The sequence below is a fragment of the Erinaceus europaeus genome, chromosome 8 (genome assembly GCF_950295315.1).
Source record: "Erinaceus europaeus chromosome 8, mEriEur2.1, whole genome shotgun sequence".
NCBI lineage: Eukaryota > Metazoa > Chordata > Mammalia > Eulipotyphla > Erinaceidae > Erinaceus > Erinaceus europaeus.
Window position 1 is genome coordinate 95,018,593 of NC_080169.1, and position 72,089 is coordinate 95,090,681.

Genomic DNA, 72,089 nt, shown 5'->3' on the forward strand with positions numbered 1-72,089 from the left:
TCACCAAACAGCAATGTTGTTACAAAAACAAATAGTCAATAGTACTATGAATAGAGAATAAGAACATATGAATGTGTTCCCCACAAAACACTTTTTAATTTATAATACCGACATGTTTCCATCAATGACTTTGACACTTCGATTCACATGTTCCCTATATTATACTGAGTGATTCCAAGATCACAAAGTAGGTTTTGGACTTTGACAAATTCATATCTGTTTTTTCTTTTTTCAAAGTATTCAGAACTGAAAATTTCTTACTAGGCTCTGTATATGCTTATTATAGCACTACTACATGGCTTCCCTGGGATATTTGGAAATATGGGGAGTCAGAAGAAATGACTTTCATCCTATCATAGCCATTAGAAAAGGTATCTAGGTTGTAAGGAGTCAGGTATATCAAACATGATACACACTGGGAAAATCACACAAAACAAAGAGTAACAAAGGATTCTTGTTCAGAATGCTGTTATATACAAGAAAGATACAGATGAGTATGGGATGATCCCACTCCTAAACAGAAGTTGAGGAAGAAGAGCAGAAAAGGAAACACAAAGCAGAACTTGGACTGGCTTTGAAGTATTGCATGAAAGTAAAAGACTTGGGGCTGGAGGAGGGTAGATTTTAAGCTCATTTGAGGGGGGGTGGACACAGAGACATAGATCTATGGCTGTGGGGATGATATTAATCTATATTCCTACTAACTTATTAAAATAAATAAATAAATGAAAATGAAGAATCATACTGGCATCTTAAAGTCACTTATTTGCATCATTCTAATAAATTTTAACAGTGCTAGTGAGAAATAACATATGTTCTCATTGAAATTTTACCCAAGAAGATTGAATGAGGAAAAAAAATGATTAAATGAGGAAAAAATGCCAATTATATTTCCACTGAGAAACATTGCTCAGAATCTTTTATAACCTGAGGATTTATTGTAACTTTCTGAAAGTGTAGTTAAGACAAAAAGGTATCACATATCAGCATTCTGAATTTAGTTTGTCATTCTTATCAGGGTCTGAATCATGATGGCATAGACCTTGAGTCTAAAGGAAATAAACAGTTTTCAAGTTTTCTATTTAATTTTTTTTTTATTAAAGAAAGGATTAATTAACAAAACCATAGGGTAGGAGGGGTAAACTCCACACAATTCCCGCCACCCAATCTCCATAACCCACCCCCTCCCCTGATAGCTTTCCCATTCTCTATCTCTCTGGGAGCATGGACCCAGGGTCATTGAGGGTTGCAGAAGGTAGAAGGTCTGGCTTCTGTAATTGCTTCCTCGCTGAACATGGGCGTTGACTGGTCGGTCCATACTCCCAGTCTGCCTCTCTCTTTCCCTAGTAGGATGGGTCTCTGGGGAAGCTGAGCTCCAGGACACATTGGTGGTGTCTTCAATCCAGGGAAGTCTGGCCGGCATCCTGATGACACCTGGAACCTGGTGACTGAAAAGAGAGTTAACATACAAAGCCAAACAAATTGTTGAGCAATCATGGACCCAAAGCTTGGAAAAGTGGAGAGGAAGTATTAGGGATGTACTCACTGCAAACTCTAGTATACTTCTGCTTTCTTACTTTGGTGCCATACTCCAAACTCAGTCAATTTCTGCTTTGCGTTTCTACTTCTTTTTTTTTTTTTTTTACATGCATAACATTCCCCAGATTCCCATTTAGCAATACAACCCCCACTATTTCATTCATCATTTCATTCATCATCAGAAACTGTCCTAAGGTTGGTATGGATTAGTTATTCAATGTTTTTAATTATTTACATAATGCTTCTTTCCCCTAAACTTAATTGTCCAAAGGTGACAGCCTCAGAGAGTCTCTGAACACCCAGACATTTTTTTTCAACTATATTACAAAGCCCAACATTATATGCAGACTTTGCTGATGCAGAAACAGGTTGTGATTCAAATAGGGACTGATCAAATATCAGAGCCGAGATGACACAATGGCATTCATTCTAAGGACCAATGCAGCTGGGTCTCACAGGCTTGCTCTACACAAAGACTCTTCAGCTAAAATCCTTTATGAGTGAGGTGTAAACAATTATACAATCAACTGGCATTACAGCATCCAACCTTATTAAATACGATGACCAAAAGTCAGTCTCAACCAGTGAGCTTTGAAATTGTTGCAAATGCCATGTCAATGCCTGGTCTATCTTGACAAAGGCTTTCAAGACATAAAAGTTAATTCAAAAGCAAAGTTCTGTGGAAGTCAGTGAAGCCTTTTCAAGAAACATTGTTGAGAATTTTTAATCTCTTGCCAAAGTGAAAAAAGACAAATTTAAATTTTTGTTCAACAATCTCAAAATCAGCAAGACAAAGAAAAATAACCCAACCCCCAAAAGCAACAAAAGGCTCATTTACAATCTGACACCCTGGGTGGACTTTGAAGCCACACTTCTCCACAATCACTGCATTATGCCCATAGAATAATGCCAACCTGTTGCTTAATGTGGGGTTTGTTCAATCAATTTGGAATTCAAATCAGAGCAAATCAGGAGAGAAGGCTGACTCAGTACCAAGTCACTAAGAGTAAACCAAACAGAGAAACAAACAAAATGCTTTCTTTACAAGAGTAGAGAAAGCATGATTAAAACTTAGTAGAACTAAACTTTTTGTCAGTAGTCTATGATACAAGAGTGTATTTTTTGAAATGAAGGAAAACATAACATGAATGACCTCTAGGAGTTTAAATGTGATTCGTGATGTCCATCCTACTCAAACACCAATTATTCATGAAGGTAAATGTTCATCTTTACAAAGTGCTCTTAAAAATTAAATATGCTCACCCTGAAATGGTAGTGTGATAAAAATTTATTGTGAAAGAAACAAGTTATAGAGTGTGTCTTAAACACTCTTTTAAACAGAAACATGCATGTTTTTAGAGAAAATAAAATACATACATTTATATTTGAACATAAAAGTTCCTATTGCCAAAATATTCTAGAATTTGTTATTATTCCATTGTCTTGAAAGCACAAGTGATCAGAGCCCACATTTTTCTAGAAACAAAATATTCAAGAACAAAATTCACTCCTGGCAAAAGAAGATGTAAGAAAAATGTGGTTATTAACATCTTTGAAAGCTTCATTCACAATGATGGTAATCTTTTTATGTACTCCAAGCTTCTATTTTTGTGTACATCTACTTGTCCGCCTACCATCTAACTAGCTAGCTACTTACTCAGAGACACTGGACCCTTAACCTTCTAAGTTCTATCTAATGTACTTTCAAAATTCATCAGTATTTGTGGGGAGTGGGGGGAGGCAGTGATGACTTACCCAACTGAGAGCCTAAGTTACCATGCACAAGGATCTGTGGTCAAGCCCTGCAAGGGGGTGAGGGGAAGATTCGCTAGCAGAGAAGCAGTGCTGCAGATGTCTCTATGCCTATTTCCCTCTCTACCTCATCCTTCCCTCTCAACATAAATTGTCTTTGTCTAATAAATAAAATATAAAAATAGACTACTTGAGGAGAGAAAAATAAATCCTATTAGATTCTAAATTTGTAAAAACATTATCAAATAAAATAATGGAAATAAATTATACAAAACCTTTGCCCTTGAAATTTAGTAAAATCAATTATAATTGAGTAGTAAATTCTTAAATGTTAATTTTTATTTTATTTTATTTTTTTTTCCTCCAGGCTTATCACTGGGGCTCGGTGCCTGCGCTATGAATCCACTGCTCCTGGAAGCCATTTTTTCCCCTTTTGTTGCCCTTATTGTGCCCTTGTTGTTGTTATTGTTATTGTTGTTGTTGTTAGGACAGAGAAATCCAGAGATGGGGGAAGACAGAGAACGGGAGAGAAAGATATACACCTGCAGACCTGCTTCACCACTTGTGAAGCGACCCTCCCCTACTGGTGGGGAGCCTGGGGACTTGAACCAGGATCCTTACGCTAGTCCTTGTGCTTTGTGTCATATGCAATTACCCTGCTTTGCTATGCTTGGTCCCTAAATGTTAATTACCATAGTTCAATTTGGTGTATATAAAAATAAAAAGGAATCAGTTACATGTCTATCTGTTTAGCAGTGCATTCAACCCAGAAGGTTTCTATGGATTTCACATAATACATTGCATATGAATCACATATGGCTCTTAAAAATTCAAGAAAATATACTGAATCCAGGGTCGGGCGGTAGCGCAGTGGGTTAAGCACAGGTGGAGCAAAGCGCAAGGACAGGCGTAAGAATCCCGGTTCGAGCCCCCGGCTCCCCACCTGCAGGGGAGTCGCTTCACAGGCGGTGAAGCAGGTCTGCAGGTGTGTCTATCTTTCTCTCCCCCTCTCTGTCTTCCCCTCCTCTCTCCATTTCTCTCTGTCCTATCCAACAACGAACAACATCAATAATGGTAATAATAGTAACCACAACAAGCCTACAATAACAAGGGCAACAAAAGGGGGAAAAGATGGCCTTCAGGAGCCGTGGATTCATGGTGCAGCCACCGAGCCCAGCAATAACTATGGAGGAAAAAATATATATATATTGAATTCAGTTTATATCATTGACAGCAACTGGACTAACAGGAAATGAAAGTGTCACTTAACAGTTACCTGACTGACTAAAATATTCCTGGTTCAAGGGAATGATCATTTGATATTGATTAACATATACTTAAATCACCAGGGCTTCACCACTCCAGGATTACTTTTTTTTTTCTCTCTCAGATATAGAAAAAGACAAAGAGGCAGAGAAAGCAAGTTGAAAAGACCACAGCACTAAAGCATCCTAAACCATCCTTCAGTACTGTACAAGCATGCTCAACTGTTGATCACACATGTAGTAAATCAACACTACTACTGAAGATAAGAGGTAACACTCACAAAGATATTCTCTGCTCACATTTTGCCCTCCCCCTCTGCCAACTGAGCTATTTTGCCAGCGCTATCTGAAATCATATAAAATGAATGAAAAATCAACTCAGGCTTTGTGAAATCACCAATGTGCTAACCCACAGTATTGCAAAATAAATAATAATAATAATGCATACAGATATCTCACCATAATCCCTTCCCCATTACCTCTCCATCAGCTTTGCACAACACTCGCTATCAAGAGGGAACATAAAATCCAGATATAAAATCTCTGAGAAATGAAAAGGTAGTATCCCCACATTAAAGACCCTCAGTTTTCTAACACTTGTACCTGAAGAGACATGCCCACAAAATAGTTACTTTTAAGAACTTATGGGGAGACCAGGTGGTGGTGCACCTGGTTAAGCGCACACATTACAGTGCACAAGGACCCAGGTTCAAGCCCTTGGTCCCCACCTGCAGTGGGGAAAGCTTCAAAGCAGTGAAGCAGAGCTGCAGGTGTCTCTCTGTCTCCTTTCCTCTCTATCTCCCCCTCTCAATTTCTTTTTTTTAATATTTTATTTCTGAGAGAGATGTAGAGAGAGACACGCAGAGAGAAACACCAGCGCACTGCACAGCTCTGACTTATAGTGGTGCGGGGGATTGAACCTGCAACTTAGGAGCCTCAGGAATGAGTCTGTTTGCACAACCATTATACTATCTCCCCCCTCTCATTTTCTCTGTCTCTATTAATAATAAATAAAAAATAAAAATATTTAATAAAAAAGAACTAATGGGGCCCACATGCATGATACTCACAAGGAAGGTTGTGGGAAACTGAGGAGAATATTTAAAAAAAACTTATGGGCAGAGGCCAGCTGGCAGCACACACAGAACTAAACATAAGGACCAGATCATGGATCTGGGTTCGAGCACCTGAATACCCACCTGCAGCAGGGAAGCTTCACAGTGGTTATGCAGGTCTGTAGGTGTCTATTTTTCTGTCTCCCTCTAACCTCCTCCCCTCATTTCAATTTCTTTGTATCCAATTCAATAAAATGCAAAAAAATGGCTACTGGGAGCAGTAGATTCATAGTGTAGGTACCAAACCCAAGCAATAACCCTGGGTGAAAAAAAAAAAAAGCTTATGGGCCAGGCACAGCCAAAGAAATTGAAACAGTTATCAAAAACCTTCCAAACAGTAAATTCCATATTTTTTCTGTTATTTATTTTAAGATTGGATAGAGACAGAGAAATTGAGAGGGGTAGAGGAAAGGAGAGAGACAGACACCTGCAGCACAGCTTCATCACTTGTGAAGCTTTCTTCATGCAGTGGGGACCAGGGGTTTTAACATGGGTCCTTGTGCACTGTGATATGTGCATTTAAACAGGTTCACCAAGGCATGGACACTCAGGACCAGATTTTATAAAGTAATTCTATATAACCTTTAGGGAAAAGTTAATGCCTATATTTTTTAAGTTCTTCTAAAATACTGAAGACACAGGAAACCTCCCTCCCACCTTCTATAAAGATAACATCACCCTTTACCAAAGCAGACATAGAAACAACAACAAAAAAAGAAAACTACAGACAAGTATCTGCGCTGAACATAGATGCTAAGATACCGAACAAAATTCTAACCAGCCAGACATAGTAGTATATTAAGATGATTGTACATCACGACCAAGTGGGATATGTCCCAGAGATGCGAGGCTGACTTAAAAATACATAAATCAGTGATTTATGTATTTATTTAATCAAATTAATAAAAGGAAAACAAAAAAAGAGACATGATTATTTCAATACATGCAGAAAAGGCCTTTGACAAAATCCAACATCCCTTGATGATCAAAACACTACAAAAAAATGGGAAAGATGAAAAATTCCTTAACCTCATGGAATCCATATACAGCAAACCTACAGCCAACATCATACTCAGTGGTGAAAAACTGAAGGCATTCCCACTCAGACTAAGTACTATACAGGGCTGCTCACTTTCTTTGTTACAATTCAGCATAGTGTTAGAAGTTCTTGCCATAGCAATCATGCAGGTGCAAGGAATTAAAGGGATACATACATTAAAGGGTACATTAAAGGGATAGGAAGAGAAAAAGTCTAACTCTTACTATTTGCAGGTGATATGATAGTATACAAATAAAAACCTAAGTAATCCAACACAAAGCTCCTAGAAATTCTCAAGCAACACAGTAAGGTGTCAGAGTACAAAATGACAAGTGAGTAGCATTCCTCTATGCAAAGTCAGAAGAAATCCAGAAATCAGTCCTATTCACTATAGCAGCAAAACAATTTTTAAAAAACCAAAAATAAACCTAACAAAAGAAGTGGAAGGCTCTTAGATTGAAAACTATTAGTCACTATTCAAGGCAATAGAAAAAGACACAGAGGGGAGTCGGGCTGTAGCACAGCGGGTTAAGCGCAGGTGGCGCAAAGCACAAGGACCGCATAAGGATCCCAGTTCAAGCCCCGGCTCCCCACCTGCAGGGGAGTCGCTTCACAGGCGGTGAAGCAGGTCTGCAGGTGTCTATCTTTCTCTCCCCCTCTCTGTCTTCCCCTCCTCTCTCCATTTCTCTCTGTCCTATCCAACAATGACAACAACAATAATAACTACAACAATAAAACAACAAGGGCAACAAAGGGAATAAATAAATAAAATAAATAAAAAAAAATTTAAAAAAAAAAAAAAAGAAAAAGACACAGAGAAGTGGAAAGATATCCCATGTTCATGGGTTGGGAAAAATTAACATCATCAAAATGAATATACTACGCAGAACTGTATCCAAATTTAATGCAATCCTCCTCAAGTTTCCACCAATTTTTTAAGAGAATAGAACAAAAGCTACAGATGTTTATCTGGAACTAGAAACTATCTAGAATTGCCAAAACAATCTTAAGAAAAAAAGAACAGAACTGGAGACATCACAATCCCAGATCTCAAACTATAATATAAGGTCATTGTAAATCAAAACTGCCTGGTACTGGAACAAAGTAGACACACTGATAATTGGAATAAAATTGAGAGCTCAGAAATAAGCTCTGATCACTTAATATTTGACAAGGTGGCCCAAACTATTAAATGGAGAAAAAAGAGTATTTTCAACGAATGGTGTTGGGAAGTTGGATTGAAAGGTGCAAAAGAATGAAATGAAAACCATTACATTTCACCAGACACAAAAGTAAATTCCAAATGGATCAAAGACTTGGCTGTTATACCAGAAACTATCAAATGCTTAAAAGAATATTGACAGAACTTTTTTCCATCTATGTTCTATTGCATCTTCAATGATATGAATCCAATTGCAAGAAAGATTAAGACAAAAATAAACCAATGAGACTACATCAACTTGAAAGCTTCTGCATATCAAAAGAAACCACCACCCAAAGAGATTATTTACAGAATGGGAGATCTTTAGATGCCATACATCAGACAAAAGTCTAACAACCAAATTATATAAAGAAGTCATCAAACTCAACCAAAAATAATCCAAAAATGAGGAGAGTATATGAACAGAATATTCACCAAAGAAGAGATCCAAAAGGCCAACAAGCATATGGGAAAAAATGTTCTAAGTCAGTAATTATCTGAGAAATGCAAATAAAGACAACGAGATGCTGTTTTACCCCCTGTGAAAATGTCATATGTGAGAAACAACAGCAACAACAATGTTGAAGAGGTTGGGGAGAGGTGACAAAGGAACCCTACTGCACAACTAGTGGATGGAAATATAAATTATTCCAACATCTATGGAGAGCATTCTGGAAAACTGAAAAGACTAGAAAATGGACCCAACTAACATGGGAATTCCTCTTCTGGGGATATATCCTAAGGAGCCAAACACATCCATCCCAAAAGATTTGCCTATTCTTATATTCATAGCACCACAACTTGTAATAATAGCCTCTTCACCTGATTTTCAATGGTGCTTGAAGGACTCATGTTAACTGAGAAAAGTTGGAAAGAGAAGGATGACTAGTAAACTATCTCACTCACAGAGAAATAATAACAGAAGGGGAAACAGAAATCAGATCTTGAACTGGGTTTTGGAATATTGCACCAAACTAGAAGACTGAGGCGAGGGGCGAGGGGAGAGGGAGCAAGTCCTGGTGCATGATGGTGGAAGATGACCTAGGCTGGGGGTGAGGTTTTGCAGAAAAATTGAAAAACTTTACACATGTACCAACAACTGTAACTACTGTAGAACTTTGGTTCCCCCAATTAAGAAAAAAAAAAAGAAAAGAAAAAAAGGCTTATGGACAGATTCACTCACATCAGGCACAAAAGCAATGTTTGAAAAGTGACCCGAGTTTATATGAAAGAAGTTCATGTATTAATTTTTTAAGCCTCAGACTGAAAGGCAGGAATCTACATAGATAAACTTTGCTCACATTTTGCCCTCTCCTTCTGCCTTCTAAAGCCATCTGGCACTATCAGGGAATGTCATGAACAACTTTATCCCAGCAAATTAATTTACAGGAAATGGACAAATGCCTACAGAGACACAAACTTAAACACAAATATGTTCTTGTCTCTGATCTTCCACTAGATAGCTATCAAATGTGAAATTATTTTTTATTCTTTTATTTCCAGCATTACCTTTGTTTTCTTTATAACTCCATCTCACATGGGCACTACTTTTACGCAGACACACTGTGCACTCTACCATGATAGTCATTTTGTAGTTTCTGTTTCTATAAACATTAGAAAAGGGTTTTGTTATCACTTTCTTCAGGAACTACAACAGAACGTAAGTAGTAACCACTCAGTAAATGCAGCAATATAATAAAAAAGAGTAATAGTTAATGCTTTGTGTTCATCACTTAAACATGATTTATTGCATACTAAAATGGATATCATCACAATTATTGAAGTGGACCTTTATTCTAATCTCACATTGACAAGACATAAATGATGAGGGGAAAAATAATTAGAAATATATTTTAAGTAACTATCAGCTCTTCCTTACAATAAATACAAATTTAGCTGAATTTGCTAAATCAAACTACATATTATAAAAAGGGGACAGCAGTTTGGGAGATGGCAGAGGATAAATGTTGCACTTTGAAGAGTGATTTTCTGATTTTCTCCTTAATTCATTCTGTTCCTCCTCCTCCTCCTCCTCCTCCTCCTCCTCCTCCTTTTTCTTCTACTTCTCTCCCTCTCTCTCCCTCCCTCTCTCTCTCATAATAAACAAATACCTAAATATTAAAAGATACAAAGAACATTCAATTTGCCTCCTCTGTGCAGTCTTTATTCTGATTTGCTCACTCCCAACTAGAGTCCTCACAGGAAATTGGTTCACTTTCAGTTTCCTATCACCCCCCCCCATCTTTTTTCAATCCTATGCTTCATTCTCAGTGCACTTAATCACACTGAACAGTCTTATTTTAAGAAATGTTTCATTTTTAGAAACAAGTTACATAATAGAGTAAATATCATTGTTAAGAGAAGTTAAACTTCAAACCAGCTAACATGATTCTATTAAGATGTACCCAAATGAGGTGAATTCATCATTCTTAATTGCTGAGTAGTATTTCATTGTGTTATATACCACTGGTTTGAAGTATTACACCAGAGTAAAAGGTTCTGGGGATGCCTTTCATAAAGAAACTCATGCTAACAGGCAATCCACTGTTAATTAATTAAACAATATTAATTACATATTAATTAATTAAACAATACTAATTAAATAATTAATATTTTGTCATGATATCCTCAAATCTAGCGGGTTCTCTTTTCTCTGAATTACCATGGAACTTCACACTTTCTCAGTAGGTCTCAGCTTACATCATAAATGTTTATGTGTTTCTTTTAATCTCTACTTAGCTTGTTTTCATAAAAACATAATTCTCAAATCTTGTTTTTTATTTACTGCAAGTAATAGTAAAGAATTTTTCTGTATACTTCATATTTAATCAGTGTTTCTTAATTTGCAAAGTTGACCAAAAATTATGATACAGGGGAATTGATACAGTGGAATCACAGTTGTTCATTTACTCAGTGAAAAGCTAGTCCTCAAACAATCTTCCAATGATCTACTACAAGAAACTACTATAAAAATGACAATGGGGGTAGTCAAGAAGTGGCACATCTAGTTAGGTGTTCATGTCACAAGGACCGAGGTTCAAGCTCCTGCTCCCCACCTACATGAGTGGTGAAGCAGGGCTGCAAGTGTGTCTGTTTCCTTCCCACTCTATATCCCCTCCCCTCTCAATTTCTCTCTGTCTCTATCCAATAATAAATAAATATATTTTTAAAATCTATATAAAAAAGACAATGGTGCCCTGTGTTTACCACAAATTATTTACAATACAGACAATATGGAAAAAGAATCTTTGGAAGATAACTGGACTGAGAACAAAATAGATAATCAGGACACTGTAGATTAGTTATTCTGTGTATCATCAAAGATGAAAGGTCTAGACTGGATATTTTTAATTTTTCCAGAACTATAGGTGAATGGTTTACTTAATCAGTATAATTTAAAATGTATGTGACACTATTCAGTGTTAAGTACTATAGAACTTGACAAGCAACATAAAACAACTTTCATCTAAAAAACTGATTTCCCCATATTATTTCATGAATACTGAGGTACTACAACCACGTTCTGTCACCTAGTTACTGTCTCTGCCATCTGATTTAGATATATCTAAATTCAAAGTACTTCGCATTAGAGTCACAGTGTTTGAAAAACCAGTGTTCAGTAGCAACAAGATGACAGGGGTATTGTTTTTAAGTCCTTGGTTTTGCTCATAATTCTTCATGGAAAAATGTATGCTCTATATTATAGTTGAGAGTGAGTGAGTTTTTAAAAATGATACTTTGTTTTTATTCTGCTTCCTATTCATTTGTATTTTATAAGCATTTGAAAGTGATTTACATCTATATCTGAATATTAAAAATACAGCTTTGTTATAGATACATTATAGTTGCTATGAGTCATGCATACATCATAGTACTATCAGAGAAACTGCTTTAAAACAGCCTTTACTTTCCTTAAAGGAAAATAGAGTTATAAACAATAAGGCCAATTTTAAATTGTGCATAGAACCAGTAACTGTTTACGTAAGGCAATTAAAAGATTTATTGAATCATGGTTAAAAGTAGATTGACAATATCATTAAAGAAAAAAGTGTAATTTATTTGGTGCTATTTTGTAAATGCTTCTTAACTATAAATCAATCACAATACCAAATACAATATACTTTCAATCACAACTCAAACATAAAATAAGCTACAAAATCACATGTCTATATTCAGTATACAATGGTTATATTTGAAAAAAAAAGATTAAACTTAGCAATTAAGTTAAGGTGCAATAACTTTTCTCCAATAAAATATTAGCACCATACCAGGTAAGATGATCTAAAACTATTGGCCTCTTCATACTTCTTCAATAACTAAATATAAACATTTTCCAAAGCACAAATATTAATTTGCAAAATCAGTTCTAAAGTAATTAATATATTTTTCCTCTCTCTCTTTTTTTTGCAGTTTCCCCTAATAAGGAGAAATATGAAGTATAAACTTTCACAGGATATGAAAATCAAAAAACAAATAAACGAAACCTAAGCAAAGCAAAAACTGTCTCTCAGCAATGAGTTCCAACAGAAGCAAAAGTGGACATTTCCCTTCGAATAGTACTAAAAGGTGAGAGTTCCAGTTCTGTCGTGTACTCGTTGTCATTGTCATCACTGGTCACTGTTGAAGATTTCTGAATGCACTCTTCACAGCAACAGCAGCAGCACTCCATAAAAGCCCGGCTAAAAGGTTTGCAAAGACAGAACAGGAGGACAGGGGTCACACAGGACTTAAAGAACAGCAGGAATTGACTGATGATATTAAGAAGGTCCATTGTCTGCTGGGAAACCCCTGTTGCCATGTAGGCAGTAACAATGTTGCAGATGTTTTCAGGAATAATGCAAAATCCGTATAAAATGGTCAAAGCCACCACTGTACAGTTCATCTGGCTTTCTAGCTGTATCTGTCGCTTATTGCCTCGGGTGCAGGCTTTCTCTGCTTTCCGGATTTTCCTTGCTGTCACTAAAGAACAAGTGATGGTGAAAAGTGTTGGCAAACAGAAATAACAGCCAAAATACCACCAGAGCCTTGCGCTGTCATAGGTAAGTGCTAGCACATAGATGGTGTCCGGTAAGTCTGGAGAGATCTTTATGACACAGCGTTCTGCAGGAGCACGGCCATTAAACCCCACCTCCTCCTTGCTCAACTGGCGGAGAACAACTTCTGGAAGAGCTAATAGAAGAGCACCAACCCAGATAACAGCAAGTTTGGCAGTTGTTGAAGAACAGTTTTCAATCATTTCATAGTACATCTGAACGTTAGTGGCAGCCCGAAAGCGGTCAATACACAGAGCGCATAAAGTGAAGGTGGTGACTCCCAGAGAAGCGACCTGCGGAAGGGACACAGAATGCATTTATTTACGATGCTTTCTAAAAGATCAAAACAGATAGAGAATACAGATTTACAGAACAGTACATAAAAGGAGACAATAGTTTTCCACAAGGAGACATGAATGAGTGGCAATTGGTAACTTCTATGAAGCACTTTAAAAAATGCAGGGGTAGGTGTGGTGGGTGGCATATAAAGTCAAAATATTTTAGAACCAAAAGAATCCCTAATGATCTTCTAGTTCAATACTATTTTCTTGGGAGTCCGGCGATAGTGCAGCGGGTTAAGCACAGGTGGCGCCACAAGTAAGGATCCCGGTTCGAGCCCCAGGCTCCTCACTTGCAGGGGAGTCGCTTCACAAGTGGTGAAGCAGGTCTGCAGGTGTCTTTCTCTTCCCCTCCTCTCTCCATTTCTCTCTGTCCTATCTAACAACAACGACATCAATAACAACAACAGTAATAACTACAACAATAAAAAACAAGGGCAACAAAAGGGAATAAATAAATTAAAAATTTTTAAATACTATTTTCTTTTATGTAAGAACAGAGATATAGAAATTTGAAGTTACTATGAAAATGACTGCTGCTGGGAGAATAAAATAAGATGTAATAAAGTGGAATGTATCCCATTTTCACTATGGAAAGGGATTTTTTTTCAATATGGGGGTCAGTACGCATTATAGTCATGAGCTTATTGTTTCCAATAAACCAGAACAGAGATCTCCAGATTCTCCTGCATGTAAAACAATGTATTTTAATACATTTTCAAATGTACACACTTAAGGAATATAAGAATGAGAATTTTTCCAAAGGTCGAAATCAGTAAGCTTCCCAAACATGTCAGTGACGCCTCCATTTTCTTCAGCACCTTTATGCTAGTTTCACCAGCTAACCCCAATGAATAATTCCTTTATATTTAACTAAAAGCATGGAGCCAGCTCTACTCCAGGTACATAGAAACAAGAAACAATTTTGGAGTCAATAGCATGCTTTGAGCCTGAATCAAAAACTAGTTTAAAACTTGGGACTCCTCAGTGATATATATATATCAGGAAGTTAGTAAAGACTCTTCTCTGCATCAAAGGATTTAAATATGGGTGAATAATGGGTAAAAAAATAAATAAAATGCTAGCCAGGAACCTATTATTATTTCCTACCATTATGGGTGGGGGGAGACAATTGTGCTAGGGAGACTACATAGGACTATTTAAAAAAAAAAAAAAATCATGACAGGCTCCAAAGTCCTAGGTTCCTGAGCACCACCATAAGCTAGAACTGGAAAGTGTTCTGGTTGAGAAAATAATAATGAATAAATAAATAATTCAAAATCATCCAAATTAGAAGTCAACATAACCTCTCTAGAAGAATGCAGTTGGTCTCAGAGAAATTCTACAAATAAAATTCTAGGGAATATGCACTCAATTAAACACCGTAAGTTGCAAGAGACAACTTGCTATGACCTGCTTATATGTGAAAGAAAACAAGTCACAAAACCAGACATAAAATAAGCACACTTCTCATGAAATAAATCTCATCAGCCTTAAAGAAGTATGAGATACGGAAGATATAAAAATTATCTATAAAAATGTGCAAAAGATTTTCTATAATGTCTTAATATTCTAGCTAATTTTCTAATTAAATTTCAGATACAATTTTTTTTTACGCTGAGCACTATATTCTTACATATCTTTGGCTAGTCATCCAAGTAAATGAACAATCAAAGGTTAAGAATGAAAAAAATATTATGGTTACATTATATTTTTGCACAAAGGATTATGAATGTGTGCTTCTGATGTAAACATACTATCATTCAATAACCTATACAATATTTCAGGAACATCATGCGTGCACAAATACACATACACAAATATACATCTGTTGAGATAAACTCTGTGCCAATACTCTGCTAGACAGTGGATATCTAGAAAGAAACAAAAAGCAGTTCTTTCCCTCAGTGAGGTCATAGTCAACAAAGAGGAGGTGGGATTGACTCTCACAATCACAAGATAAACATAGCAACAATCTGACAGCATTACATACACTCAGCTACTGGGATGAGCGGAATGTACACAATTTAATGTTTAATAAATGTAGTCATATTTCCTAGACTTAAATAAATATAATGAATACCAAGGGATTTGATTCTTTGAGCACAGATAGGACAGAAAGGTTAAAAGAAAACTCCCTGGGTGTGTGGGGTTCATTGTACTTTATCCCAGGCATTCTCTCTGCCCTACTAGAAGAATGTTTAAGAGAATCTCAGGTGTATAGAGTCAGGGTCTTATTATATAGTGTGTATATAATAAGACTTTTCATGCCTGAGGCACTAAAGGTCTCAAGTTCAATCCCTCAGAACCACCATAAACCAGAATTGAAATATATATTATGGTGAGAGAGAGAGAGAAAGAGAAAGAGAGAGAGAGAAGAGAGAGAAGAGAGAGAAGGAAGGGAAGGGAAGGGAAGGGAAGGGAAGGGAAGGGAAGGGAAGGGAAGGGAAGGGAAGGGAAGGGAAGGGAAGGGAAGGGAAGGGAAGGGAAGGGAAGGGAAGGGAAGGGAAGGGAAGGGAAGGGAAGGGAAGGGAAGGGAAGGGAAGGGAAAAGAAAGGAAGGGAAGGGAAGGGAAGGGAAGGGAAGGGAAGGGAAGGGAAGGGAAGGGAAAAGAAAGGAAGGGAAGGGAAGGGAAGGGAAGGGAAGGGAAGGGAAGGGAAGGGAAGGGAAGGGAAGGGAAGGGAAGGGAAGGGAAGGGAAGGGAAGGGAAGGGAAGGGAAGGGAAGGGAAGGGAAGGGAAAAGAAAGGAAGGGAAGGGAAGGGAAAAGAAAGGAAGGGAAGGGAAGGGAAAAGAAAGGAAGGGAAGGGAAGGGAAGGGAAGGGAAGGGAAGGGAAGGGAAGGGAAGGGAAGGGAAGGGAAGGGAAAGGAAAAGAAAGGAAAGGAAGGGAGGAGAAGAGAGGAAAAGAGTAAACAGCAGGGGACCGGTGGTAGTGCACTTGATAGAGCACATGAGTTACTACATGCAGGGACCTGGGTTCAAACCCCCCACCCGACCTGCAGAGGGGAAGCAGTAAAGCAGTGCTGGCGGTGTCTCGTTTTCTTTCTCCCTCTCTACCACCCACCCCCAACTTCTCTGTCTCTATCAAAAAATGGAAAAGGAGAAGAAAAAAAAAGGTCAATGGAAGCAGTGGATTTGTGAGCACCACCAAGCCCCAATAATAACCCTGGTGACAAAAAATAAAGTAAAATAAATAACAGCTACAATAAGCAAAGGGGCACAAAAATATTCATACATTTGTATCTGATATTTTTCACTTGAAGAGACCATTTTGATGAAAGGAAAACCATTTGTCAAAAAAAAAATTTAGCACTCATATTAGTTGTTTATCTTCTACATTCAAGCTGTCAGCATGTCCAGAACTATGGCAACTTGCCTTGCAAATTCAAATAAGAGTTCCACCACCAAATATTCTCTCCTCTGCTGATTCACTACACATGAGTCAGTGTTTATTAGTTGCAATTTAGAAAAGAAAGATATTACATTCACGCCTTGACTAACGTAATTATGATTTCGATAATGCGGTGTAATTAAGCATTAACTGTATGAAAAACAGAAATGAAGGGAACTCATGCAAAACAAAGGTCTAGATGAATGCAACTCATGAGATCATAGTTGATCTTATGACCACAACTCTGCTTTTACAAAGTCTTCAAGGTTTCTCATAAACAACAATATAAACAATATCCATCCAGTGGCCTGGGAGGTGGCACAAGAGAAAGTATGAGACTGGGGGGGCTGGATGGTAGCACAGCGCCTTAAGTGCACATGGTGCGAATCACAAGGACCGGCTTAAGGATCCTGGTTTGAGCCCCTGGCTCCCTACCTGCAGAGGAGTCACTTCACAAGCAGTGAAGCAAGTCTGCAGGTGTTTATCATTCTCTCCTCCTCTCTGTTTTCCCCTCCTCTCTTAATTTGTTTGTCCTAGCCAACAACGATGACATCAGTAACAATAACAATAATAACTACAACAATAAAAACAAGGGCAACAAAAGGACATAAATAAATTTATTTATTATTGTTTTAAAAAAAAGCAAAAGACTTTCATGTCTGAGCCTCCAAGGTCCCAGGTTCAATTCCTGGCACCACCACTGTTAAGCCAGAGCTGAGCAGCGTTCTGTATCTCCATATCTCTCTCTTTCTCATTAAAATAAAATATATAAAAAATTATCTTAGGACAGTTTCACAGTGTTGTGTTTAATTTTGGAATTACCCAGGTAAGATTCAGAACACAATTCTATTTATATTCATTAATCTAAAAATTAATTTTAAATAGGTAAATGTAATGTGATATCCCTCTCTCTCTCTGTATATCTATCCAGAGTTCTGCTCATCTATATCTTGTGTTACACAAAGGACCCTGGTGCCTGAGCCATTAAATTTTGTTGGGCTAGTTATGGTATTATGTTCCTGGAGCTACATAGTCTTCTTTAGTCTCCTTCCTTCCTCCCTTGCTTCCTTTCTTTCAAATATTCATTTGTTTATGAGAGAGAGAATGGACCACATCATTCTATGCAATACTGGGGATAGAACCTGGGACCTCATTTTTGAAAGTCTGATACTTTTTTAAAATGTTTTTCCTCCAGGCTTATTGCTGGGGCTTAGTGCCTGCACTTAGAATCCACTGTTCCTGGAGGCCATTTTTTTTCCCCATTTTGTTACCCTTGATGTTATTGTTGCCATTGCTGTTATTATTGTTGTTACTGATGTCATCATTGTTGGATAGGACAGAGAGAAATGCAGAGAGGAGGGAAAGACAGAGAGGGGGAGAGAAAGACACCAGCAGACCTGCTTCACCGCCTGTGAAGCTACTCCCCTGCGGGTGGGGAGCCAGGGGCTTGAACTGGGATCCTTATGCCAGTCCTTTCACCTCGTGCCACGTGCGCTTAACCCACTGCGCTACCTCCGGACTCCTGAAAGTCTTTTGCATAACCACTATGCTCTCTCCCTGCCCAAGATTACTGATTATTAATCTTTATAATCTGTAATTTCCATACATTGGATAGAAATCTATGGAGAATTTTCTGTTTTCTAAAGGTTATATAAAAATTGTAGTATTTTATTTTACAGATTTTTGAAACTTTACAATTATGTATTAGTTTTTCAAATGCTGTGATTCATTGCTTTATAAGAATATAACACAAAAATTAGGGGCCAGGTGGTGGCGCACCTGGTTGAGTACATATGTTACAATGCACAAGGACCCAGGTTCGAGCCCCTGGTCCCCACCTGCAGGCGGAAAGCTTCACGAGTGGTGAAGCAGTCCAGGATTTGTGATAAGGTAAAAAAAAAAAAAAGAATATAACACAAAAATAAGTTTTTAAATTATCAAATATGCACAAGTCTTCAGCAAGCCTTTCTGTTCAGGCTTCACTGAGGCATATCTTTATGCATGTTTCTCCCTCACTATGGATTCTGAGTCAGGCCAGAAATACAAGCTATAAAAGTGTATGCTGTGTATTCTTTCTAAATTATGAATACCATTTCTATTAAAAGAAAAGCTTGGTAATATAAAAACACTAACAACTGAGGAGAGGCAACCTCTCAGAGACTCAGAGCATCTACTTGCTTGGTAGTTTTCCATCATTACTGAAAATGCACCCAACACAAGACAGAACAGCTTTAATTCTATTCATCTACTTAATTTTCAATCTAGAGATTTAGATTCTGGACCAATTATCGCAAAAGCTAGTATTTACACTCCATTTCATGAGAGATAAGAGCCAATGAGTGTGGGTGGACATGTATTAAGACAGGTGTGCTAGATTGCTACCCCTTGGATATTATAAACTGTGCTGTACATCAACTTTGATTAGAAGATCTCCACTGCTTTGCAAAACAAAAGCAAAAAAGAAGTGCTTTCTAGATTTTGTATATTTTATCATACAAAACAGCAAATGTCAAGGCCAATTTGAAACAGGGTGTATCTCAACGTTTCAAATGCTCACTGACTCATTTGTATTGTTCTGTTATTGTAGTTAAGGTAGAGACAAGCAGAAAGCCAGAGATAGTGAAAGAGACTTTAGCACTGAAACTTCTTTCCACATGGTGGGAGCCAGGCTCAAACCCGGGCGACGCACAAAGTTAAGCAACACACTAAGCAAATAAGCTAACTCACTGGCTCTTCTAGACTCTATTTTATTTGAAGATGTTGAGTTCTCACACTGAGGGATACACTGCAGTTTTCATGCACACATTTCAAGAAGGGACTTCATTCAGTTTCTTATTTTCACCTTGTGATTCTCTCTGATGATAGTCTAAGACAGGTTGAGCTGTCCAGGAAGGTCAGAAGAAAGAGTTGCTAAAAGTTGTCTCTGCCAAAAATGTTTCCCCAAATGCCACTAGCACATATATCTCAGTTGCCAGCAGCAATCTAGCTCAAATTCTAGTCCTTGATATCTACTATCTACTCTCTCCTGCTGCAACTGACTATAGGCTTATCACTTCGGATAGTTTTCTGTAAGTTTACTTATTTGCTACATTTTATGGTGTGGAAAAAAAAAGAACAAAGACTTTTTCCAAATTATGTACAACTGTAGAATTAGCTGCACACCTCCCAAAAATGAATTGATAAAAATCACCTGGTTAATGAGAGGTGGGTTAATTTTTACACACAGAGATATGAAATCTACCTGTGTAATTAAATTGAATAAATGTTGGGGTAACATGAAAGGTTTCTATGAGAATTTTTAGACATAGTTGTTTATACACAGCTCATTAGAAATTCTACCAAGATGAATAGTGAATTACATGCAATTATACAACTGTATCGTTAATGCTGGATTTTCTGCATTTAATGGCCATATCTGATTGCTAGAATTCAGTATCTCTGGGGAGGAAAGCTGTTAAACAGGCTTAGATGGGTAGTTCTTTGAAGCAACATCCTTGAGAGATGGAATGAATAAGATGCAATCTCTTATTAATTAAACTGCAATGTGAGGAATAATTAGCATCAACTAAAGCAGAACTGTAAATACTTTTAATAGACAAGACTATTAATTCTGAGAGTCAAGATCAGAAGAAAGCTGACAGCAGAAATGTTAGACAATTTGCAAAATTAAGATACTGAACATTTTGAGAAGAAAGGCAATATAGTATAAATGCAAGAACATCAAAATAAACAAACTCTAAAACCCTTTCTTTCTAATGACAGTGTTCTGCTTTTCTTCCTATCCCAGAGTAAGAACAATAAAGTCCATTTAGTCCCTGACCAGCCACCATCTAGAGTGGCAAAGTTTGGGGCACTTTAAGACATAGGAAAAGTTGAGACCTGAGAATTCATATGGCAGACTGTTAGTTCCAGTGCCAAAATGCTCCCCCAACACACACACACACACACACACACACACACACACACACACACAAGTTCCTAATTCAATACAAGGTTCAACCATGAGGAACCCTGAATAACCGTATTCACTTTGTACTATATAAAATCCCTAGCCATTGAAAATGATACGAAGAAAGAAGACTTTATGAAAAATAACTGGTGGAAAACCTATCTTAACTATTTCTCAGAAGCTTACTGTAGACAGACAGAAAAGAAAAAGAAAAACAAACATGAATTAAAGTAGGCCATGTAAGTAACTCTTATCAAATCTTAGGATCATCAGACATAAATCAAAAACACCAGTAAGGGCTGGGAGGAGGAAATGGGGAATCTCAATAAATTACCTTCACGTGAAATTGAATTTACATGCTTAAATACAGTGAAGTGACTGGAACATATAAATTTTTTTTATAAAATAGAGAAATCTCTAGTGAAGACATGACAATTGTACTGTAGACTAACTTATATTCTACCTCAAAAAAAAAAGGTACTTATGTGCAGTTCTTTGTGTACAAGCAATCCCTGAAACAAAGGTATTATTGTTAAGAAAACCCATTCATTTGGACCATGAATGATAATCTATTATAAGTCTGTGGTTACAGACCTAACAATCAGTCAGGGAAGAAAAAAAGCAGGAGGAGCAAGGGTAGAGTTTCCTTTGAAACTCTAAATGGCTTGAGCTTGTATGCCTTTGACTTCCTCTTGCATTTTCCATAACCCTTATCCCTGCAGCAACATCCCCTTGAAAGAGACATTTCTTTGAGCACGAAGTGGAGAGAACATGTTTATAAAAGACAGTGTTTTTCAGGCTGCTATGAATAAAATGACCTTTATCAAAGGTCTTTACATCCTAGTGCATGTGAATCATGACACTGTAACAATGATATATGTCCACTAAAGATTCCAACCTCCCAAAAAAGTGAGTAGGGGAGATCTGTCTTACCCTTTACAAACGCATCTGTGAAATAAGATAGAGCTTTCATGGGCGCACAACCACAAAGTCTCACCTTTGCAATTTTCACTGAGATTTAAACTTCAGTCTAATGCTCTCCCAATTGAGCTATTTTGAAGAGCATTGAGATTTAATCTTATATAGCTACATACATTAAATAACTTTCATTATAGTCAGTCTGTTTCATCTATATTGAGTCCCAATGTCACAATAAAAATATTTTGAAGTTTATCAGCTGTCATTACTGCTTCATTCTTCTACCTTCACTCTCTCCAGCTTCAGTTTGATCATATGAATGTGTGTTAAAAACTATCTGCTTTTATTTCCTATTGCCATGAGGGTTATCACTGGGGCTCCATGCCTATGTGACTTTCTTATTCATGATGGACTTTTTTTTTTCTTTTAGATAGATAATGCAAGACAATGAGAGGAAGGGAGGAGAAGGAAGAGAGAAGGACAAGGGAGCGGAAGAAGAGAAGGGTGAGAAGGTGCAACACCATAGCACCACTCCACAACCCGTGATGCTTCTTCCCTGCAAGTGCTCCCATATGGACCCTAGGGGCTCAAACCCAGGTCCTCCACACAGTAATATATGCACTCTACTGGGTAAACCACCTCTTAGTATATTGGACTGACAAAATAGCTCACTTGGATTGTGCACCTACTTTGGCAAGTGTGCAGCTCAGCTTCAACCCCTACTCCTGCTACACTAGAGGAAGTTTTGGAGTTATGCTGTCTTTGCCTCTCTCTGTCACTATCTTTATCTGAGAATATCAGCCTGGAACAGTGAAGACCCAGTTACAGCAACAAAACATCCACCACATCATCTCAAAACTTGTCCTGATCCTACACATCTTTCTTTTTTTCCTCTTTTTTTTAATTCTTTTTTAAAATTTTTTTATTATCTTTATTTATTGGATAGAGACAGCCAGAAGTCAAGAGGAGGGAGGAGACAGAAATCAAAAGAGACAGAGAGAAAAAATGTTTATAGAAAAGGGCAAGAAGTTCTCTGAGCTGATGATGACTTCACCAATGCATCTTGAAACTTCACCTCTCCAGAGACCTACCCAACTAAAAAGAGAAAGAAACAGACTGGGGGCAGGGGCTAAATAGCATAATAGTTATGCAAACAAACACTCATGCCTGAGGCTCAAAGGTCCCAGGTTCAACCCCCTACACCACCGTAAACCAGAGCTGAGTTAAAAAAAAAAAAGTCGGGCTGGGTGGTAGCACCTGGTTGAGCGCATGTATTACAATGTGGAAGGACGCAGGTTCGAGCCTGCGGCCCCCACCTGCAGAAAGAAAGCTTTGCTAGTGGTGAAGCAGTGTTGCAGGTGTCTATCTGTCTCTCTGTCTCTCTGTCTCTCTCCCTATCACCCCCTTCCCTCTTGATTTCTGGCTGTCCTTATCCAATAAATAAAGACTTTAAAAAAATAAATTAAAAAAAGTGAGAGAAAAAGAGAGAGAAAATTACTGGGTGAAAACATTCGGGCTTGGGCAGTGGCACACTAACTTAAGCACACAGAGCACTATGTGCTAAGACCCACTCAAAGATCCAGGTTCAAGCACCTGCTCCCCACATGCAGCAGTGATGTTTCACAAGCAGATCTGTAGGAGTCTAACTTTCTCTCTCCCTCTCTAACTTCTCCTCTCTTCTCAATTTCTCTCTGTCCTATCGATAAAAATAAAAGAAAAAGAAAACAAAATGGCTTCCAGAAGCAGTGTATTCATAGTGCTGGCACTGATCACCAGCAATAAACATGGAGGGGAAAAAAAGAAAAGAGGAGAAGGGAAGAAGGGAAGGGAAGGGGAAGGGAAGGGAAGGGGAAGGGGAAGGGGAAGGGGAAGGGGAAGGGGAAGGGGAAGGGGAAGGGGAAAGAAAAACATATTGGAGGTATGTATGGATCAGTCTACCAGTGATCATATCCAGCAGAGAAGCAGTTACTAAAGTCACAACTCCCACCTTCTTCACCCCAAAAAGAACTTTGGTCCATGTTCCCAGAGGGGTAAACAATAGAAAAGTTTCCAATAGAGGGGATGGAACACAGAACTCTTAGATGAAAGTACATGGAATTATGCCCCTATTATCTTACAATCTTATAAATCAATATTAAGCCACTAATATAAAATTTAAAAAGAAATAAAGAAAGAAAAGGCCAAGAAGGAGTCATGAGAAAGAAATAAAAAATGGCACTCTTGAGTACAAAGACTTAATGAATATGACTCATTCCAACCATGAATAAAATCAGTGATCATGGCCTCATTTATACTATAAACCATTCAAGAGCATTGACAGATACCACTGAAAGGTACCATAAATTTGCAAAGTGAAAAAATTCCATTCCAGAATTCGTTATGTTTCATTATGTCCCAAATGTTTGTATGCTTTGCTTTATGAAAGTTTTATGGGAATACCTATGACTATGTTGCAAATAGAAAAATCCCATAGTTGAGGCTGCAACAACTGAATTCTCTGCTCCACCTTTAATATTTTTATGAGATTATCTTTTCTGCTATAAGGAATTACATTTAAATGTGAATATCTAAGTGTTACTTTTACCCTACCAAATGGGAAACAATCTTTACAAACTATATACTCTGAACAAAGGTCTAATAATCAAAATAAATAAAGAGCTCACAAAACTCAGTAACAACATACCAAACAACGCCATACAAGTATTGAGAGTTGGGGTTGGGAAGTGGTGCATTTGTTTGAGCACACACATTACAGTGTGCAAGGACCCCAGGTTCAAGCCTCTGCTCACCACCTATGAAGTGGGCAGGGTGCTTCACAAGCAGTGAAATGATGCTGTAGCTGTATCTCTTTCTCCCTCTTTATCTCCTATTTACATTTCTCCCTGTCTCTATCCAATAAATAATTAAAAATAAAAATTATAGAGAGGATATAAATAGAATTTTTAATAAAAACTGTATCTAGATGGCCAATGGGCATTTGAAAAATAGCTCAAAACCACTGATAATCAGAGAAATGCAAACAAAGTTAATAGTACGATGCCACTTCAGACCTGTGAGAATGCCACACATTAGATTAGAAACCATCAATGGCTAGGATGTAGAGGGAAAGAAACCCTTCTACACTACTGGTGTAAAGCCAGGTTGATCCAAATCCTTCTGGAAAACAGTCTGGAGATTCCTCAGAACACTAGAAGTGGACCTACCGTATGATCCAATAACCCCTCTCCTGAGGGCCTATCCAAAGACACAAAAAGACCTACTCAACAAGATCTATATAGAACTATAGATCTATATAGAACTATATGTTCATGTCAGTGCAACTTGTAATCTCTCAAACTTGGAAACAAAACATATGCCTAACAACAGAAATGAGTGGTTAAGAAAGTTGTGGTACTGTAGCCCTCTTATCCTATGGTCTTGTCAATATTTTCAATTTATAAATAAATTAAAAAAGTAAAATTAAAAAGTTGTGGTATGTATGTTCAGTGGAATATTAATCAGAAGCATAAAATTATGAAGTCATGCCCTTTGCCTCATTCTGTCTGGAAGTGAAAGGAATTAAGTTAGGTAAGCCCAAAGGAGAAGAACAAATACAGATGGTTTCACTCACAGGTGGAAACAAAGAAATAAGAAAAAGAGGGAGTCAGACTACCATAGTGCAGCAAGTTAAGCACACTTGGCGCAAAGCTCAAGGACCAGCGTGAGGATCCTGATTTGAGACCCTGGCTCCCCACCTACAGGGGAGTCGCTTCACAGGCGGTGAAGCAGGTCTGCAGGTGTCTGTCTTTCTCTCCCCCTCCCTGTCTTCCTTTCCTCCATTTCTCTCTGTCTGATCCAACAATGACTACATCAATAACTACAACAACAATAAAAATAAGGGCAACAAAAAGGAAATAAATAAATATTAGTACAAAAAAAAGAAAAAGAAAGGAAAAACACGAGGTAAAACTAGACTTGGAACAGTTTATTGTAGAAAAATAAAGGATTCCAATTCCTCGTGCCACCATAAGCCAGAGCTGACCAGTACTCTGGTTAAACAAATAAATAAATATATGAAAAATAAAGGATTCTGCAAGAGGAAAGATGGGAGGAGTGGATGAGAGTGTTAGGTACCCAGTGCATGCTGGGAGAGAAAGACTAAAGTGGGTGGTGAGAGTGATGGCAAAGACACCCATCATGGGAAGATGAGAAATTGTACCTTTGTATCAACAACTATCCTGAGTCCAAATAAATTATTATTTCTCCTAATAAATTGTTAGAAAAAACAGAGCTAGCCAAGGCAAAAAGGTTGAACTAACTAGGGGATATGAGCAGGTCAATTCTTGAAAAGTAAGATATTCCTAGAGGATGGGAGCAGAAGAGCAGTACCAAAAATCACTGCATAGCAATCTGCTCACCTTCTTCTTGTCACAGTTCCTGTCCCAGACACAGAGCCATACGTTGCCAATATAACACTGAAATCCAGACACCACCTAGTCTAAAAGCTCTGGGAAAATTCTAGCATAGTCTGTACAGTACAGTAATGAAGAACAAGGCAAAACCTACATACTCAATCTTGAGTAAATTTATAAACCCAAATCTATTTTACTTCTTTCTGTTGAAGGATGTTTTGTTGACATAACTAGATACTTTTATAGTCTCCAAGAATTAAAGATACGTTCTCATTCTGATAATGTGTGTAAGAGACTAATCCAATTCTTCGGAAAAGGCATTCCGTATGCTTCCTCTACTCCACAATCAGGTCTACAGTGTCTCCCTTCAATCTTTTCTTCCCAGGTTTTCTAAGGCCAAATTGAAAAATAATGTTTCCTATTTTTTTAGAAGAACTCAATTTAGTGTAATGTTATTACAATGCTAAATGAAACATTCAGTTAAGTTACAATTCTAAATTTGATTTACTCAATGTCTTCATGGCTAGTAAAGTTTAATGATTCCAAAATACGTGTACTTATCTTAGACAGTGACGAAAACTCTATTCTAAAGTAAATTTCTAGTATTTCCCTACAGATAAAACTATATTGACAATGATTCATTTCTTAATTTTATTTACTTTATTTTAAACATTTTTATTATCTTTATTTATTTATTGGGTAAAGACAGCAAGAAATAGAAAGGGAAGGAGGTGAGAGAGAGGGAGAAAGACACCTGCAACACTGCTTCACCACTTATAAATAAAGCTTTCCCCCTGCAGGTGGGGATCAGGGCCACAAACCCCGGTCCTTGCACATTGTAATATGTGAGCCCATCCAGGGGTGGCACCACCCAGTCCTGACAATTATTCTTATGAGGCCTCTATTCCAGGAAAGAGGGAGAAAACAAAATTAAAAACAAAGAGAAAAAAATTAAAGAATTCATAGTTGTGACTTTTTGCCAAGTATAAGCTGGACTGAATTTGTGAAGACTAATAGAAAGAATATGATTAGGGAGCTGGGTGGTTTGAGTCCTGTATCCATTCACAGGTGAGTAGATTCACTAATGGTGCAGCAGTGCTACAGGTGTCTCACCACTTTCCCCCCTCTGTCTCTATCTTTTACACTTTATCAGAAAGAAAGAAAGAAAGAAAGAAAGAAAGAAAGAAAGAAAGAAAGAAAGAGAGAGAGAGAGAGAGAGAGAGAGAGAGAGAGAGAGAAGGGCCAGGGGGTGGCTAACCTGGTTAAATGCACACATTACAGTGTGCAAGGACACGGGTTCAAACCCCTGGTCCCCACCTGCAGGGGGAAATTTTCATGACTGGTGAAGCAGGGCTGCAGGTGTCTCTCTGTTTCTCCCTCTCTATCTCCCCCCCAATTCCTCTCTGTCTCTATCTAATAAATAAAAATTAAAAAAAAAAGAAGAGAGAAAGAGAGAGCGAGAGAGAGGGAAGGAGGGAGGGAGGGAGGGAGGGAGGAAGGAAGGAAGGAAGGAAGGAAGGAAGGAAGGAAGGAAAGAAAGAAGGAAGGAAGGAAGGGAAGGAGGGAGGGAGGAAGGGGAAAAGTAATCACTAGAAACAATGGAATAGTTTAGGCATCTAGGCCCAGTGAGTGATAACATACAGGTGGAATAATGATGATGATGATGACAATGATGATTATAATAATAATAATAATAATACACACATATGGTTGAAAAGAAATTTGAGGGAGCAGAGTTCTCCATCTGTTTTCATAACCAAGTACAACTGTAAACTGATATATTTTGGGACCACTATACAACTTTCAAAATCGCTTTCTTACACTTCTATATAGTTTTCTTCACACTGTAAAATTTTAGCTTACTTTTCTATAACTGTGACAACAACTCATCTATACTATTGATTTCTTGAAAACTCTTCCCTTCCTATACTATTATAACATATTGGGTTGTCAGGAAGGGTGTGATGCATTTTTCCATAGAAAAATAAGTTATGAATTTTCCAATACCCCAACAGTATACAGCAAAGACAAAAAAAAAACCTGGTAAATTAATGGATAGTAAAAATATAAATGAACAATAGCATATATGGAAAAAATTACAAGAAATAATAGTTTGAACTGCCCTCTAATCTGTTACTTGATGCTGGTAGTTATATATAAAACTTAAAAGCTGAATGTCAATTGTCTTTATAAGAGAGTGAATAAAATGTTCAGATTTATGCTCCATTGAGAAGCTTCTAAAAGGTAAAAATCATATCACCAATGGCTAAGTTATTTGAATTTCTCAGTAAAATATTATAAAGTGGGAGCCAGGCAGTGGTGCAGCAGGTTAAGCGCACATGGCGTGAAGCACAAGGGCAGGTGTAAAGATCCCAGTTGGAGCCCCCGGCTCCCCACCTGCAGGGGGTTTGCTTCACAGGCAGTGAAGCAGGTCTACAGGTGTCTAACTTTCTCTCCCCCTGTTTTCCCCTTCTCTTTCCATTTCTCTCTGTCCTATCCAACAACAATGACAGCAATAACAATAATAACTACAACAACGACAATAAACAACAAGGGCAACAAAAGGGGAAAATAAATAAATAAATAAATATTACAAAGTATCTACTTCTTGTGTGGAGACCAAATTCAATAAATGCCACCATGTATTGTTCATAAACAAAGTTATAAATAAAAAATGCTTTTCACCTATATGGGAATGCAAAAAGAAAATAAAGATTATGATATGATTAATTAAAAGTCATAATATAATTGTTAAGCACTATTCATACACTGAGTCGATTTTCTCTAAAACTGTTACTAGTAGATTTCAAATCACTCATAAAACTGCATGTTTTTCAAACTGAATCTTTTTAATATATAGGCTGTATAATTGATATGCAGACTCTCTCAAAAGCCTAGACCAAGTAGATCAGAAGCATCCAATAGTACAGCTATATACAAGATACTGGGTACTGTACAGCAAACCCTAACAAAAGGACTTTTCAAAGTTAACCCAATTACCAAATAATGTGATGATACCATTAACTATCGATTGTCTTTTTGAACCCTAAGACAGCAGGACCCTCACATCTCCACTATAGAGCCTCTACTTCCCCCAGTCCTGGAACCCTTGGATAGAGCCCACTTTCCCGTATGCCTCTCCCAATCCATATCAAATAATATTGCATCTGCTGATCACAACCTAACCAACGCAACAATTGCCACCTCAACATGCTTCACTTCAAACTGTGTCCAGAGACTTCACCTGTGGAATGACAACCCTTCAGCTTCATTACTCGTGTGAGACCTTTCCTTTCATAGTATACTCTAATTCCATCTCAGGTGGTTCACTTTCTAACAAAGTCCCAAAACCTAGATATACACCAGTTTCTGTGAGAGAGAACATATGTTCACACGTATCCGTAAACTACTGCAACATACATACCTGAAAGCAGAAGTACACTAGAGTTTGCAGTGAGTATTCCCCTAACACTTCCTCTCCACTATTACAAGCTTTGGGTCCATGATTGCTCAACAATTTGTTTGGCTTTGTATGTTAACTCTCTTTTCAGTCACCAGGTTCCAGATGTCATCAGGATGCCGGCCAGGCTTCCCTGGATTGAAGACCCCACCAATGTGTCCTGGAGCTCTGCTTCCCCAGAGACCCACCCTACTAGGGAAAGAGAGAGGCAGACTGGGAGTATGGATCGACCAGTCAACGCCCATGTTCAGCGGGGAAGCAATTACAGAAGCCAGACCTTCCACCTTCTACAACCCACAATGACCCTGGGTCCATGCTCCCAGAGGGATAGAGAATGGGAAAGCTATCAGGGGAGGCGGTGGGATATGGAGATTGGGTGGTGGAAATTGTGTGGAGTTGTACCCCTCATACCCTATGGTTTTGTTAATTAATCCTTTCTTAAATAAAAAAGAAAAAAAAACTGCATGTTTTCTAGAAAAGGATGACAGAGAACCTAGTGGGGGTTGTACTGTTATGTGGAAAACTGAGAAATGTTATGTGTGTACAATCTATTGTATTTACTGTTGAATGCAAAACATTAACCCCCCAATTAAAAAAAAAACTGTATGTTTCCATTTAAAAGTCCATCAGAATACCTAAAGATTAATCCACCATTCAAATTTACCATCTGTCTCAATAAGTGTGCCATTGGTTGAATGTTGAGGGTGTAGAGAAATTTGTGTGAAATTTCATACTTGTATGATAATGTCAACTTCAGCCTTTAATACTCTTCCTTTCTCATTAAGTCTGTGCTAAGTCCTATCTAAGCCACTTGTTTCACTTGGTTTAAACCAATATTTTTTAAAGTCACTGGAGAACCAGGCTCTTCTCAGAAAAAAAAAAAAGACACTAGCTCTTTCACAAAACATCACTGGCAGGAGACCAGCAGTAGAGCAGCGGGTTAAGTGCACATGGCACAAAGCACAAGGACTGGTGTAAGGATTCCAGTTTGAGCCCCTGGCTCCCCACCTGCAGGGGAGTTGCTTCACAGGTGGTGAAGCAGGTCTGCAGTTGTCTATTTTTCTCTCCCCCTCTCTGTCTTCCCCTCTTCTCTCCATTTCTCTGTCCTATCCAACAACAAGGACAACAATAATAACTACAACAATAAAACAACAAGGACAGAAAAAGAGAATAGGTAAGTAAATAAATATTTTTTTTAAAAAAAACACTGGTTCAGAGGCTCTATAAGATGCATTTCCTGTATTCTACATACATCCTTACCAGGAATCTTCTATCTCTCAGTAAAATGAAGGTATCAGTCACCATGAGGCTGAAAGTACTTTAAGCTTAAGAGTAGTCTAAGTCATTGTAAAATTCCCATTGATGCCCAAACAGAAGTAATTATTTTGGAGTAGAACTGGATAAGATGGTACAATGACTGTAGTTGTCATTCAAATAATGAGAAAAAAAAAAAAAGCTATTTCAGTTGCCATTATCTGAAGCCTAAGTATGTACTCTTACCTTTTGTTGAAATCTCAAAGGAGTGGCATAGTGAAGTGCCCCATCATCAACCTATTGCAATTTACTCTCAGACCTCCATGTTTACCCATCCCATCCAAATAAAATGACTGCTTTGAGAAAGAGTGTGTGTGTGTGTGTGTGTGTGTGTGTGTGTGTGTGTGTGTATGTATGTGATTTCTGATAACTAATAAGCCATTTTTAAATCATGTGTCTATTAGGATGGCGACTATCTACCTAGATTCATTTCTCTCCCACACCACTTTGCTACTAGTCTATCTTCCCTTGGTCCTAATGAGACTTATCACAAAGCCAGAAAGATATTATGATCTTAGAAAGTAAAGGGAGAAATTACCATCTACAATAGTTGCCAGTGTATTCTCAGTCACAGCATTACTAAATGAGATAAAATTCCCTGTCTCCTAACAAACTCTGAAAGTTAGATGTTCTCCTTAAGCCTTATATCAGCAGGTTGAAATTTTAAAAAAAGGAGTTGTATGCAAAATAATGCTAGAGAAACATCTATTTTCCTATAAAAACACAACTTTAACCATGTTCCAAAATTAATATTATGCTAATATTTAAGTTATAAAAAAATACTGTGTTAGAAAATGCAAGTAAAAGAGAACATTGTATAATGTACTTTTAAAAATTTTTTATTATCTTTATTTAATTATTGGATAGAGTCAGCAAGAAATTGAGAGGGAAGGGAGTGATAAAAAGAGAGAGAGAGAGACATCTGCAACACTGCTTCACCACTCACAAAGCTTTCTCCCTGCCAATGGGGGCTGGGGCCTGGAACCCAGGTCTTTGCACATTGAAACATATGCTCAACCAGGTGTGCTACCACCTGGCCCCAAAATTGTACAATATTAGAAAAATAAACTGAGAATAAAATTTTAAAGAAATTTATTTAAATAAAAACACTATGAAAACCAAACTAGATTAGTAGAAAAATGGTAAATTATTCATTATTACTTATAAGATACATGGTGATAAGCAAAGGAAGAATAGACAACAGATAAGTACAGAAAAATGAAGTAGGGGGCCTGGGTGGTGGCACTCCAGGTCAAGTACATATAACACCAAGCACAAGGACTTGTGCAGGGATGCCAATTTGAGCTGCAAGGGGATCGCCTCACAAGCAGTGAAGCAGGTCTGCAGGTGTCAATCTTTCTCTAGCCCTTTCTGTCTTACCCTGCCCTCTCCATTTCACTCTGTCCTATCCAAATAAATAATTAAATAAATAAATAAAAAAAGGTGGCCTGGCCCCAGTGATAACCCTGGAGGCAAATATATATATTTGCATTTTTATTTCTCTCATTGTTTTATCTTTTTTTTTTTTTTGTCTCCAGGGTTATCACTGGGCCTTGGTGTCTGCACTGTGAAATCACTGCCTCTGGAAGTCATCTTTTCTCCATTGTTGTTGCTGCTGCTGTTGTTGGATAGGACAGAAAAAAATTCAGAGAGGAGAGGAAGACAGAGACAGGGAGAGAAAGACACCTGCAGACCTGCTTCACCGCTTATGAAGCAACGCCCCCTGCAGGTGGGGAGCCTGAGGCTCGAACCAGGATCCTTGCTCTGGTCCTTGCACCTGTCCTTGTGCTTCCCACTATGTGCATTTAACCCGGTGTGCTACCGCCCAGCCCCCTGAAAGATAAAATAAATTTTTAGGAGTCTAATAGTTTAATGGGTAAAGATTTGAGGAAAGATTAATTGCTAAAGAAAGTTGAAGTAAATGTATACACTATGTCATTCACTAATTTAAAACACTTTGTGATTTTAAGAACACAAAATGTAACCTACATAACTGTACTTGATCATTAAAATAATCATATTTGGCACATCACATCAAAAAAAATGTAATGGTGGACTGTGCAGATAGCTTACAGGATAAGCTATCTTTTTACAGGTGACCTAAATTTGAGCTCCAGCACACATGAGAAGCACTATGTGGCCATAGGAAACTTCAGTGGTGTGATGTCTTCTGTCTGTTTCTCTATCTGAATACAAATAAAAAGGCCTGGATGAGTGAGTGTCTGGTTCAAAAAAACAGTTATTTGTTTCTAATTACTGCAAGTTTTGAAAATGTGATGTTATCAATTATAGAACTTAATATTAGTTTATGAGAAACAGATGATAACAGATTTTTTTTTCCTGACTACATGAGACAGAAAATGTTTAAAAGATGCCAAGAAGCAACTGGGGACATGCATGGTAATGTATGCAACCTGCATGTCTGAAGTTCCCAGATGGATCTCCAGCACTACATGTACTAGAATGGTACTTATAATTCATTCTCATTCCCTCTCTCTCTCTCTCTCTCTCTCTCTCTCTCTGTCACACTGTCTCTCTCTCTCTCTCGCTGTCTCTCTCTGTCTCTCTCTCTCTCCTATATCTTTCATAAATAGAATAACTACTAAAATATATAGAAAGGAGTAGAAACAAAAAAAAAACTCAAGTTGGGCATACTAATAAGCAAGCATCAACTTGAAGTGTTGAGACTAGCTGGTTACTATTCATTAGGCATGTGGGCTTTGGATATTCATGTCTGTCTTCTGACACTCTTATTATTTTTTAAAGGGAGGATTGAGTGAATTAAACTCTGTATGTTTTATTTTAACATAATAAGTCCAGGGTCACTCCAGTGGATCCTATGGTGCCCTACCCATACTGCTTCCCTCCTCCACCCACCCCGCAAATCCTTCAGAAATTAAGTGCCTGCTACTAATAACTCCCAACTTCTGAAGTTACAGGTAACTGGTACCTCCTAGTTGTATCCCTCTCCTGTAATCGCCTTTGGTCAAGGATTCATTCTGCTTAAGATTATATTTCCCATCTGGGGAAAGCCTGTATTAAATGACTGGTCAGTTAAGGTATATGAAGATGGAGAACGCTGCTCCAGTTCAGAATATTCCTGTAGTTTCACCTCAGGCCTAGAGGTCCTGTGGGTGTCTGTTGAGGGTTTTGTAACATCTACACAAAACTACAACTTCTCTCTTTGCTCCCTTCAGCTTCCTTCATTCCCTGACAAGGGTTGAACTTAAGAGAATGGCCCAATAAGCTTCCATAAATCTTTATTTACTAGATAAAGACAGCCATAAATCCAGAGGGAAAGGGGGTGATAGAGAGGGAGAGAGACAGAGACACCTGCAGCCCTACTTCACCACTCACAAAGCTTTTCCCCCTGCAGGTAGGGACCAGGGGCTCAAATCCAGGTCCTTGCACATTGTAACATGTTCATCCAACCAGGTGTGTTACCACCCAGCCCCTACCAATAACCTTCCTGTAAGCAAATCTCCACATTAGTTTATGGTTTTGTTCTTTTCCAGAGCCTGACATAAATCAAGACATTAAATCCTTCCTCTGTGAAATTGACAGTGACACTTAAGAGATAGAAATACTTCATTTTTTAGGTTTGAATTATATTTCTTATTTTCATATCAGAAATCATGGCACTATTACTACTGTCTGATAATTATTTTCAAAATATATGTTAAAACAAACTTATTTCAGAAGAATAGAATTAGGTAGGGGTATAGAAGCACCACATTTCCAGACTCTTTCACTGACAATAACAGAGATATTATAGCTTTACTTTCCAAGAAAGAAATGAGTAAATTGTGTTTTCCTTTTTGCTTCCCTAGGGAAAATGCTGTCTAATACCAGTAACTAAAAATAGCCATAAAGATGAAGGGAGACAATAGAGAGAATGAAAAATCATAATTGCTTTAATTAATAGAGAAGAAATTTAAAACAAAATATTCATGGGGAAGAGAGAATGTGACTGAAATGTAAATAAAATAATATGTACACTGTCAATCCTCAAAATCAGAAAATTAAGACACATAATTTAAAAAATAGCATCACTGAAAACTATAGGTCTCATAGAAAAAAGTTTCCCAGTTTTTATATTCTTAATATGGATGGAATATTTTTTTCTCATAAGGCTTTTGTAAGAACTTGGTTAACTAGCACCAGGCGGTGGCACCAGGTTATGCACATATAGTATGAAGCACAAGCACTCTGGTTCAAGCCCCTAGCTCCCCAAGTACAAGGAGGGGGAGGTGAAACAGGTCTTCAGGTGCCTTTCTCTCTCTGTCTATCACCCTTTCCCCTCTCAATTTCTCCCTGTCCTATGAAAAAATACCAAGAAAAAAAAAGAACTTGGTTAATATACTTTCCTTTCTCAATTTCTTGTTCTATTTTCTTTATTATTTCTAGTTCTACTACATAAAGGTTTGCGTTCAGTACATTTGTAAATATTTCCATCCTGTTAAGTAACATTTCTACTTATATGTTTATTTTTCTTGCACCATTTATGCTACATATTCAAATCGAGAGATCTTAAATTGAAATTGACCTTGAAATGGCAACTGTTAGACATATATTCTGATGTAAATTCAGCTGCCTCCTCTGCAATTCAGAGTACCAGATAAAGTAGATGTTTTAGAGTTACTTGGAACTTGGCAACAAAAGGAATACTGAATCCTGGTAAAGTAGCAACAGCTGATTTTGCAAGCATGGAATGATTCTGCATCTGATCCCTGCCAGGATAACAGAGGGCTTTATTTAGTGACTCTTGTCTTGGTCTTTCTAAATAGGTACTGTTTTCTGTTTACTTATCCCCTCTCGTTAGGCCCTAGAATAATGCTGAACATAGTGTTACTGGCCCTCCTGCCAGACAGGATCAGGGTCTCTAGAATATTTACAGTTTCCCTTCTTCAACTTCATAAATGAAATGGGCAGTGTGAATGGAGGAAATCAAGGGCCAGCTGGCTAAAAACACAACTGGCAACAAAGCACTTGGGATCTTTCCAAGACCTGGTGTTTAAAGAGAGGCCATTTAAAGCATAAATTTCAAATACCATAATAAAGGTTCAGGACACTAGCTGTAGGAAAGGGCAGTAAAATTTTACTCAGAGAGGTTTTTATTTTCAGTGTTTGGAAACCCTTATATGCCCCCTTCTTAAGAGACTTCCAAGTTTTAGAGTCAACCAGAAGAAAAAGGAGGAGAAGAAAAGAAAAAGAAACTCTTGTTCCCATAACAAATAGAAAACACATATATACTTTGTAAAATTCTGTGCCATCATAGCCAAAATCTAATTTTTGCTTAAACTCACTGTTAAGTATTTGAGAAAGAAAAAGAGAAGGAGGAGGAGGGGGAGGAGGAGGGAGAGGAGAGGGAGGGAAAGAAGGAGGGGAAGAAGAAGAAGAAGAAGAAGAGGAAGAAGAGTTTATTTTTAGATGGAGCAACATTGAAGAATGCCAAAGACATCTAAACTACTTTGGAAAGTTATTAATATATCAGAGAACCCACTGACAGTGAAAGACAGACTGATTTTGTTAAATAAAATATTGTCCCATTTTTATATTTAAGGAAGAATGCGATAGTTTCTGAGGAAACAATCATGATTGAACACTAGAAAAAAAGAAGAAAGGTATGTTTGTTTTTCTTGCTGTGTTCTGATAATGACTACCTTGTATTGACCATCATTAACTCTAGAATCTCTGATAGGTGCTAATTTAGAAACACACACGCTACTATATTCAAACAATCTATACATTCTAAGATCAAAATTATTTCACAATGAGAGCACATATTAGTTTGAAGGTGGTTGAACAAAGCTCTTCTCTCTGTCTCTCTCTCACTCTCTCTCTCTCTCTCTCTCTCTCTCACACACACACACACACACACACACACACACACACACTTGGGTAAAAAGAAAAATGAAGGTGGAACCTAGTGAAAAGTGGAGGAGTTAAGCAGACAAGTAGGTTCAAGGAACAGCCGTCCTGTCGCCATAAATCAAGAAAATATGCAAAGTCAGTAGTTTGATATCCCTCCCCCCACCTTCCGACATTACCTCGATATATGGAACAATCTTGCAGGAAAAGTCCTCCAGCAACCACTTCTTCGTCAGCTCATGAAAGATGACGAGTGGTAGGCAGAAAAAGATTATGAGGAAGTCCCAAAAGGCCAGATTGGCCAAGAGGGAATTGGAGATGCTCCGCATGTAGTAGTTGTGACACACGATGCACATCACAGCCAGGTTGCCAATGATGCCAGTCCCAAAGATCACCACCGACAAACACATGACTGCATAGGCTCCATAGGACTCCTGAGTCAGAGGGTAGAAAGGGTTCTTCAGTCGTAAATGTCTGTTGGTACTGTTCTCCCTACGAGGATCCCCAGGTTCATAAATCCCTTCTCCTTCTCCTAAGGACCCATTCTGCGCCAGCGCCTTGCCAAGGGGTGCAAATGTCCTCCCCTCGTGCCCATATGGTTCACTGATCCTTCTGGGTAGCGGGTCGTGATGAGAAGCTTGGAGTTTCCCTCCTTTCCTTGGCCAATAATAAAGGTCTCTTGATCCAGGTCCTGCCCTCATACCAGGCTCCTGACTGTGCCCAGAGATGTCACCTCTTCTGGCCCCCTTCTCTTCTGAAGTCTGTAGTCGAAGTTGGAGAGGGGTGGGATGCCCTCTACCCAAAGTTCCAGGGGTTTCCTGACCCCGGCTACCTTTCCACCTCCAGGCGCCAGGTGGCCAAGCTGGTGGTCCTGAGGGTTCCGCTACCGACGCCTCCGCCCCTCTGCCGGCACCCTGGTCACCACCCCGGGCAGCCAGTCGTTCCCACGAGGGCGCCGCGCGCACCGTTGTCCTCTGCTCCTCCTCCCCGCGGACCTGGGTTAGCAGAAAATCCCTTGCAGAATTCCTCGGCCCCCAAGCGTCCCTGCTACGACGTTGGATCAGTGTTGCTGAACAGCTTCCCCTGAGACAAGTATCGTTCTTGTGCGCCGGAGCGGACCCGAGGGCAGGGGAGGCAGAAACCTTGAGCAGCAGCAGAAGCAGGAGCCTCGAGGTGCGGCTGGAGAGAAGCACTCCAGGGGCCCGCATGGCTCCTCCAGGACGCGCGCGGTAAAGACAGCTCCGGGTTAGGACTGACACCTGCTGCCGAAGTTGCTGCTGCGAGTGAAACACATATCATATACTCACCCCCGCGAGGACCGGAGAGAACACAGGGAGGTTAGAGGGTGGGTCTGGGGGTCAGAAACCCTCCCTCTCTACAGTCCTTCATCTGGCGTCCCGCGCATCTCTCAGTCAAATCCAACCCCAAAACCGAGTAGCCCCTGGGTTCAAAGAGGAAACCGCCGCCCTTCCCGGTAGCTGACCTTGAAAAGTTGCAACCAACACCTGACTGTTGATCACTATTGCGACTGGGAGAAGATCGGGCAAAGTCCCCAGCTTCTCCCAGAGTTTGGGTGGTTGCCTTCTTGGTAACAGTTGCCGCTGCCTATTTAGATTCTTTAGATAACCGTTTTATCCAGAAGCCAGCCAGCCGAGGTCTCCAAACACCAAGAAAAACAAGCACCCCTCTCTCCTTCAGCCGACCAGTAGCCACAATACCTCTGCTCTCTCTCTCCTTTCTCCTCTCCTCTCCTCTCCTCTCCTCTCCTCTCCTCTCCTCTCCTCTCCTCTCCTCTCTTCTTCTCTTCTCTTCTCTTCTCTTCTCTTCTCTTCTCTTCTCTTCTCTTCTCTTCTCTTCTTTTTTCTCTCTCTCTCTCAAAAACAGGTTGCAGACAACCAAGCGCAACACTGATGCGCTTGGGAAACTCTTGCCCCACCTAGCCCCAGTGCCTTGGCGAGGCCACTGCTGCCGGGAAGCGGGATTCAAAACCCGTGGCCGGGGTCAAAGTGGCTTTTCTCCTCGAGATCAAAGTTGACCCGAGGGGCTGCACGGACTCAAGGGTGGCGTGTCCCCAAGGAGGGAGGGGGAATCGGCCGGTGACTGTGGGGAGGGCGGGCACTGCTCCTCGGCTGACCGTGCCGGCGGCCGCAAGAGGTGGTTGCTGCGACAGCGCGCGGAGAATGTGGTGCCTGGAGCCGCGGCAGGCGAGGCGGTGCATGGCCGGGGAGGGGCAGCTGGCCCGGCCTCACCCCGCCGCTCCAGCGGCTGCGCGCGCCCGCGAAAACCAGCGCTTCGCTCCAGGCCTCCTCCCCCTCCTTCGCCTCCTCCTATTAGCAGAGACCCGGGTTTGTGGGGAGACGGATCCCCTGGTGGTTTACGACTCTCTAAACCCACACACACGCCCCCATTCAAGCCCTTTGTAGCCGCTTTGGCTCGGAGGTGCTGGAAGCTGGGAGGGGGAAAGGGCGGAGGCGCTGAGCTTGCGCGGCTCGGGGCTACGGATGGGCGGGTCGACCCGCCTTCAGTCCCCAGATGTCAGAACCAGCCAGACCGGTGGGTGGCCGGGAGGGCAGCCCGCAGGGGAGCTCATTGAGGGAGCGGAGCATTCACTGCTAATCCGCTAGGGGGGGTGCGCATGCCCAGGCCTTGGTTCCCCGGGGTAAGGCGAGGTGCTTACTCACCTCCTTTAGGTGTGTTCCCAAGAGCTGAGACAGAGGAGTAGAGAAGCTCCCAGGCTTCAGTCACAGAGAATGAGCAGCTCCTGGAGTGAAAGACAGTGAGAATGCACTGGATAAGCCATGACCTCAGACGCTGCTTTTGGAAGCATTCTGCCAGGGGTAACTTAGAGCATCCAGAGCACCATGAAAGTTGTTTTGTTTGGTGAAACAATGGGAGACTCTAAGAGGGAAAAGCCACTTCTACTGAACTCCCAGCCAGAATGAATATATATATATTCCCAACCTTTGTACTAAAGCTTCCACTCCTGCCATAACTGCCAGGATGCAGCTAGTTGTAAAGAAAATAAATAAATACAAGTATTTTTAAAAGAAATCTGAAATTTTGGTTGCAAAAGAGAAAATGTTAGAGGAAAACTAAATACTTTTTAAAGTCAAAAAGCATCAGAGATAAGGAAATGAAGTTAAATGTATATCAGTCGTGATAGCAGAAAAATAACACTCCAAGAAGATGTCTGCATCCTCATTCCAATACCTGTGAGAACATTGTCTTAAAATTTTAGCCACCAAAAGGCAGTAGACTTTAATAACTCCTAGAAATTAAATATATATTTATGCAAAGTGTTTGGTAACCATCCAATTCATTAAAAAATAAAACAACTTTACTGTCAAAATCAGTAAAAGGGAAAAATTACAGGCAATCTATATGCACTAATAATTCTCTAAGATGTATTAATTCACCAGATAAATATTCTACTCAAATTGAAATGAAGTGAAGAAAATAAGAGTCTGCTTAGTGAATTTATATTATCTTGGAAGAGATAGGAAATAACAAAACTATAGAATTTTATAATATATCAGATAATGAAAAATATTAAGTAGGAAAAGAGTGATTGGTAAACACACATGTATAGTCAGAAAAATGATCTGTTGCCATATATACATATGCAGAGATAAACTTTCTAATAAGTTATAGAAACTGCATTTTTATTTCTTACAAATATATATAATCTCAAAGAAAATACTGAAATTTTTAATTCTATACCACTTTTTAAAATTTTTAAATCTTCATTTATTTGATAGAGACAGCCAGAAATTGAGAAGAAGGAGAAGATAAAGAGAGGGGACAGAGAGACACCTGCAGCAGTGCTTCACCACTTGTGAAGCTTTTCCTCTGTAGATGAGGACTGGGGGCTCGAACCTGGGACTTGCGCACTGTAACGTGCACTCAACCGGGTGCACCACCACCTGGCCCCTTAATACAACTTTTTAAATATATATATAATTATAGAGTTTATGCCACAAATACCCTTGCAGCTAAATATTATGACATTTTAATTATTTTTAATTAAGATTTTTGAAAGATATATTTCTGTCAACAGATACAGGAGAAACATTGGATTAACTGTAATCATCAATTATCAAAACTGAAGTAGCAAACCAAAAATAGAGTAGTTTCAATGATATACTGAATTCTCATTATAAATATAACAAACATTACTGTCTAAATACTAAAAATATTAGTGCAAAGCATGGCTTGTTTCTTCTATAATAAGCACTGTACTAAAAGAACTTAATAATTAAAAAAATATGAAAAAGAGATGTCTATTATAAATAAATAGTATTGGTATTTTTTGTATATTAGGCAAGCTTGCATAAAAAATTAAAATGAATCAATAGCTTTAATAACTACCAGATATACCTTATCTAGTGTTAAGATTTGTATAAACATGGTAATTAAAAGTAGCATGCTATTGTGCAATGATTCCCAAAAAATGTCAATGAAAGATAACAGAAAATTGAGAAGCAGGCAAAAAAAAAAATTTTGATCAAAGTAGCATGCTATTGTGCAGTGATTCCCAAAAAATGTCAATGAAAGAGAACAGAAAATTGAGAAGCAGTCAAAAAAAATTTTTTGATCAAGTGAGAAAATTACCATTAAAAAATGGTACAATTAGGCAAGTCACTGAATGGTAATGAAAAAATTTGACAAGTCTAATAGCTAAAAGTAAAATTATATTTTCTCCTTAACTTTATACTAAAGACTTTAGTCTTAAACTTGGTGTTTAAAATATGAGAAACAATTCTGATAAAATGTTTTTATGACATCAGAATAGAAAACATTAATGAAGATGCAAAACACTACAAAACTGTATAAGTAACAATAACTATGATACAACTATCTAAAAATGTTACATTTCTGAAGGAATAAGTTTTAAATCAAACTATCAGTTTGAAGCAGACTGATCTACAGAAAAAGTAGTGAAATCTAGTGCTGCCTGCTAATGAGAAGGCATCCTAGCTCCATCAGTCTTTTTTTTTTTTTTAGCTTAGTGGCTGTGTTTATTTATTTTTTTATTTAAGAAAGTATTAATTAACAAAACCATAGGGTAGGAGGGGTACAATTCCACACAATTCCCACCACCCATTCTCCATATCCCACCCCCTCCCCTGATAGCTTTCCCATTCTCTATTCCTCTGGGAGCATGGACCCAGGGTCATTGTGGGTTGCAGAAGGTAGAAGGTCTGGCTTCTGTAATTGCTTCCCCGCTGAATATGGGCGTTGACTGGTTGGTCCGGTCCATACTCCCAGTCTGCCTCTCTCTTTCCCTAGTAGGGTGGGTCTCTGGGGAAGCAGAGCTCCAGGACACATTGGTGGGGTCTTCAGTCCAGGGAAACCTGGCCGGCATCCTGATGGCATCTGGAACCTGGTGACTGAAAAGGGAGTTAACATACAAAGCCAAACAGTTGTTGAGCAATCATGGACCCAAAGCTTGGAATAGTGGAGAGGAAGTGTTAGGGGGATACTCACTGCAAACTCTAGTGTACTTCTGCTTTCAGGTATATATTTTGCAGTAGTTTACGGATACTTGTGAACATATGCTCTCTCTCACAGAAACTGGTGTATATCTAGGTTTTGGGACTTTGTTAGAAAGTGAACCACCTGAGATGGAATTAGAGTATACTATAAAAGGAAAGGTCTCACCCAAGTAATGAAGCTGAAGGGTTGTCATTCCACACGTGTAGTCTCTGGACACAGTCTGAAGTGAAGCATGTTGAGGTGGCAATCGTTGTGTTGGTTAGGTTGTGATCGGCAGATGCAATATTATTTGATATGGATTGGGAGAGGCATACAGGAAAGTGGGCCCTATCCAATGGTTCCATCAGTCTTTTAAAAACACCGAGTAAAGCTATGGTGTAAGTTTGCAACTGATCATTGGAAATAAGTGTTTAAAGACTTTTTCTTTCTCTAATGAAGGATATCAGAGCAGTATTCTACAAATCTGTTTTCTGGTGGTACTGGGGATTGAAACTGAGACCTCCAAGCCCCAGTCAAAAAGGTTTGAGACTGTTATTTCCCCAGCCTTATAAATATCTTATAAAATAAGCATCCTTGGAGCTTGAACGAATCAGGTTAAGTAAGATCAGCCACTAAGAGATGGGAAAATATGGGATGATCTCACTCATAGACAGAAGTTGAAAATTAAGAACAGAAGGTAAAACACAAAAGGGAACTTGAACTGGACTTGGTGTATTGCATCAGTGTAAATGACTGTTTGCGACACACTTATGAAATTTTATTCCGGGACTGTGATGATTACTGTCATTTTATAATTTTCTCTAAAAAAATAATATTCCATGGGGCAATTTAAAACTTTTCTTGTGTTCTATTACTCAAATAAGAGGACTACTATCCAACATCTACAAAACTCAAACTCATAAGAAAAAAATGGACAAAGGATAAAATTAGTAAGTTCACAAGACTTGGTAAGGATAATCAATGAAAATTTGGAGAGCTATCCAACTTTACGAGCAGAGCTACACATTATAATAACAAAATTATTTCATCTTCATTATGTTGGCAAAAGGTGAAGTTACAAAACCACTTTTGAGAGAATAGGAAGAAAACAGAGCTCTCATAAGAAAGAGAATTTGAGGCATTCTTAGACCATTAATGGTGTTTAAATAGAATTCCCTATGATGGAAGAGGAGATATAGAAAATGTAATACACACACACACACACACACAAATAGCAAACTATTTCCATATTAAAACAGATGAGACCTTTCCATTTTAGATAGCATAGACAAAGGTGGGAGATATAGCATAAAGGTTATGCAAATAGACCCCCCTGCCTGAAGCTCCTACATCCTAGATGCACCACCATAACCAGAGATGAGTAATGTTCTACAAAAAAAAAAAAAAAAAAGAAGGGAAAAAAGTTTTACATATTCCAGACAGCATTTATGGAATCATTAATGGGGATTTGACTTAGTGAGTCAAATAAGTCAGGAGAAAAATAAATAATGAGGGATTCGGGCGGTTGCACAGTGGGTTAAGCGCTCACGGCGCAAAGTGCAAGGACCAGCATTAAGGATCTGGGTTTGAGCCCCCGGCTCCCCACCTGCAGGGGAGTACTCGCTTCACAGGTGGTGAAGCAGGTCTGCAGGTGACTATCTTTCTCTCCCGCTCTCTGTCTATCCCCTCCTCTCTCCATTTCTCTCTGTCCTATCCAACAACGAAGACATCAATAACAACAATAACTACAACAATAAGACAAGGGGAACAAAACGGAATAAATATTTTAAAAAATTAAAAAAATCTTTAAAAAAAACAAATAATGCATGTTTTCACTCATATGTGGAATGTTAAGAATCAAAGCAAAGGAAAAGCAAGAACAGAAAGCCCCCAAATATAAACAGAACATTGGGGACTAACCATAGACCTAAAGTTCCTGGAGTGGGAATGGGGTGGGATTTGAATAGAGGAAGGAAACCCAGAGGACTATGGTGGAAGGATAGTAACGCTTTGGTGGCAGATGTGGTATTGTGTCATGCATTTGAGGAGGTTTGAAATTGCACTAATAAAGAATATACAGTTGTCAACCAGGTGGTGAGCCTGCTTACCTGCACATGTTACAATGCACATGGACCAGGGTTCAAGCCCCTAGTTCCCACATGCAGGGAAAAAGCTTTGCAAATTGTGAAGCTGGTCTATAGGTGTCTCTCTGTCTCTCTTCCTCTCTATCTCCCCCTTCCCTCTCAATTTCTGGCTGTCTCTATCCAATAAATAAAGGTAATAATGATTTTAATAATTTTTTAAAAAAGAAAATACAGTCTTATAAATCAATCTTTTCTTTTTAAATTTTCAGTTAATTGTGTTTATATCTTTCAAACCTGAGATACTGTGCCTAAGTGTATAATCTAAAGAAGCTCTTATATATGAACACCAGGAAACCCCTATATTTGCTTTTAGGGGAAAAATGGAAAAAATACAATTGTCAGTAGATTTTTTTATTTTAACATACTCATAAAAAGTAACAATTAGATTTACATATGTCAGAAAGACTGGATCATAGAAATATAAATGTAAAAAAAAAAAAGCAGGGTCCAGAGTCTTAACACTCCTATGCTGTTTGCATAACTCTTGAAAAGCACGTGTAGCCATGAAAAAAGGAGATGGAAAATTATGCGTTGAATTCATATTATCAGTCATCTCAGGAGACAGAGGGCTGGGAGAAGCCTTCTTTTCTACTTTAACTGTACAATCTTCTTCCTTTTAAAATTCAGGAGAGAGATTCTTGGCTATTTGTGTAACAAGAAAAAAAGTTGCCAAAATACAGTTGAGGATATTATCTCCTCTATTATCTCATTAATATGAAATTTGAATTACACATGTAAGCAATTTGTATATCCTTCTTACTTTAGGTCACATGAATATGTCACTAATTTTTTTGTCTCTACCCAGAAAGGAATCTTGGCTTAACATAATAAAATACCTTTGCATCCTTTCCAGAAAAACCATTTTAGTTGATAAATATTTGCTTTGGTCTAGGCATCATTTCAAGGTGGTGAAATACAAAAATGAAGTATCCAGTTTGGAGAGTTATCTGTTGATTGCCTGAGCTAATTCTTCCAAAGTATAAGCCTCTTCAAAATGTCTATATTAGGTCTTATTAAGATATATTGCTTTGTCATGTGGATTATTACAAACAAAACCCTGAAGGCTACAGACAAAAATTTTACCACTCATTTAACTACCTAAAAGAGCAAAAATTAGGGTTACCAGACATGATTGGAATTTTTTTGTATGTTTTAGCAATAAGCTTCTATCAGAGAAAGATCTCGGGGCAAACCTCTAATGAACAATTAAAATGTAAATGTAAAATGTAAATTTTACATTTTAATTAAAATGTAAATTTTACCTAGAACTAGTATTTTTAGCAATAATAAACTTACTAGAGAAAAATGTGAGGGCAAACATCTAATTAAAGTTCATTTGGTATTTATTGTATTATCTCTTTATTTCTTGAGCAACCCTCCTCTCTTCTTTTCTCATTGGTGATTTAATAATGATTGACAAGATTGTGGATAAGAGGGGTACAATTCCTTACAATTCCCACTACCAGAGTTCTGTATACCATCCCCTCCATTGGAAGTTCCCCTATTCTTTATCTTGCTGGGACCATGAACAGAAGATCTTCATGGGGTGCAGAAGGTGGAAGGTCTGGCTTCTGTAATTCCTTCTTCTCTGCTGAAGATGGACATTGAAGATATCCTGAAGACGGCAGGTCGATTCATACCCCAACCTGTTTCTATCTTTCCCTGATGGGATAGGGCTCTAGGGAGACGAGGTTCCAGGACACATTAGTAGAGCCATATGCCCAGGGAAGTCAAGTTGGCATCATAGTAGCATCTGCAACCTCGTGGCTGAAAAAGCATTAAGATATAAAGCAGAAAAAAATGTTGAATAATCATAAACTTAAGGGTAAGAAGAGAGAAATGGAATCAAGGGTCTTCATGTGGGAAGAAGCTAGGAAGTCTGTTTTAGGTATATTCCAAGAGGCCTATGACTTTAGTAATTTTTGCCTGAGACTGATAGCGAATATACAGGTGGACTGAAAGTATTATCTGGGAAGGTGGTCTCAGAGTTGAGAATAGGACTAGAAATCTGGATCAGGGCAGAGAGTAGCTCCCAAGTATGGGGCAAGTATATAAATACTATTAAGTGTAAACCCCACAGAATTGACCTACGGCCCATATCTATTCATATTTAGCACAGGAGCCTTCCTCTCTACCTGAAGCTTCATACCTCTGTTCTAGACCTTAGCTCAGGCTATATACCCTTATTGTGCCCCACCCCCATTTTTTGTTTGTTTGTTTTGCTAGAGCATCGGCTCAGCTCTGGTTTGTAGCAGTGCCCATTTGCTTTTGAATCCACATCTCTATATATATTCTCCATATATCTACATTACATGCATTCTTTTCTTCTGATAACCTGTCTGATGTTAGTTTGATTACTCAGTCAGGCCAAGAATAGCTTACGGGTATAGAGGCAAATTATCTCTCTGACTCTACATCACATTATTTATAAGAAACCCCTCCTTAACTTGAACAATGACTTCTTCCTAGGAATCACTGAAATAGCTGTCATGCTTTGACTCCTTAAGTAAAGATTTCTTTGAAACATGGATAAAATCATAAAGGGCTCCCGTTACCCCGTTGGAGTGTGGAACAAGTCCATTATTCATCTCTTTTTAAATACAATTATCTTATCAGCTAAGTAAGAATACTAATACTCTCAGCTCTGCACACCTAAATCATTAAGATGAATAAGCATACAGGAAAAAACGCCACAAACTGTATAATTTTTTTTGTTTTAGTTTCTATTCAAAAATGTTAATGCCACCAAAGCCAAAAAAATTAAAGGATATGATCATTCATGAATAGGATTCTAAAATAATAGGTTTGATTTAAAATCAAAGTTGGACTATACTCACTTCCAATGAGAAAAAGAAGTCTTTAAATTCTTTTTTCATCTGTAACTATAGTTTTTAAAATAGGAATAGGCACAACTCATCCATTCCTATACTTTCTACTTTGGAAATATAAGTCAGAAAAGATGCTGGCTGATCATTACCTGGTTCTCTCCAGAAGTCATTTGTCTGTACAAGAACTGATGTAAACATATTTTCTGTGTCAGCATTTCAAAGGGTTTACAATATATGATATTGATTTTTTTATATACAAAAGCATGTAAATTATCTATGCCTTGCTATTTCTGTATTCTATTACCTTTTCCCTTAGTGTTTGTTGAATGGTAGTAAGATACATTGCAAATAAGAGATGTGAACATTTGAAATCCTAAGATATATCATCCAATAGGAAGATTTTTTACTTAGTATCCAATTCACATCTCAAATAATTTTCTTTCTTTTTGAATTCAGAGAAGTCAAAGCATTATTTATCCCAAAGAAATCATAACATGCAATCAATTGATCATATATATTTAAAAAAATTTAAACTGTCTTTTTTACAGTTAGTGATTACAAATATTCTTTGTACTTAATTATTCACTCTTAGTAGCGAGTTTATCTCCTCCCTCTTACACACTTGAGACTTCAATTAGAATTAATGCATAAAAAGTATTGGTTTCACCCAATCTGGGCTGAAACAACAGTATGACTACATTTATATCAAATATCAATATTACAAAAACAAATGTTAATCTTAAAAATTTAAACTTTATGGGGTGCAGAAGGTGGGAGGTCTGGCTTCTGTCCTATGGTCTTGTCAATGTTTCCATTTTATAAATAAATATATTTTTTAAAAAATTAAACTTTAAAATTAAGCAACAGTGATTAAAATATTCCATTATTTGCACTCCATATAGTAAATATGCAGCTGTTGTGGGGCCGGGCGGTGGCTCACCGGGTTAAGTGTACATAGTACAAAGCACAAGGACTCATACAAGTATTCTGGTTAAAGTCCCCTGGCTCCTCACCTGCAGAGTGGATGCTTCACAAGTTGTGAAGCAGGTCTGCAGGTGTCTATCTTTCTCTCCCTTTCTCTATCTTCTCCTCCTCTCTCAATTTCTCTCTTTCCTATCGAGTAAAAAAAATGGAAGAAAATGCCCTCCAGGAGCAGTGGATTCATAGTGCTTGCACTGAGCCCCAACAATAATACTGGAGGCAAAAAATAAACAAATAAATAAATAAACAAATAAAGTAGCTGTTGGACTCTATCAGTTATATTTAGACTGTGACACTATTTTGTATAGCTGAAATGTTTTTCTTTTAGTGGGAAAGAAACTTGAATGTGAGGGGTAAGTTAAAGTTGAATTAACACACATATATAACATTCGAACTTTTTACAGCTCTTTATGGTAGCAAGTGATTTGTAAAATGCCACATCAAGTCGTGATGAAAAGCCTTTGATAAGCAAAGTTATCTAATAGGCACTGAGCCAATAGATATTTTAAGAAACCAGAGTACCCCAGATTTTACTCATTACTTCTCCAGTAATCTATTTTACTTTGAAATTGTATTCCTTTAGTTTTTAATGTGGTATGTATTAATAGTAAGCAGAACTTTTAAGCAATTATACAAAGAACATTTAATATTGTCAATATGCATATTTTACTTTTTTCTTCTACGGTTTTATACAAGCTACATATTATATCGGTAAGATTCCTTCCAAGAGTTTTCAGAATAAATCATCCCACTCTATTATTGCTTCAGTTAAAACCAAACATTACTCTTTGAATCAATCTCTGTAATACTGATACTGAATAAATATGCAAGTATGAAAGCAAGTTAGCCAAGCTGCAAAAGTCTAAGTCTCTATTTAAAATAAAAATTTCTGGTAAATCTAAATTTTGATTGAACTAACTATAAATTTGTTTTTCTATGCAGAATCGGAAGAAGATCATATATCTCTGTATGAAATGCAAAAAGGTTAAAATAGTTGGAAAGATTTTATAAAAATACATTATTGGTTTGGCTCTATTAGGAGTCTATTAAATATTAGCTCCAGCAAAGAAATCAATTTAATGGATACAGCTAACCCGAGAGGCTTGACATTGTTAGCAATTATTTTGTTGGTTAGTATTTGAAATATTAACGATGCCCAAACAAAGTTTATTCTGTGAAAGTCATAAAATTCTACCCTAAAAATTGATGAACATAAAGGGAAAAACATACTTTTCCAATAAGATGTTCGTATTTATTTGTATTTTTCAGAATTCCCTTCAGAGATTAGTTTCTCTGTTGGGATTGAGTTCTGTGGGGGGAGATGTGACTTTATATTGATTTCTATCTTAGAATATGAAGATTTATACGAGAAGGAGAAAAGAAAAGGGTGAATAGTATGGAAACTTTACCTCATTGACAAGCCAAGTTGTTGCAATGGTTGAAAATGTAATATATGTATTTTCAGAATGTACCTTGACATTCAGTGGGTACTCAGTAAGGACTAAATTAACCGATTTGTTTTCAGTTAAGTATCAATAAAGAAGCTATCTTATTGTCAAGGAGTAGAAGAAACTAAATGCCTATCAACTGATAACTGGAGAAAGAAGTTATGGGACAGGTAGGCAAAATAGTTCACTAGAACAGTGTTCTGCTTTACCATATGTGCAACTCCAGTTTGAACCCAGGCCCCACCACACTGGAGGAAGTTTCAGTGTTTTGGACCTCCCCCTCTCCCTCCCCCTTCCTCTCCCCCTCCCCCTCTCCCTCTCTGTGTATGTGTGTATGTTGTGTATCTTTGTCTCTCTGTCTGAAAAAGTCATCCCAAAGTAGCAAAGCACTGGTGTGGAAAGAAGTGGGGAGCTGAGGAGGTGGTGGTGGGGGGGGTGTAAGGGGCATATATTCAATGGAATACTTACTGCACTGCAATTTTAAAATGATGATATTATATGTTTTGGATCAAAATGAATGGAGCTACAGGTGATTATGGTTAGTGTATTAAATGGAGAAATGAAAGAAAACTACCAAATGCTTCCACTTATATGTGGAGTACCCAGCCCTGCATGTGGCTGAGATCTGAGAGTTCCAGTACCATGGAGGCTAAATGAGAATGTGATTTGAGATAGGAAGAATCATGGATGTTCTACTCCCTGGCTCCACAAAAACAAAAACTTATCTATAATGTCCATTTAAACTTAGATAATAATGAAAGGGTGAGGATCGGTGGAGGGCTCCATTTAGCGTGATACTACAGAACTTCGTTGATTGGTAAGGTAAAGTGTGTGCGTGCATGCGTGCGTGCGTGCGTGTGTGTGTGTGTGTGTGTATTAAAATTCTGTATAAAGTTATAAGCTTTCCCAGATCTTAGAATTAAAAAATAATGTATAAGGAGTTACTTTTGGGCATTGTGCAAGTTTGTTTTATGCTGACAATCCATGGATATTTTCATATTTAGAAAGATTTTTTTCTGTAGGCCTATAAAGGAGGAACATGAAGAAGGGAAAGAGCATTGTAGTTTGTATACATCACTAATCAAAGCTCTTCTGTGTAGCTGTTATGGAAAAATTGACTCATGTCCTCTTAATTTTGCTGAAAATCTGAAATCAACAGAGTCAATTTAAAGATTATAATTTATTTTATTTAATAATTTATAAGCAGGCAGCATTCTTTTTACCCTGTAGAAGAGTTTTTTTTTTTTTAACTGTCAGTTAAGGATGGGATGATTTCTGTTATGATCAAATGCCTATGGGGAATGAAAGAGGATTGTTAGGCATCATTAGTGCTGACTGACCAGGTAATTCCAGGTTGCTCAGTTAAAGGTTACATTTCTGAAAGACACTAAAATTTCACTTTGCTAGATGGTAAATCTCTGTTTGGTAATGTGCACCTTAGGACAAATAACTCAATTTTGGTCCTGCCTTCTCTTTTATAAGACAAACACAAAATTAGGGGAAAGGTATATATAATCCATGTTTTTTTTTTATTTTAGTAGAACTACTTTATCTGATTATAGTAGAAAAGGCATTTATCCTTTTCATGTTCTAAGTAAGGAGAAATAAATACAACATTTAAGGAAGATTTGGGAATCATATTAAGGGGGCAGTGATTGTAAGCAATTATTCAACTCACAGGTATCTGTAATGTATCAACTTTATACATGCCAGGTGCTTAATGAAGTAAACTGAGCAAAAGCAGTTGTTAATTTTAAGTCGCTGACAAAACTAGGCTTCAAAATTATATTTAGGACTTTAGAGGTAGCACACACAACATTTTTATTTCTAACAATTTTCACAGAATTTAAAATTCAGCAGTCATTTTTAAAAAGTAAGTCAAAGTTCTTTTTTTAGAAGATAGATGCTATTCTCTAATTGCCTATAAAATATCACTGCAGTCTTAAATTATTAATTGCAAATAGCTTGAAAGTGTTAGCAATATGTCAATTTAATAGAGGAAACTACAGAAAGAAACCATACTCTCGGGACATTACAATAGATTGTCCACCTAGATCATAAGACTAAACTTTAAATCAATATATGTTACAATACTAAGAAGAGTTTTGAGAGGGTCTAGGAGGTACCAAAAGAAACTCATTAGACATTCATTCCTGAGACTCAATATCATAGCTTAATTCCCAGCACCACCAAATTTCAGAGCTAGTTGTTGTCTATCTCGCATTAAAGCAAATATATATAAGTAACACTCCAAACTAAGTCAGATTCTGCTTTGAGTTACCTTTTTTGTTCTTCTTTCTCAGCTTTTTTTTATTTATAAAAAGGAAACATTGACAAAACCATAGGCTAAGAGGGGTGCAAATCAACACAATTCCCATCACCAGATCTCCCTATCCCATCCCCTCCCCTGATAGCTTTTCTATTCTTTATTCCTCTGGGAGTATGGACCCAGGGTCATTGTGGGATGCAGAAGGTGGAAGGTCTGACTTCTGTAATTGTTTCCTCCTGAACATGGGCATTGACTGGTCAATCCATACTCCTAGCCTGCCTTTCTCTTTCCCTAGTAGGCTGGGGCTATGGGGAAGCAGAGCTCAAGGACGCATTGGTGGGGTCCTCTGTCCAGGGAAGTCTGTTTGGCATCATGGTAGCATCTGGAACCTGTTGGCTGAAAAGAGAGTTAACATACAAAGCCAAACAAATTGTTGAACAATCATGGAACTAAAGGCTGGAATAGCGCAGATGAGTTGGGGGGGGGGGGGGGTCCTCCATTTTGTAGGTAGCTAGTAGGCATATTTTAGTTATATTCCAAAGGGCCTGTGGCTATACTAGTTTGTGTGTGTGTGTGTGTGTGTGTGTGTGTGTGTGTGTGTGTGTGTGTGTGTGTGTGTGTGTTTTTCCCTGAGCCTGAGATCTGATATGCAGGTTATTGTCTGGGGAGATTATGTCAATACTGGAAAAGGGAAATAAAGCTGGATCAGGGAAGAAAGTAGCTCCCTAATATGGGAAAGGGGTATAAATCTTGTTGACTGTAAACCCCATCGATTTGATTTGGTCTGGGGCCCATATTCAGCTTAGGAGACTATGTGACCTCTGCATTCCTGTAGATCTGAGCTCACATTCTGTGGTCATGAGTAGAAACATTCCAAGCTGCCCCAATATCAACCCATCTTCCTCAGGTGTAGCATAAAGTATGTTGTCCATTCTCCCTTCGGAGGATGGAGCATTCTCTACTGTTGTGATCCAAGTTGAGGGCAAGGTGCTATGGGGGTCCCACAAAGGGGTCTATTTTGTTGTTCCTGATAGACATGACCGGTAACAACAGAGAGAGGGATTTATTTGAAGTCTAGGCCCATCATGTCTGTTTGGGAATCTCAGGACTCCCTAAATAGGGCCCCAGTCTCAGCTTCTTTTTTTATGAGTGGGATCATTCCATACTCATCTTTCTCTTTCTGGATTATCTCACTTAACATAATTCCTTCTAGCTCCATCAAAAATGGGTTGGAAGAAGGTATATTTATTATTCTTAATTATTATTCTTAATAGCTGAATAGTATTCCATTATGTGTATATATACCACAACTTTCTCAGCCACTCATCTGTTGTTGGGCACCTGGGTTCTTTCCAGGTTTGGGATATTACAAATTGTGCTGCTGTGAACATAGGTGTACATCTATGTTTTTGGATGGGTGTGTCTGACTCCTTAGGATATATCCCTAGGAGAGGAATTACTGGGTCATATAGAAGGTTCATTTCTAGCCTTCTGAGGGTTCCCCAGACTGCTCTTCACAGGGGTTGAACCAATTTTCATTCCCACCAGCATTGCAGAAGGGTTCCTTTGTCCCCACAACCTCTCCAGAATTTGTTGCTGCTGTCATTTCTGAAGTATGACATGCTCACAGGGGTGAGGTGGTATCTCACTGTTGTCTTTATTTGCATTTCTCTGACAATCAGTCACTTGGAACAATTTTTCATATTGACAATCAGTCACTTGGAACAATTTTTCATATGTTTGGCTTTTTGTATCTCTTCTGTAGCGAATATTCTGAACAGAATATCCTCACCCCACTTCTGAATTGGGTCATTTGCTTTTTTTGTTGCTGATTTGGTGAGATCTTTATATATTTTTGGTTATTAGCCTCTTGTCTGATGTATTGCATGTAAAGATCTTCTCCCATTCTGTAAGGAGTCTCTTTGTTTAAGTAGTGGTTTCTTTTGCTGTGCAGAAGCTTTTTAATTTGTTATAGTCCCATTGCTTCATTTTTGTTTTAGTCTTCCTTGCAACTGGGTCTATATCATCAGAGTCTTATGAGATTTAGATTGGAAAGAATTCCACCAATATTTTCCTCTAAATATTTTATTGTTTCTGGTCTAACATCCAGGTCCTTGATCCACTTGAAATTATTTGTGTTTCTGGTGAGATACAGTGTTTCAGTTTCATTCTCTACACAATTTTACTAATCTTCCCAGCACCATTTATTGAAGAGATCTTCCTTTCTTCATTTAATAGTCTGGACCCTCTTCTCAAAAAATAGATGTTCATAGGTGTGGGGGGTTATTTCTGGGCTTGCAGTTCTGTTCCACTGATCTGTGTATCTATTTTTGTTCCAGGATCAGGCAGTTTTGATTATAGTGGCCTTATAATAGTTTGAGATCTGGGAGTGTGATGTTTCTAATTCTGTTTCTTTTCCTCAAGATTGTTTTTGGTGATTCTGGGTATTTTCTGGTTCCAGATAGATGATTGTAATTTTTTTTCAAATTGGTGGGGCCTTGATAGGTATATGGCTCTGGGTAAAATATTCATTTAGATTATGTTAATTTTTCCAAAACTTGAAGGAGAAGGAGGGTAGATTTTCAGCTCTACTGTAATAGGGTGAGGGTAGGGACACAAACCCTGGGTGGATGGAATGGTGTTAATATATAATTCTATTAACTTATAGTCTTATAAATCACTATTTAATCAATATAAAGGGGGAATAGATTTAATGTCTTGAGCGTTTTAATGCATAGACTTCAGTTCTGAGTATAAACTCCTTTAGTCTAAGCACTTCAGAGTTTAAATTAGTACACTGATTGAATGTCAACACTGGACTCAAATTGTTAATGCATTTTTAATAAAAATTGTTTGAAATATTAAATTACCTGTAACCTTAGACCAGAGAGACTAGAAGCAATAAGTCTTGTCAGTATATAAGATATAGTTACTTGTAAACAGCACTAAATGATATAAATCATGGTAAGGTCTTATATGGAACCTCTAGGGTTCTGCTTGTTTTCCTCCACGCTTCTTTGGATCCATACCATTTAATACTACATTTTCTGATATCAACCAAATCAGCATGACCAGTGGCACCTGAATATGTTTCACTTCAGACTGTGTCCAGAGATACCAGGCTTAGGATGCCAGCCTTCTAGCTCCATTACTCTGATGAGACCTTTCTTAGCTCATGGGACTCCTAAGTCCAATTTTGGGTGGCATAACTCCTGGCAGAGTTATAGAACCTAGATATAGACCAGGGCCCATGTGTACGTGTATCCATAAGTTAAGGAAAATATGTACCTTAAAGTAAAAGTGTACAATAGCCTACAGTGACAAAATAAGTCCTTCAAGCAAGTAAAAAGACCTAAACAAAGACAACATAAAATACTTAATCAAATATTTTCTACTTAGGTAGACTTAGATACCCTCCTTACCTTCTTTCTATTTCACTTCCTTCAATCACCCTCAGCCTAGCCCTTCAGATAAAGTAAGGACTACAAAAGCTGGATAAGGGCAAGAGACCAGAACACTTTAATTATGGCCTTTTTGGTCACTATCAAGCCACCCCAACATCTGGCGCCCTAGTAAAGGAATCTTGAGATTCCCATATAAATATAGTGGGCCTAGTCCTCTAATAGCGTGCTTTCTCCACCATCACTGGTCATCTTCATTAGGAGAAATATCATAAACCCTCTTGTGGGCCTCTACAGGACCTTCCCCTCAATGGTGAACAATGGTGGAAACTGCCTCACTCTCTGAAGGGATGCTGGGTCAACATACCTGGCCATTAGAGGAAGAGGGATCCTGAAATGAGTACAGCCTAGAATGTTCCTAGCTAAGAGCATGGAATTCGTGTTCAGACCTGGAGTGGGTGGGATGCAGAGGTTGCACAGGTTCCTGTGCTAAATGTGATTAGACATGGGCCCAAGGTCAGATCAATGGGGCTTACAATTAATATTATTTATTTACTTTCCCCATATTTTGGAGCAATTGTCTACCCTGATCCAGATTTTTAGTCCTATTTCCAACTTTGACATCATTTTCCTAGACAATACTTTCAGCCCATTGGTATGTTAGCTGTTGGGTTCAGGCAAAAATTACTAAAGTCGTGGGCCCCTTGGAATATGCCTAAAATAGACTTCCTAGTCTTCCAACATGAAGACCCCAAATATCATCTGCTATATTCTTACATTTAGGTTCCTGCTTTATCTTAATGCTTTTCAGCCACCAAGTTGCAGATGCTACCTTGACTGCATTTTGCCTTCCCTTGGCAAATGACCTCATCAGTGTGCCCTGGAACCCCAGTTCCCCAGAGCCCTAACCCAATATGGTAAAGTAGAGACAGGATGGGGGGTATGGGTCAACCTGTCAACACCCATGTCCAGCAGAGAATTACAGAAGCCAGACTTCCCACCTTCTGCACCCCATAAATATCTTTCTTCCACACTCCCAGAAAGAAAAAAAGAATAAGGAAACTTCCAATGGAGGGAATGGAATACAGAACTCTGGTGGTGGGAATTGTATGGAATTGTACCTCTCTTATCCCACAATCTTGTTGATCTTTATTAAATCACTATTAAAAAATAATAGTTAAAAAAAGAGGCTGGGCTCTAGTTCTGACTCCAACTACTCGGTAAAGTAATCATAAGATTATTACCAGTCTTTCTGTATCCACCTTCATTTGTAAATGGTTATAAATATAACACCAAATAATAGATAATTTAAATGTTTTTCTAATTTCTATGTTACTATCTCACACTTTATATTTTTTTACAAAAAATTTCTCTTTTGGGAGTCGGGCGGTAGAGAAGCGGGTTAAGCGCACGAGATGCAAAGTGCAAGGACCGGCTAACGGATCCCGGTTCGAGTCCCCTGCTCCCCATCTGCAGGGGAGTCGCTTCACAGGCGGTGAAGCAGGTCTGCAGGTGTCTATCTTTCTCTCCCCCTCTGTCTTTCCCTCCTCTCTCCATTTCTCTCTGCCCTATCCAACAACAACGACATCAATAATAACTACAATAAAACAATAAGAGCAACAAAAGGGAATATATAATAAAAATAAATATTTTTTTAAAAATTCTCTTTTGTGCAGGGAGTTTATAAAAGGAAATCTAGAAAGTCTAGAGTTTTAACATCACTTCTAATATTTATGAACTATAACTGACTCATGAATTATTATAAGATTATATATAATACATCATTAAAAGCTAAACCCAAAGACTAGTTAGTATATTGTACCATGTATAGTCTAGGCATAAAAAAACTTTATGGATTAGAATGACTGTAGAAATACTTGAAAATGTATGTAATGATTTTCCAGGTAGTGAATTATGCATGTGATATATATACTATCAAATTTCTATAGTAAATATATTATCTTAAAATAAGTTAAGCAGGAGGCCTCACTTCCTGTGGCACACCTTGTGTAGCACACCCAGTTGAGCACACTCCTCACCAGGAGGAAAGATGCAGGTACTGGTCCCACTCCCCATCCACAGTGGGGGCAATTCATGAGCCACCTGTGAAGCAGGTCAGCAGCTGTCTATCCTTCCTCTCTATGCCCCACCCCCTCAATTTCTCTCCCTTCGTTCCAATAAAATAGAAAGAAAAAACAAACAAACAAATAGCTGGCATGAAGCAGTGGATTCATAGTGCTGGCACTGAGCCCCGGCAATAACTCTGGTGGCAATAAAAAAATATATAAGGAAGTAGAATATATTTAAAGAAAAGTGTTCAGTTAAAATTAGCCAGAGCAATGGATTTGCATGTCTGAGAATTCAGAAATCCCAGGTTCAGTTGTTGGAGTCACCTTGAACCAGAGATAAGCAGTACTTTGATCTTTATCTAAGATAAATAATTATCTAAAATATGCTGTAAAATATTAAATTAAATCCAACATTATAGGTAAAAAGTTTCCTAGTAAAATAATCTTCCTCTGAAGAAAACACAAGGGAAAAACAATTATCTTTTTAAAGATGAGCCAGAAGTACACAAAAATAACAATAAAATTCTCCAGACTTTAGGGTTTTTGGGGTTTTTTTTAAATCCATATCCAATATTCTGAAAATTCTTTATGTATTTCTACTGTAACCTGTGCACTGAAACAATGCCTGACATATCTTCTCACTGTGTGTCTTCAGCAATGCATGGCTGCTAATGACAGCACTTGCTCAGGAGACTTCCCTGCAGGAGAGCTGCAGCCTGAGGTGGAGAATTTCCTCTAACAGCGGACCCCCCATAGCTGATCTGTCAGTATGAGTCAGACAGGCAGTCTGCTCCCTGAGAATGACAAGAAAACAAACAGAAATGAAACAAAATATTAACATTGTCATCACAGGCACTGGGCAAATTAGTAGGTGGCCCCAAGAAACTAAAAATCAAGGCAAAAGCAATCGACCTTTCATTCATTCAAAACTTTTGATCTCAATCTTTCAATTAGATAAAATAAACTATTACAGCATTACGCTGAAAATTGGCCAGCATAACCTGCCTTCACACACAGTTTATGTTCATATATCTCTTCCTATTTTATTTATTCACTCATCTGTCTGTTTATTTTTTGCCACCAAGATTATCGCTGGAGCTCAGTGCCTGCACCAAGTATCCACCACTCCTGGTGGCCAGTTTTTCTTTTTGTCTTTTCGAGAGAGGCAGAGAGAAATTAAGTTGGAAGGGGGAAAGAAAGGAAAACACTTGTAACACTGCTTCATTGCTAGTGAAGCTTCCACCCCTTTGCAAATGGGGAGCAAGGGCCTGAATCCAGGTTCTTGTGCATGGTAACATATGCTCTCTGCTGGATGTGCCATTTCTGACACCCCCCCTTTCTCATTCTTTCCACAAATTTTTATCAACTTCCCAGTATACCAAGGTGCTGGGCTGGGCATTGGAGGTATGTCATTCTAAGGAGAAACAGGTCAAGAGTTTGCCTCACCAAACCCACAGTTAGAATGGGGTGATAAAGATAGCACACAGTAACTGTTCACAGAAGCAAAGGTGAAATTGCAATGGAGATAAATCTGACTGCAGTGATGCCTAGAATTTGTGAGTGGACTATTTTTCTACAATCCAGGTCAAAGATGATTTCTATAAAGAAATTCTTAAAGGTTTGTAGATGTTGATCACTCAACAAAAGGAGGGAAGGGTTCTCCGTGTAAAGAAAGCGCCCATATCCTAATGTTTGATAGTAAGAGAATGAATAATCATTAAAAAAAAAAAACTGAAAGGTTGAAGGAGTCGGAAGGTAGTGCAGCGGGTTAAATGCACATGGCCCAAAGCAGGTGGAGCTCCCGGCTTCCCACCTGCAGGGAAATCGCTTCACAGGCAGTGAAACAGGTCTGCAGGTGTCTTTCTCTCCCCACTCTGTCTTCCCCTCCTCTCTTCATTTCTTTCTGTCCTACCCAACAACAACAGCATCAACAACAACAATAATAATAACTACAACAACAATTAAAAAAAAAAAACCAAGGGCAACAAAAGGGGGGAAAAACTGAAAGGTCTTATGGCTAAAGCAGAAGGTTCCAAGATACAGTAGTTTTCAATAGAGTGAAGAGAAGAATGACATCATGAGTATAGCAAATGGTTTTCCTCTAATGAGAGATACATTGTCAATGGAGCATTTCAAGTGTGTGTGTGTGTGTGTGTGTGTGTGTGTGTGTGTGTGTGTGTGTGTATATTTGTACAAGAACACATGCATATACTAGTGTATGTACAGCCTATTGATCTTTAAGTGCTGTGGCATAGTCAGGTAACTACCTAATATAGAGTATTTCTAAACTTCAATCATAGTTTAATTTTGTTAATAAAAATTCTCCTTGTTAACAAGTTCTTTATACAGTAAAACTAACTGGAGTTGAATAAAATATTTATAAAGTTAGATTGTGCAAAATGCAAATAGCATCTATAATGTAAACACCATGAGACAGTACAGTTTCTCACGTGTTTACTTTATAGATGCTGTATTTGTGTTTTGCACAATATTTATAGTGATGTTAGAATTAATACATAAAGGTCTAGAATGCAGAAAATCAGTATTACATACTGAATTATACAAAATGCTTTATAATAATTACTTTTACAATATCTTTGCTATAACTTACTTTAGAAATAAAGAGAACTCATCTCATAGAAACATCTTTTCTTTTTTTTAATTTACTTTTTTTGTGTGTGTGCCTCCAGAGTTATTGCTGGGGCTCGGCTCGGTGCCTGCACTACAAATACACTGTTCCTGGAGGTTAATTTTTCCCTTTTGTTGCCTTTGTTGTTTATCATTGCTGTAGTTATTATTATTGTTGTTACTGCTGTCGTTGTTGGATAAGATAGAGAGAAATCGAGAGAGGATGGGATGACAGAGGGGGGAAAGAAAGATAGACACTTGCAGACCTACTTCACCACCTGTGAAGTGACCGCCCCTTACAGATGGGAGCACGGGGCTCAAACTGAGTTCCTTACCCTGGTCCTTGCGCTTCACATCATGTGCGCTTAACCCACTGAGTTACCGACCGGCCCCCAAAACAACACTTTAAGTCAAATTGAGAAATAAAACTAGAGAATTATGGGCAGTATTATATAAACTACACACCTCATTTTCATATGATTACTTTTCTGTTGTGTGCTAGGTACTTTACACATGTCTATCTTCTTCTAGCATTTGCCCTTCTTCTGTAGCCAGTCAACAGCATCAGGTTGAGCCTGATGTAAAGTTTTGAGACCTCCTTTGAATCTGGAGAGGTGGCAGTCGTTGACTATGTGGGTCATAGTCTGTCTGGAGCCGCAGGAGCAGTTCGGGTCGTCTCTGGCTCCCCAGCGGTGGAACATAGCGGCGCACCGGCCATGGCCTGTTCGATAGCGATTGAGGAGAGCCCAATCATAACGTGCTAGGTCAAAGCCGGGTTGACGCTTGCAGGGGTCTGTGATGAGGTGTTTGTTCTTTACCTCAGCTGACTGCCAGCTCTGTTTCCAAGAGACTGGAACAGAGAAGTTCAGTGTAGGCGTAGGGGACCAGATTGGATGACGAGACGTCAAGCGTTGGACAGGGTGGGCGAAGATATCCGCGTATATTGGCAGGTCCAGTCGAGCATAGACGTGGGAAATGAACTTAGATGACGCCTCATTCCGACGAATATCTGGCGGGGTGATGTTGCTAAGAACTGGCAGCCATGGAACCGGGGTGGAACGGATGGTTCCAGAAATTATCCTCATGGAGGAATATAATTTGGAATCGACCAAGTGGACATGGGGGCTACGGAACCATACTGGGGCACAGTATTCTGCAGTGGAATAGCATAATGCCAGAGATGATGATCGTAGTGTGGAAGCGCTCGCGCCCCATGAGGAGCTGGCCAGTCTTGCAATGATGTTATTCCTCGCGCCCACCTTTGCTGCAGTTTTTATGAGATGTTTGTGGAATGACAGAGTGCGATCGAGAGTAACGCCAAGATAGACTGGCTGGGCTTCATGCCAGATTTTCGTATCGCCAAGCTGCACATTAAGCTCACGTGAGGCCGAGGCATGGTGTAGATGGAAAACAGATGATACCGTTTTAGCAGTGCTAGGAATTAGTCGCCATTTTTTACAGTAATCAGATATCAGAGACATGTCTTTCGTGAGTGTTTCCTCGAGGATGTCGAACTTGGATGCCTGAGTTGCACAGCAGATATCATCGGCGTAGATGAACTTCCTTGAAGAAGTTTCTGGGAGGTCATTGATGTAAATATTAAATAGCGTAGGAGCCAGAACAGAGCCCTGGGGGAGGCCACTTGAGACAAGTCTCCATCTGCTAGACTTGTCACCCAGATGTACCCGGAATCTTCTGTTTTGGAGAAGAAACAATATAGTGTTGGCCACCCATGGAGGCAGGCATCTTGAGATCTTGACCAGGAGACCACGGTGCCAGACCGTGTCATAGGCTGCTGTGAGATCAACAAAGACAGCACCCATCTTTAAATTCTTCTGGAATCCATTTTCAATGTAAGTTGAGAGGGCCAGGGCTTGTTCGCAGGTAGATCTTCCTGGGCGGAAACCAGCCTGGGCGGGTGATAAGAATTTCTCTGTAAGATGAGAAATACGTGATAGAAGCAGCCTCTCAAGGAGTTTGTAACACACGGAGAGGAGAGAAATTGGTCTATAGCTGGCAGCCAGTGTTGGGTCTTTCTTTGGTTTCAAAACCGCTATAATCTTCGCACGACGCCAAACTTTGGGCATAGACTCAGATTCCAAGATGTGGGACAGGAATGAAGCGAGCCACTTCTTTGCCGCGGGGCCCAGGTTAAGAATGAGTTCTGGGGTGATGTTATCATAGCCAGCAGCTGTTCCCGGTTTAACCCTCTTCAAAGTGTCTTCCAGTTCAGACAGTGTAAAGGGAGAGAGTTTTGGAGATGGACAAGATAACCGGAAGTGGGATGACCACTCATGGGAAATTGGATGCATTGGATCGACCTTCCCGTGGTGCATCTCATGAGTACCCATTCATTGGGGAAACTGACGATCCTTCCTAGCCGACTGAATCCACATGGATCCCAGTCACTTTCAAAGCCAGCAACAAGCAGCTCCTGCCAGCTTTCAAGCAGTTGGTCCTGCTCTTCGAGTCCTCCAACTTAATGTTGAGGGGCTGTCCTTTGCCAAACGTATTCTTATTGGTCAATTGGCGATACAGCATCAGGCAGATGTTATCTGCCTACAAGAAACACATACAGCAGTCGATGAAGCTGCTCGATTCACACATGTCTTTAAATAATCTTATGAACTAGGTATTTGTGGAAGTGGGCCTCGCAGAGTTTGAAACTCAGGACTGCTGAAGCCCAATAGTGGGAAATAGAACCTCACTTCATCCTACTTCCATGTAAACTCTCAGGGAGATGTTAATTTTGCTTTGCACTGGTTATTTGCACCTAGTCTAGAAGCAGACATTTCGTCAGAGTCTCCAAATCAGCATGACTGATACCAATAATTAGGTAGGAAGAAAACCTTTGGAAAATGGCCAGGGAGCTTCTCGACGTAATCGAGTCGTCAGTCCATATAGGCCCATCATCTGAAGCTGCAGTAAATGCACTGGAACATTGAGGGAGCCCCTGTCTTGGGATCATCACTTGTATTAACCCTGCTTATGTAAATGTTCCCTGTTTTCCCAGTCTCTGTACATTTCTAATCATTTGCTACAGAAATTTTATAACTTTCTGTCAGTCTCATTATTATGCTGTTGTGACAACCGAGACTGACACTTAACTAAAGACACTGAGATTCTGAGCAGCACAATCACTCAACCCAAATAGCAATTTCTAGGCTTGATGTTCTGATCAACAACAGTTGCCATTGTGAATGTAACTTTCAGAAAAGGACAAGAAATCCATTGTCACAGGCAAGGGATGAGTGTTAGAAAGACAAAATAAAAGCAGTCTCATAAATAAGTACGTGAGTGGAGAAAGTAACATTTGGTTCTAGCTATACAACACATAAAAATCATGTTATGAATATAATTATTTTCCCAGAAAACTCCATAACTATGAAGTCTGTCTTTTTTACTTACCTGTATAGGACTGCATCAAGCAAAGAGCTCTACATGCTAAAACCAATAATAAAAATTTTAAATTTTCAAGATGTCTTTTGCCTTGAGTTGTTTTATTATTTACAATACAGTGAAAAGATGTAGTTTAGTTATATAGGGATATGTATAATGTTACTTTTGTGTAGGGGATTTTTTTTGATATTTACTTTAAATTGGTGGCCTTAGACCAAGGAGATACTTCAGTGGTTGAGCAGAGGACTTGAAAACCTGACACTCCAGATCTAATCCCTACCATTAATCACATTTACTAGAGCTGAGAGGTGTTCTGGTCTCTATCTATCTATCTCTATCTCTTTCTCTTTCACATCACACACACACAAACACACAAAAGATAAATCTTTACCAAAAAAAGAATAAATTGGTGAATATTAAATAAGGCAGAATGTTCTCCATAATGTGAATGAACCTTACACAATCAGCTGAAGGTTTGAACAGAACAGAGGACTGACCTCTCTCAAACAAGAAGGAATGGTCATAGCAGGCCACCTTCAGATTTCAACTATAGCATCTCTTCTTTGGCTCTCTAGCGCCCCTCTACCCTGCAAATGTTAAATTAGCCAGCTTCTGTAATTTCATGAACCAGTTCATCAGTGTGTGAATTTGTGCATGCACACAAGTCTATGGTAGTGTATAACTTTATAAACTATATAAATGCTTCACTAGCTTCAGTCTTTAATGATGTGCAGGCTATTTAGACGAGGTGGAAAGGGCAGGGAGTGTAAATGCTATAGATCCATGTTCAAGATGTTTTGATTCACTCAAATGATCAAACTTCTTGACCATCTATCATAAATCAAGGCACTGTTTGTGGAACTGAGACAGTAGAGGAGAAAATTGTTTATTCTCATATTCCTTCCATTTAGGTAGAATTAATGATCAAGTAAGTAAATGGCCAAGCTATAGCAAAACAATAGATAAGCAAGCTACTCTCCGAAAGTAAAAATATAATAATAGTCTTAAAAATATATAGTCTTTAAAGATCAAATAATTAAAGGAGACTTCTTATAGGAAGTGAACTTTGAATAAAAGTCTGGCTGAAGTGGTTCACTTTGTCGAGATCTAAAGATAGATCATTTAGGCAGAAGAAATAAGTACAAAGCCTATGATATAGGAGAGCATTTGTCAAGAGCATCTTAGACAAATTACTAGAGCTCTCTAAACTACTCTTTACTCATTTGTAAAATGAGGCTGATGTGTGGTAGGGATGGGGGCTGCTAGTAAGTAGTTCATTTAATAGAACCCACACGTTACCACAAGCAAGGACTCAGGTTCAAGGTTGATCTCCCCACTTGCCAAGGGAAAGCCTCACGAGTAGTGAAGCAGCATTACAAATGTCTTTTGTCTCTCTTTCCCTTTCTCTTTTACTCTCCATTTCTCTCTTCTATGTTAAAAAAAAAAAAAAAAGGAAGGAAGGAAGGAAGGAAAGAAGGAAAAGAAAATGGCTACCAGGAGTGGTGGATTCATCATGCAGGAATCAAGCCCCACTGAAAAATATGGTGGCAATAATGATGGTGATGATGAAGATGATGATGAAGAAGAAGATGATGATGGGGCATCTTTAAAGAGCTATTTGTGAGTTTTAGAGATAATGCTTATAGGTCAAAAATGAAATTGTGAAACATAACAGACATTTTAGAAATATTGCTGATTAAGTAAGTACATTAGGAGAGTGTTTAAAATAGGAAAGTACAAACAGCATTCATGCAGGAATTTTTTTCCTGTCTTTAATATTGACATAAACAATGCATGTTTAATTTATGATAATGTAGTGAATTCATGAACATATATATTATGAAAAGATTAACACAATAAAGTTAATTAGCACTTTCTTTGTCTTTTATATTATTCTTTCTTCCTTTCTTTATTCACTTTTGTTGCCCTTGTTGTCTTATTGTTGTAGTTATTGCTGTCATTGTTGTTGTATAGGACAGAGAGAAATGGAGAGAGGAGGAGAAGACAGAGAGGGGGAGAGAAAGACAGACACCCTGCAGACCTGCTTCACCACTTGTGAAGTGACTCCCTTGCAGGTGGGGAGCCGGGGGCTCGAACTAGGAACCTTGCACTGGTCCTTGCACTTTGTGCCACCTGTTTTTAACCCACTGCATTACTGCCCAATTCCCCTTATATTATTATTTCTTATAGTATGAACACTTAATAGTAACTTGCTTAGAACCGTTCAGTCATACACTGCAGTATTATTTAGTGTAGTCACCAGGCAGTACTTTGGATCTATAGAACATCTCCCTCCCCTCAGTCCCTGACAGTCACCATTGTACTGCTTCTATGAATTTAGCTTTAAATTTCACATGAAAGTGTGATTGAATAGTGTTTGTCTGTTTGTTTATAAAAATTTTATGATCTTTATTTATTGGATACAGACAGCCATATATCAAGAAGGGAGGGTGAGATAGAGAGGAAGAGAAACAGATAGACACATGCAGACTTGCTTCACCACTCTTGAAGCTTCCTCCCTGCAGGTGGGGACCAGAGGCTTGAACCCAGGTGCTTGAACACTGCAACATGTGCATTCAACCAGGTACTCTACCACCCTCCCTATGTTTGTCTATCTAAGTTATGTCACTTAACAATGTCCTCAGGGTCTAACCATGGTGTCACAATGTTTCCCTTTTATCCATATGCCCACCACTATTTGTTGTGTCTTTTAAAACACAGCCTTTCCAGTAGGTATGTAGTTATATTTAATTATGATTTTTGACTTGCAACAATTGATGATGAGTGATGTTAAGTATCTCTTTATAAAAAATAAAAGAAAAAAAGTAACTTTATATACTTCTTGGCCATTTGTATGTATCCTTTGAAAGATATGACTATTTAGTGCCAGGGCAGAGTGTAATAATTTTAAATTTTGCAAGGTTTATTTTAATATTTAAATCACTTTATTGGTAAAGATAAGACAGGTTTCTCATGCATACAGATTCTTTTTTTAATTTATTTATTGGGGAATTAATGTTTTACATTTGATAGTAAATACAATAGTTTGTACATGCATAACATTTCTCAGTCTGCCATATAACAAAACAACCCCCACTAGGTCCTCTGTCATCCTATGAATACAGATTCTTATCTTCCTATGATAGGTGTTTGTCTTCACATCATTACCCTGGACCTACTTTTGTCACATTGGAAAAGACGTGTACACACAAACACAGTGGGAGAGACAAAGAAAGGAGAGACACTATGGTATTGAAGCTTCTAGAGTCCTGGGGGCCAGGCTCAACCCTAAGTCATGCACATAAAAGCATCTCTTTGACAACTTGCTTTCAATTCTCTTGGATATATGCTCAACAGGGAAATGCTGGACCTTGCTAACTCTGTACTTTTTGTTTTGAGGACCTACCAATAATAATATTTTCCATAACAGGGAGTCAGGCGATAGCACAGTGGATTAAGAGCAGGTGGTGCAAAGCGTAAGGACCAGCTTAAGGATTCTAGTTCAAGCCTGCGATGGACCGCTACAGCAGAAGAGCAGCAGGAAGGATCAGGGATCTCCGAAGGCGGCCACCTGGTGGGTCAGGAGTCAGCGCAAGGGAGAACAGAATACACCACACTCTGTTGGAGGGTGAATCTGAGCTCAATTTTTATTCAGCCAGTGAGAGTTTATATATCTTTCAGTCTTACATAAACAATATCTGAAACAGAAAGTAAAGCTCATTTCTTGATTAGATGGCCTTGAGGTTTTACAGAAATGTCGTACTTCATGAGGTGATGCATTTATGAATAATAGGCTTAGCAGATAGTATTTTATTGTAGCGTTTTAACATATTTCATAAGAGGAGGTGAATAAGTATTATTAAGAATTTTTCCTAAAACTTTTATGTATTTGATGACCCATAACTTCGTCCACCTCATTTCCTGTTCATCTGTATCTAATCTGGGAACAGGGGCTGTTCATCCCTGATCACACGGCATTATTACCATGTACATAATGAAAACGATAATCAGAGTTTCCAATTTAGATCTGCTCAGGATGCCAAGACCCACTCCCAGAATTCTTCTTCCTTGAAGAGAGTTTTCTGGGGTGCTGACCCTGTCAGACTCATCATTCTGGAGTTGAGTGGGGTGTGGCATGAGCCCCTGGCTCCCCACCCACAAGGGAGTCGCTTCACATGAAAAAATTAATGTCTGCCTTAAATTACATTCTATAGAGCAAAACAGTCTAGTCAACAAAAATACTTGAACCAAGATGACATGCTTTTCAGGCCCTAGAAGATGTTGTTCACATATATTTGGACTAGCCTATTTAGGGGAAGTTTGTAGAGGAATACTACATTAGTGCCTCTAACCATGTGGAAGTTATTGGAAGAAAATTACTACTTTCCTATCTTGATATACCTGTTACACTTACATGTTCTTCAGTAGAATATCTATTAGGAATTAAACTAAGGAGAAAAAGCCACCACTAACAATAAAGAAGAAAATTGAATTGTATTGAGTTTACATTATATCAAATTATCACGCAAATGTCAATCATTTTTGCCTACCCTCAGAGGCAGAGAAATCCTTCCACATTGAATTATTATTTTTTTAAAGATTTTATTTATCTATTTATGAGAAAGACAGGAGGAGAGAGAGAGAACGAACCAGACATCACTCTTGTACATGTGCTGTTTGGGGTTGAACTCAAGTTCTATGATGGCTTACTTACAAAATTTTTAATCAAAATATGTAGGTAAAGTGTTAGTGGATTGAACACAGAGCATAAGCCCAAGCTCTTTGTGTCGGGAAATTGTGAGGATGTGGTTGAGCTTGGCAGGGTTTGACCTGAGGAGTGCGTCTATCCTGTCAGTCTCTCTCTCTACTGAGAGGTTGAGCAAGGAGGGACAGGAGTAACCCCAAAGGCTTGTCTCGTCTTATCAGACTCCTTGCCTCACAAAGTACCCCTCATTCCTGATAATATGGCTATTATATAAAAAGAAAGGGGGATATGCTGGGAAATTTTGAGGAGCCTCACAAAACATTAAGCCAGCTCCCCCTGCTCCACCCTTCATTCCTGATACTATAGCCTATCTACAAAATCATTGTTTTGCCTGAAAGATCCACACCCTTTCCATTACTTTGAACTATCTTCTTTCTACCCCCCTGCCTCCAGGGCAGTATTAATCCACCAGTTAAAACACTCGCAACAGTTGCTAAGGAAGTTCCTATGTTTCCAGCCCCATTTTGCCTTTCTCCGCCCCTTTCCTAGCCATTTCCATTTCCAACTTGCTACTTCCAGGTCTGTCTTTTAAAAGCCATGGCTCTCTGATCAATAGAGACATTGCATTGCCCTGCCATGAGTCTGTTCCTGAGGCATCTCCCTCACGTTGCTGAGTGAGTAGCAACCCAGGCTGGCTCCGGTTGAGTTCTATCCAGCCCAGAGAGTACATGCCTGGGAAGAGTCACCTTCACACTAGCCCGGCATACTTGGGGATGTAAAAGTTGACTAAAGTAAGAAAGAGAGAGAGAGAAAGAAAGAAAGAAAGAAAGAAAGAAAGAAAGAAAGGAGTAAGCTAACCTGCCAAGAGCCATGAGCTTTCTCCTATATTTTCTCAGATAATTCCCAATTTAAATGTGCAAAATCTCTTGTTGATAAGAGTTTATACAGATTAGAGAGGGTTTTGTGACCTCAGCAGGTGGGGAGTCAGGGGCTTGAACTGGGATCCTTATGCTGGTCTTTGCGCTTTGTGCCACCTGCACTTAACATGCTGCCCTACTGCCTGACTCCCAAATTTTGCCTATTTTCTTAACTAGATTTCTCCTCTCATGTTTACAGCGATTTTTTATGAATCAACCTCTCTTTTGCTTAACCTTAAATGGAGCCGCATTTTGTTTACAACATGGAACTTCCAGTCCCCAGCATTAAAGTCTATAACATAAGTGACTATGCTATCTCCCCTATCTGGTTGCATTTGCCCTTGGAACAGGAGGCCCTAATGCTTCTATAGATACTGTGCTCTCATCTCACTTCTATTGTTTCCACATGCCTGTTAACACAAAGATCCACTTCTGCAAACCAAATGCTTTACTTTGCCTCCAAGGAAGTCCCAAAAGCCCAGAACCACAAATACTTCAGTTTATCTAGACAGCAAAGACCTATACTATTTTTTTATTGTTGTAGTTATTACTGTTGTTGTTATTGATGTCATTGTTGTTAGAACAGAGAGAAATGGAGAGAGGAGGGAAAGACAGAGAGGGGAAGAGAAAGATAGACACCTGCAGACCTGCTTCACCCCCTCCTTCACCGGGGGCTGGAACCAGGATCCTTATGCTGGTTCTTGCACTTCGTGTCATGTGCGCTCAACACGCTGCACTATTGCCTGCTCCCTTCTTTTTTCTTTTATGCTGCTTGTGTTTTTCAAACTTTTTATGTGTTCAGTTCTCACTGCCTGGTGCTATGTCCATCATAAACTACTGACTACATTTAAACCCTTAGTTGACCTCTCAGCAAATGACTCATTTGTTTTTTCTTCTGTTCCTAGTGGATCATCATTCTTATGAGCCAAAAATGGGACACCAAGATATATAAACACAATAATAATTACTCCCCTCCAACACACTCACACACACAGACACACACACACACACTTCACACTTAAAGGGCATTATAAATATTAGGATAGGGAAAACCATTACAGTATGATTTAGTTCTACAGAGGTTAACCGAGGTAAGATGCCAAGGATTTATCTAGAAGTAAGAGCAACTATTTCACTCATCAGCTTCCATCTGGGAGATTTAGCAAGCTACAGACAGTTGCCTATGAATATCTATAAATAATGAAGGAAATTTTTCTCTGCCTGCTTTCTCTGAGTAATATAGACAGGTTCCCTTACTATGACGTAATTTGTTCTATGCTAATCTCTACTACTTGCTTCTGTCATCTGCTGATTTCCTGGTAACTCCTACAAATTTTTAGTGCCTGAGTCACGAGTTTCATTTCAGTCTCAAATTTCCATTTAAAATTTGGGGGGGCGGAGCTGGAAATCTAATTGAATGCTATGCCTTCCTAGGACTGCCTTATTTTTCTGTCTCTAGTGATCTTCATTTCCGTTTGACTTCAGTTAGTTACTCTCAGTGCCATTTCCTGGATTTTAACTTTACTTGGTGTTACTCTACTTCTGAAATCTTGGTTTTCAGAATATCTATATCCACAAACTCTTAATTTTTTCAGTTGTCTTACTCTAACACTTTCATTAAACATCAAGTTCTATATTATGATAATCTCACTTCTCATAACAAGAATACTTCTTTTTTTAATTTTTAATTTTTTTATCTTTTTTTTTTTGCCTCCAGGGTTATTGCTGGGGCTCGCTGCCTGCACTTGGAATCCACTGCTCCTGGAGACCATTTTTTCCCATTTTGTTGCCCTTGTTGTTGTCCTTATTGTCACTGATGTTGTTGTTGGATAGGACAGAGAGAAATTGAGAGAGGAGGGGATACATGGGGGAAGAGAAAAATAGACACCAGCAGACCTGCTTCACTGCCTGTGAAGTGACTCCCCTGCAGGTGGGGAGCCTGGGACTCAAACTGGGATCCTTTTGCCCTTCCTTGTGCTATGCACCACATGCACTTAATCTGCTGTACTATTTCTCAACCCTTATAACAATAATACTTCTAGTAGTTATTTTTGATATTTACACACTAGTTTGGATGCCAGTTCCTTCTCTTATGTTGCAAGTCCTGCAATTCTACCACTTAAATATTTTAATAATCCACATTCTTCTCACTCTTTTATCCCCCTACCCCCGCCCCCATTAAAGCCATTATTTCCTCTCAGGTGGAGTACCTTATGATACCACTCCCATTTTCCTGATCTTAGTTCTCCCAACTTACCTTCCAGCCCGTTCTTTACACAATAGCCAGAGTAACTTTCTACAGTAAAAAAATTGCCCATGCTGTTATTAGCCTCTCCTAAGCACAGTAATGATTGTAGCTTATTTCTAGAATAATAAATGATGTTAAATATCACTTGTACCTTTTCCACAATCCGATATCTACTTGTGTCTCACTCATTAGTCTCCTCATTCTACTTCACTCCATAAGTCAGGCCAACTCATGTTCTTTTGAGCTTATAAAATTTCCAGTGTCCTCTTTCATCTCCTGGCATGGGTACATGCTGGCTCGTATTCTGCTAACATCCTTCTGCACTTAATGCTCTTCCCCCTCTCTTAATCCTAATCATTCTTTATGTCTCATCCTAGAAAACAAATCTCTCAGAAAGCTTTCCTTGACTCTGACATATATCTTCTTGTAGATGTCTGTACTTCCTCCTCAGAGAATTTTACAAGATATCAGAACTGCCTCTTAAATTTCATCCTTTTCTCCACAGAGTGAAAGATATAAAGTAAATGATAGTGCCATCTTAACTAACCAGGGAATCTGAAATTCCTCAACTCCTTAATAAATATTCAGTGAATGAAGGAAAAATTCTAACTTTGAAAATAAGTGGGTAGTGTCTTAAATATGAATATTAAATTTAAAAACTAAAGGAATCTTATGAATTTATATTCCCAGAAATGTAAACATTTACCTGTCACCATGTAGACTACCAGAAGAAAATGATATTTCCAAAATTACTATAAAGTTTGTTTGTGTAGTACATTAATGAGAATGTATAATCCATGAGAACACATTGTTTCATGCATGGCTGGTTTTGTATGTGATCTCTATACTCAGCACACTTACAGTCACACAATAAACTATTTGTCTGATTTCAGGTCAACCTATTTTTTTCTGAGGAATCTCCTTTTGTTTTTTTCCTCAAGAAAAAAAAATTGAAGGTGACATCTAGAGCTTCAAGAAACAGGTTCTATCAACTCTCTCATG

The 72,089-nt window shown here is 38.5% G+C and overlaps 1 protein-coding gene across 2 annotated transcripts; it reads right to left on the bottom strand.

The window, feature by feature from the left end:
* Positions 1-10,671: 10,671 nt before the first annotated feature.
* Positions 10,672-38,969, bottom strand: GPR37 (G protein-coupled receptor 37). Of its 2 annotated transcripts, none has more exons than XM_016194567.2 (3): positions 38,059-38,969; positions 36,755-37,849; positions 10,672-13,237 (listed from the first exon to the last, which is right to left on the bottom strand). In XM_016194567.2, exons 2-3 carry the CDS (start codon positions 37,781-37,783, stop codon positions 12,419-12,421), a joined length of 1,848 nt encoding a protein of 615 aa, XP_016050053.2. In that variant the 5' UTR covers positions 37,784-37,849; positions 38,059-38,969; the 3' UTR covers positions 10,672-12,418. The 2 variants fall into 2 exon arrangements, with proteins under 2 accessions (XP_016050053.2, XP_016050052.2); XM_016194566.2 differs by having other exon boundaries at positions 36,755-37,852.
* Between the last annotated feature and the right edge of the window lie 33,120 nt (positions 38,970-72,089).

Excerpts from the sequence above, each read along its gene's own strand:
- GPR37 (XM_016194567.2), bottom strand. The coding sequence starts at position 37,783 with ATGCGGGCCCCTGGAGTGCTTCTCTCCAGCCGCACCTCGAGGCTCCTG. Across the intron at positions 13,238-36,754 it reads AGATTGTTCCATATATCGAG|GTCGCTTCTCTGGGAGTCAC; the intron begins GTAATGTCGGAA and ends TCCCTTCCGCAG.